The sequence below is a fragment of the Leuciscus leuciscus genome (assembly GCF_965113295.1).
Source record: "Leuciscus leuciscus genome assembly, chromosome: 10".
In the NCBI taxonomy this organism is placed as follows: Eukaryota; Metazoa; Chordata; class Actinopteri; order Cypriniformes; family Leuciscidae; genus Leuciscus; species Leuciscus leuciscus.
In genome coordinates this window covers 40,631,368-40,682,198 of record NC_138734.1, presented here as the reverse complement: position 1 = coordinate 40,682,198, position 50,831 = coordinate 40,631,368, and the positions used below count along the sequence as shown (strand labels likewise).

At 38.5% G+C, this 50,831-nt stretch overlaps 2 protein-coding genes across 4 annotated transcripts in view; one reads left to right on the top strand and one right to left on the bottom strand.

Annotated features, from left to right (window-relative positions):
- Positions 1-230: 230 nt before the first annotated feature.
- map3k10 (mitogen-activated protein kinase kinase kinase 10) lies at positions 231-34,037 on the bottom strand. Its single transcript, XM_082182481.1, has 11 exons — positions 31,274-34,037; positions 14,657-14,837; positions 14,427-14,575; positions 12,424-12,599; positions 10,765-11,011; positions 8,781-8,903; positions 7,809-7,944; positions 5,749-5,858; positions 5,387-5,613; positions 4,085-4,619; positions 231-3,033 (listed from the first exon to the last, which is right to left on the bottom strand). Exons 1-11 carry the CDS (start codon positions 32,139-32,141, stop codon positions 2,636-2,638), a joined length of 3,150 nt encoding a protein of 1,049 aa, XP_082038607.1. The 5' UTR covers positions 32,142-34,037; the 3' UTR covers positions 231-2,635.
- Positions 34,038-36,794: 2,757 nt separating this feature from the next.
- The window catches only part of sipa1l3 (signal-induced proliferation-associated 1 like 3), a 93,619-nt gene continuing 79,582 nt past the window's right edge, over positions 36,795-50,831 (top strand). For all 3 annotated transcript variants that reach the window (XM_082182439.1, XM_082182438.1, XM_082182440.1), the window contains exon 1: positions 36,795-37,000. The gene's annotated coding sequence lies outside the window, so the exon portion shown is untranslated. The remainder of the gene's footprint in view (positions 37,001-50,831) is intronic.

Sequence of the window (50,831 nt, the reverse complement as noted above, 5' to 3'; positions counted from 1 at the left end):
TCCTATTATTCCAAATGTGGAAAATTGTAATAATAAAGAAATCTGCCCTGACAAATCAGCATTACATTACCTCAGCTGGAGATATCTGTAACTGAAAATTATTTAAAAAATAATAATAATAAATGTTGCATCTTTTAACAGGATCTTCAAGGGGGTGTTTTGTAATGTTGTGAAACCTCATGCTATGAGATGTGACAGAAAATGACAAAAAATGGGTTTCAAACCCAACATTTCACTGCTTGTAACAATTATTTTTAATAAATACTCTTAGTGTTCCTCACACAGGAAATAAGGTGGTGGGTTTGTTCAACCCTCCTGCACAGAGAATTACCCCATACAAATGATAACAATATGAACACAAAAACACATGCACACACACACACCCGCCCGCTCACACACACACACACACACACACACACATACAGACATACTCATTGGTGGACAGTCAAAAAAAATACTGTCTACTACCAGGTTTAACGGTTCAGAACAACGAATTTGAAAACCCTCCAAGTGTGCGTTTCTCAGCATCGTTCAGTCCATCCGAAGAACATCCAGATGAGTGATGTCATCAGTGATCTCATCACAGGTCCCTGACATGACACGTGTCCTTGAGAATGCTCTCTGTGTACATACGTACTGTTCCTTTCTCTTTGAGTTGAATTGTTCAGTTGCTGGAGGAAGAACGTCACTTCAGGAGGGAAGGAACACAGTCATAAAAACAGGTAGTACATGTTTGCTATTTATTGCCAATTACAAAACCCCTCATGTTCCCATTTCTGATGATTTTATGTGGAGAGGGGGAAGGAAACACTCTAGAAGAGAATACATTTCTCAGAGCAGAGGTTTACGAGGCACTTTCCAGGAATACGGTAAAAACAGCTTCAATTGTTGGAGGGCAAACTAATTATATCAGTTGTTTTATTCATTTTTCTGTACGATTTGCAACTCTTTTTGGGGTCAGTAAGATTTTATTTGTTGTTGAAGAAATTGATATTTTTATACAGGGATGCATTCAAATGTGGAAGCTTGTTGCCGTCACTGAATAAAAAATAAAAAAGGTAATTGTGACTTTTTATCTCGCAATTCTCTCTTAATTGTGAGAAATAAACTCGCAATTGGAAAATTTGCGAGGAAATAAGTCAGAGTTTATATCCCTTTATATCAATTATGACTTGATTTCTCGCAATTGGAAGTATATATCAACTATATAAGTATATATAGGATCATGTGACACTGAAGACTGAGAATTCTGTTTTGATCACAGGAATAAATAACCTTTTTTCAAATATAAAACAGTTTTTTTTTTTTTTTAATACTGTAAAAGTAGTTCATACTTCATATTATTTTTGGATTAAATAAATGTAGCCTTGGTGAGCAGAAGAGTGCCAGTGGCATCTTAATGCCAAACTTTTGAACACTAGTGTAGAATTGTTTGGGATCAATAAATACAGTTTAAAACCCTGGTTCAATTGATTTAGTTATTTTCTTGCAATAAACATAAAAAATAAATAGATACAATGTATCACATAAAAAAGGGAAATGGGTTGCTAGAAACAGTTGCAAATGTTAGAGCTATGTTGAGTTGTAGTTATCAAATAATCTATTTATTTCCAATAAATTAGAGACTTTTTAGATAAAAAAAAAAAAAAAGTCTGGTAACTGTTTAAAATTGAGGTGATCACATGCAGTCAACAACATAAACATTGAAAACATGGAATAAGATTATTTTATATTATATTCTATGACTTCATTTTATGAAACGTTAAATATTTTGTATTTGGAGGAAAATCATGCAATGTAAATGAGACTTTTTTTTAGTCATTAAAATGTATTAATAAACAAATTTAATACCAATTTAACAGAATTTGTATCATTATATTTGTTGGATATCTCAAAAAGTTCAAGGCTTCTGAGGCCATTTTAAGTGGATTACAAACATTTGATGTTTTTTAAAAACGACCTGCTTTTCATGATTTTTTTTTTTTACCGTATTCATGAAAAGTGCCAGTTGCCCCCACACATGGAGAGAAAGCGTCTGCTCATGTTTAATTTCACATTTGGACTGCTCTCACATGTGATTAGGTCGTGCAGAGAGTCAAAAATATAAAATTCTTATAGTACACCTATTTTTATATCAGTATATTACAATGAATGCATCTCGAAAAAGAGCTCCCTGTGTCACTGCAATTAATTGCATACACGATTCTCCTGATTATAATTACAGAAAGCATCACTGAACTTTACACTGAACACACTGGAGGGAACTTGTCATTTTCAGGCCGAAAAGCAGGTTGTGTCCACAGAGACCATGATTAGGAAGAGGCCAGAGATATGAACAAGACAAGGAAGGTCACACAAGGAGTAGTCCGACTGCCCTCTCCTGCTCCATTTGTGCTAAAGCTTCTCACTAGAGGCCGACCTCGGCTGTTACGAGGCCCGTTAAACTCGGACACGACGAGTCACTGAAAACCAATCAAGGTCATGAATCGCTTAACCCATCCAGAAGGCATATGTCTACCACAGCTTTTCCATTAGAGCTGCCAGAGACTGTGGTCTTACGGGATCACAGGGCAAACTGTGGGGAAAGCTCTTGCGAGTGCTGGTTTAGGGGACGTCGGCACAGGCGGTAGGGCTTCTATGAGAAATTTTGAGCGCATAGAGTGGCTTTCGGGTGTTTCCCGCACAGGGGAACGGTGCTGTCCTGGCTCTGGCCCTCCATGTCCATGTCCAGGAGGCTTTGACGGACGGCACTCACTCCACTGTCGCCCGAGCCCAGCGGACTCTCACAGCTGCTACCTGGAGATGAGCTGAGCGTCTGTGAGCGGGACGAGAGTTTCCACGGGTCCGGACGTGCCCGAGCTGGGGTGGGTCGAGGGCGGGGAGCGAACTCCAGGGTTTTGGGACGCTCCAGCGTTCCCGTATGGCTGTCCAGCTCTGGCATGGGAATTGGAGGAGGGGGTTTGCGCCGATGGACCGACGGGTAGATCGTGGACGGGTCGGGGAGGCGTGGAATGTCAAGAGTTTCACGAGAACCTGAAGGGGAACATATGAACGACTCTGTAAATGACATTCAAGATATAAAAAAAAATATATATATATATATTTCATATTTATCCCAAAATCTTATTTAATGATGCTTATTTTTAGGACCATTAATTTTTTTGCAATGTGATAATTATTTCCCCCTCAAGTTCAGATTACCATAAAGCAACATAAAAAAATCTCATTACTGTGATACAAAAATTATACATGATTTAAATTTTTTATACATATACTGTAATACTGCCATAAAAGTAAAAGTAAAAACTGTTACAGTAATTAGAATCACTATTGAGAATAATGGTAATTACAAACACATTTTTGTGGTTTCTAAATATTGTCTTTATGCTAATTATTATTTAACCATCACAAAAAAAAAATATCATTCTCATTACTTTAATTTATAACACAAACACACACACACACACACACACACACACACTGTATTTAATATTATATGCACTGTAATATACATTCAGGAGAATTCAAGGAGAATCACTATTGATTACAAAAACGTTAATACAAGTTATTTTAGTTCTAAGTTTTCTTAGTTATTTTAAAAGATCATCTTTATGCAAACTAATATATACAGTATAAATATATATATATATATATATTGTTGAGTTCAATCTTAGGTTTATGAAATCTATTTTATGACCATTGCAAAATTGTATATAATCACTGTTAATATGAAACAAATAACACATTATTGTAAATATTTTAAGAATATATTATGTATGAGAATCGTATTGATATTTATGAAAAACACTTAAGATTAATGGGAATTACAAAAAAAGTTAAAACAAATCGTAGTGGCTTTAAAATATTGTCTTGATGTTGTGGTCACATTCACTAAAGAACAATTGCAACAAAAAAGAAAAATAATAATAATTTCTGTAAATATTTAAAATGTTTTAAAGTACTTACACATCATGGAAGTATTATATATAGTTATACATTATGAAACGTAATTTTGCGATGTGAGCCAAAAGATGTTTTGACAAAGATTCACACAATAACGAATAGCATTTAAAATCTTATGTACCTTTAAATGAAGTGATGATCGGGGCTGTTGTGGGGGGGAAGGGCATGCTCCCGTCAGAAGGGGTGCGTCGATGTCCCACGACCGTCTGCGCTCGAGGACGAATGGCCCCGTCCGAGGGTGTGCGCCGGTGTCCGCGGTTTAACGCCATCGCTGCAGAGACGTGTGTGGGTGTGAGGGACTGGTTGGGCTCTCGTTTGAAGCTCTCAGCCTTCAGGTCCAGCAGGGGGTTTAATGAGGGCGCAGGAGACACCCCCGGAAGAGCACTGCTGGGGGTCGGGGTAAAGTCTTCAGGATCAGACGGTAACAGGGACTTGGTGGAGTTGCAGTCAGAGAGGGAGGAGAGGGAGAGGAGGGTCACGGAGGGAGACGGGTCCGTGCTGGGCAGGGTGGAGTCGTGATGCCGGTTGTGGGACAGGGAGAGGGACAGGTTTCGGCTGGGTGGAGAAGTGCTGCGTCTGAATCGACCCGTGCGCTGGAACAGGCCCTCCTTCTTCTTCTTCTGCTCCTCTCGCGGGTCCTGCTCATCTTGACTCATCTGTGCACCAATCAATGAATAATGTCACATGAGCTCAACATAAGGTACAAATAAACTGATTATGCCAAGGGATTAAGTAATTGCATATATCAATATTCGTCAATTATAAACATCTATTAATATCTGTAAGTATCTATGCAATATAAAAAAATGCATTGTCATTACAGTAAAGAAAAATAAAACAATATTAAATAATATTTGTAAAATATTTACACATTATAGAAGTATTTGTTGCACTTTATGCAAAAAATAACATCTAATTTTGCAATTAAATGTGTGTGTGTGTATATATATATTATATATATATTAGTGCTGTCAAATTGATTAATCATGATTAATCGCATATAACAAAAGTTTGTGTTTATATAATATATGTGTGTATATAATTTATCATATTTATATATATTATATATATGTGTGTCTTTGTTTGTGTGTGTATATATATATGCATATACACGTCACACACACATACATATATATATATATATATATATATAGTTTATATAATATACACAAATATATAATTATTTTTTGTAAATTAAAATAATAACATATCTATTTACATATTAAATTACATTCATTAATTTGCATAAATAGTACAATTAAATATATTTGCAATCTTGTTTATGACAATTAAATAAAAAAGACAAAAATTAAAAAATACTAGCTTTATCCAGCTATAATCTGTCCTCCTAATTAACCTCTTTTCTTTCACTACTTACTTTCTTTCTTTCTTTCCCACATTCTCTCTCTCTAACAGTGTGTACCTGTTGTCGTCCCAGCTGGCAGACGTCAGCACCGAGTCCCACAGCCGCCAGTATGGAGGCGCAGCCCAGCAGCAGAAGGTCACTCTTCTTCCTCGGACTGCAGCGTCGAAGCGTTGAGTCCTGTGAGCCTATTCCCGATCCCGAGCCCACCTCCTCCAGCGCTCCGTTACTGCCCAGATCAGGAGCCAGACGTCCTGGAGAACTGTCATCCAGCTCACAATGCTCCTCTACACACAAGATACGGGGGATGAAGAAGGTGAAACAGGCCATAAAATTACAGTTATTCATTTGTTTGTTGTAGTGTTTGGTCATGATGCTCTTCAAATCTGAGCGTCTAAAAGAAGAACGTGATTCCGACTCACCCATTTCATTTAGACTTGAGAATCCAGCTGTTATAGGAGCATGTTTTGGGGACTTCCCCAGATTCGGGGCACTGGAGGACCACACCTTGCCCTCCCCAAGTGATTTTAACCTAAAAGAAAAATACTATTAAGCAACTTATGCTGTAAAATGGTATTTATGGTAATTCCTATCATGACAATTCTTGGAAGAGTTTAGCATGGTAATGAATTTGACAATGTTAAGTGTTTCCCCGTCATTGACAGAATTTTCCTGCTTTCTGTGTTTTCACTGTTATACGGTAGGGGGCGCTATTACACATCTTCTGAAAGAGTACAAAATCTCCTGATCAAAACACAGGCAAAGAAGAAGCAGAAACAAACGATAGCATATGTAAGCAGATGCATATCAGAGCCCTTCTACGGAGAGCCTGGCCACTCCCTATTAAGTCCTATTGTACCAAATTTTGGTTGTAGTTCCACCAGAGTTCCACTGGGGGCGATCGCCCATGAGTGCAAAATGAATGGGAGTCTATGGAGCTAGACGGCTAAATTTGTCTCTTTCACCCGATTGCCGTTGAGAAATCTCAGATTTGATTGTAGGTTTTGCAAGTTCAACATGGGTTATAGGTCAAAAGTTTACATTTACATTTATGCATTTGGCAGACGCTTTTATCCAAAGCGACTTACATTGCGTTATCCTATACATTTATACATTGGTATGTGCAATCCCCTGGGATCGAACCCACAACCTTGCGTTGTTAATGCAATGCTCTTACCACTGAGCTACAGGAAATCTTACACTACAGGTGTACAGAAAACTACAGGAAAGTTGAATGAACGAGTACTTATGTCCTTTCGATTTCTTACAGGTTGAGTTGTTGTTGCCCATAACACGCTAGCATTCTGCTAATGAACGCTGATTGGTCAGTGAAGGACTGATTACGACCAGAGATACCGCTTGATGGCATCGTGGCATCCGAAGCGGGACCAGAATGTTAAGGCGGACTTTTTCGTCCAAGTTTTTTTTTTCAACGCAGCAACTTTTTTTTTGGTTGCTGCCACTTTTATCTGCCTATGGTTATTATGTACTGTGAAATTTACACGGAAAATACATTTAATTTGGGTACTTGTTGTGTTATTCTTGTGTTAGGAAATACAGGATACATATGGTATAGTATTGCCACCTTAAAAATAAATAATAATTAGAAAAAGGAGAAAAATGCCTCGCAGGTGTGCAATGATAAATTGTTCTAATAGTGGGCAAAGGGTTGTCCTATTTCTCGAGAGAAAAGAAAGTGCAGAGCGCGAAAGCACCAAAGTGACTGAAGGATTGCCATAAAGCAGTATCTCTGGTCGTACGATGTGTATGACGTCATTGACATTTTAAAAGACTTTTTAAAGCAAATAAGTGACTCTAAAAAATCTAACACCAAGCAATGTGTAATTTCTTTGCATCTCCTTTCAAATACAACATTCAAATTACTAGACAAAAAATGATATCCTGAGAAAAGTGGATTTTGAGGGGTATAGCGCCATAGACCTCCATTCATTCTGCACTCGTCCTGTGAGCGCCCTCATGTGGAACCAGAGTGGAACTGCAACCAGTTCAGAAGCCGGAAGTTTACTGAGAGTGGAAGTTCTCCCCTTATTAGACATTCTCTGTGCATATGTAAAATAACGTGATCATCATCATTAAAGGGCATATAAATCAAAACTGAATGAAATGTCAGGACGAGGTACGCCAGGGCGATGATGGACTCGATCTTATCCATCTATCTTTTAATCATCGTTCTGAATCAGATCTGGATGTAGTCTTTGACAAAAACGTGATTTTCTCAGCCTTTTGCTCAAACTGTTGCTTTTTTATGAAATTTACTAGAATAAAACAGTTTTTTTTTAAAGCAGAGGGTTTGCCCTTTCTTTTGATATTTTGCATGTTCAGATATGCATACAACAAAATATTCTAGGAGCCATGAAACTTTTGTGACAATGATCAAAAAAATGCTGGCGCTGTCTGGCAACTTTTTTCAAAAACACTGGCGGGAAAAGATTTAATATCCTTTAATATTCTTTTGGTGTACCTGTCCTCCCCCCCGACTCTCTCGCGCTGATGTGTGGAGCTCGGTCCCCATGTTCGGCCCTTCTTCTTGGTCCCTAGGTCCTCTTTCTTACACACTGCCGTCCGGCCCCACGTCTTCCTCCCATCACTGGGTGTCACTAGATCATACATACAAGTGATGAACACATTTCAGAAAATATTCAATATTATGTTTGTTTTAGCAAACTACATATTATTGCTACAAAACTCTACTTGAAGTATGGTTTAAAGGAACACGCCGTATTCACCGTATCCCCCAGAGTTAGACTAGTCCATACATACCCTTCTCATCTCCGAGCGAGCCGTAACTCTGTCTGACGCACCCACCGCTAGCCTAGCTTAGCACAAAGACTGGAGGTAAATGGCTCCAGCTAGCATACTGCTCCAAATAAGTGACAAAATAACGGCAACATTTTCCTATTTACATGTTGTGATTTGTATAGTCACAGCTTGTACAAATAACAAGGTCACATGACACACAGCCATCTTCTAACCGTATACATACTGGGAACTATATTCTCAGAAGGCGAAGCACTACTACTTGGTCGGAGTAAATAGGAAAATGTTGGCGTTATTTTGTCACTTATTGGGAGCAGTATGCTAGCTGGAGCCGTTTACCTCCAGTCTTTGTGCTAAGCTAGGCTAGCGGTGGGTGCGTCAGACAGAGTTACGGCACGCACGGAGATGAGAAGGGTATGTGTGGACTTATCTAACTCTGGGGGATACGGTGAATAAGCTACAGTCCCAAAAAGTCGGCGTGTTCAAATAGAAACACAAGTATGTAAGCTAAGACAGTCTCAATGCACTTCACAGTGTCTAGGTATTGATTCTTGGCACATGGCAGTGCAGGCATCAGTCAATATGTACTAAGCTGACCAGCAATGCACTCTGGTTCTTATTTATTCCACTATATAAAAGCAAAATAATGTAGTGTATTCCTCTGGTCTTGACTCACGGCGTATCGCTCTGAGGCGAGGGATGACCCCTGGGCTGGCTGGAGGAGTGGTGCTTTCACTCCCCTGACCTTTCCTCTTGTCCACGCTGGGTGACGCCTGCACCGTGATCTTATGCTCGAAACCTAAAACAGACACATGCTGTCAGAGACGCAACTCACGTTCACACCAAGGACAATGACTATAACGGTAATTATAAAGTTCTAATAATCGCTCTAATGAGGATAGGAAAGTGAACACCACAGCTACAATGATAATGACAATATCGATGGAAACACTTTCAGAGTGATTTTTTTCCAGCTCATGAATGATAAAAACATTGACAGCCAATGAACAGAATGGCTTTTAAGAGCTTAAGAATTTCAAGCGGCGGGCAACATAACTGCTTGTGCTTATAATAGGCAAAAAGATGAGAAAAGACAATACAAATGCAAATGTAAGATAAAATGGGATTTTTTTTGCTCATTTGCTGTATTTTTTACCTTTATAAAGTGTGCAGGAGTTTTTTTGCAACTTTTCACCTATTTGTATTATTGGGGCTTGTGCACTTTTTTTTTGTGTGGTGCGTTTTTGGTGTTTTCATTTAATAATTAGGGCTGGGAATCGATTAATTTTTTTTTACTAATTAATTGCACAATTTGCTGTAATTAATTGCAATTAATTGCATTTCCCCCAAGCTTGTAATCATCAATATTTAAACTTAGAATCACCTAAATAAATTAAACAACACAGGAATAAAAAGGAACAGAAAATCACCCTATATTAAAATAATATTTAACATCAATATATCAATATATTATTCTTTTTCGATAATCAATCAACATAATCAATTTAAAAGTAAAGTAAAGCAATTTAAAAGTAAAGTAAAATGTAAAAAAAAAATTTTTTTTTGACTAATTATCAAAATAAAATATAGCCCTACAAAGCTATTATTACCAGAGCATGTGATCAGAGCAGGTCATTTTACCATTGTTGCCTAGCATGACTATACCAGCTCAGCAGTGCTATTGTCTACTAGTCTACTACAGAGAAATTTCGCGTTATCGGAGCGGACATTGCTTTTCCAGTGCGTGATCGGTACATGATTGGAGCGTTTGGGCCGTTAACGACAGAGCAGAACACGCAGCACAAACACAGAGCGGAACATTGAGCAGAGAGCGCAGCGCGCCCACACACACACACACACACACACACACACACACACACACACACACACGGAACAGAGAGTGCCGTGCACACATGGAGCGGAAAAGACCCGCTCATGAAAGCTGCGCGAGGATGAAACCTGATCGCCGAACACGGAGGGGCGGGACGGCATATTTTCGGCCTTTTCAATAGCAGCCGCAACAGGAAGCCATTAAAACGAGAAAAAAAAAAAAAAAGTGCTGCGTTAATTACGTTTTTTTTTTTTTTACGCGTTAAACATCTCAAATTAATCGCAAAGATTAACGCGTTAATTCCCCCAGCCCTAATAATAATAATCAGAACACTGCCATCAGTTGGTGTGGATGCTGCTATGTTTCACAGAACCAAGATATGCTGTTGTTGTAATGTTATCCACAGTTTTGAGTGTCATTGTTTGTTTGGAGCCGCTGGCGACTAACAACTAACTCCTGATTGAATATACTCTTGTGTACTGTATGTTAATTTTTCCTTCTTCCTTTTTCCTCTGCTTCAGCTATGATAAAGAAAGAGACATCCACACTTGCATTGCGTGTTCGTGCATTTTGGGGGCGGAGCAATGAAGGGAGGGGTGTGTTTGTTTGGGTTGATTTAAAATATCAACAGTGTTTCTCAGAAATCACTCACTGTACCTTTAAGGACATTACAGTTTACAATCTTATGGCTTCCTTTTAAATTTAATTCGGATTTGATTTGCACTGTATGGTAAAAATATACCACATTTTACTGAAAAATAACAATGATTTGATTAAAAATGACCAATAAATAAATATATAAATATAGTTAGATTCCCATTCCACCCACCAGATGGCAGACTGATGCAGTTGCTGTCCCTGCCGAGTTTAAGCAGTCTGCTCTTTTTGAAGTGGCCTTTGCGTTTTTTAACATGTGGTTTCTCTTGATACATCTGATGGATGATGATGTTGAGCTCTCTCTCTACAATGTCGATCTCCCGCTCGGCTAACTCCTGCTCGCGCCTCCTCAGATGCTCCTCTTGCTCCCTCTGCTCCTCAGCGGCCCGTGCCAGAGCTTCCTCCCAGGATCGCAACTCCTAATGAACAGGCAGTAATTTACACCACTAATCCACTACGCCTACAAGTTATTGCTTATCATATCATTAGTGTAATTTCTTTAAGGCGTAGATGATACGATTTTTCCACGCATTAGACTAATTTTGTATATTGGCTCAGAATACTTGTGTGTACACATACATGGGTCTCTTAAATCACACAAAATCTCTACTGTATCTTTAATAGATCCTAAATTTATCAAATATCTACCTGTAAATGTACACTACCTTTCAAAAGTTTGGGTCTATAAGATTATTTATTTTTTCACAGTATTACTGTATTTTTGGTTGTTTTTTTTAAAATACATGCAGCCTTGGTGAGCATAAGAGAGTTCTTTCAAAAAACATTAACAAATTAATATTTTTATTAAGCAAGGATGCATTCAAATTTATCAAAAGTGACAGTAAAGAGTCAAGACTTTTACATTGTTGATGTCTGTATAATAAATGCTGTTTCTTTTGAACTGTCTATACTTCTGAGAATCTTGTGCATGTATGACAGTTTAAAAAATATAATTTAAGCATAATATTTTCATATTATGAAATATTAAAAATAATATTTTCATATTATGAAATATTAAGCCTAATATTTTCATATTATGAAATATTAAGCATATCATATTTTCAACATTGATAATAATAAGAAATATTTCTTAAACACCAAATCAGCATTTTTTTATTTTTTGCATATTTCCATGATTTCTGAAAAAACATAATTTTTCTAAGTTAAACAATTATTTTAAATTGTAATATTATGCCACAATATTACTGTTTTTATATGTATTTTCGATCAAATAAATGCCTTGATGAACATAAGAGACTTCTTTCAAAAACATTTAAACATTTTATTGACCTTAAACTTTTGAACGGTGCTATACTTTTGAAAATAACTATTTTAATTATTTTGTACTTATTTTTATTCATTTTAAAAATAATAATTTAAAAACTTGATGCAACTTTGATGTGACCTGGTTTTAACAAATCATATATTAATATAAATTGTAATATAAATATTATGGTATTGTTTGGTAACCGACAGTAAAAAAAAATAAAGCAAAGATTGTACTGTATTATTGTAGATATTTTATTTGAAAGTGAAAAACAAACTTGACAATACTTTGATGTGACATTTAGAATGTTAATTAATATTATTAAACAAATAATATTAATTATATAGTTAAATGGGTTAATTATGTGGTATGATATTATTGGTCGATAGAATACGGTAAATGGTGATCCATATTTCTTGTGTAAACAGTGTAAATATCAACTGAAACATGCATTAAACTATTGCACTAAAAATATTTCAGGAGTCCACCACAAGCTACTGGTAAGCTACTAAATCCCTGAGATGTACCGTAAACGTGAAACAAACATCTATTTATGGTCCATACCTTCTCCTTTGCTCGTAGTTCATCAAACATCTGCTGGATCTCCAGCCTCCAGTCTTCCTGCAGGGAATGGAAAGACTCCAGGGGCATCTGGAACATGGCTGATTGCTCAATGTCCAGCAGTCTCTTTAGGATACTCCCAAAACAAGGACGCCCGTGTGGGTTAGGACACCAACACTCTACAGAGAGAGAGAGAAAAGTGAGGATGCAATGTAAAACAAGGATTCCCTCGAGAGTTTAGCTCCAACCTTGATCAAACGCACATGCCTTAACTTTTTAGCAGAGATGGTCGTATTATTGGGAGACATGAGGGTCTGTGGCTCTACCAGAGGTGTAAAGTCCAGGGGTCAGAAAGTAAAAGTCCTGATTACCGCCTTTCAACGTTGAAATATGGTTGAAAATAAGTCGATCCGCCTTGGACTGGTTTTCGACGTGATTTCAACTAAGTAGTTTCGGCCGGACTGTTTGACTACGTGTTTACAACTGATCATCTAAGACAGGATGGGTCTGTTATACATGCTAACATAACGGAGAAAAACAAACTAGCAAATCATGTTCATTATTATCTCAAATAAATTTAAAGAGTTTTACATATTCCATCAAGATGTTGAAGATCGACATTTCAACGTTGAAAAGTCATAATTAGACGTTGAAGATTTACGTCTATTCAACGTCTAATAGACGACTGTTTGCTAGCTGGGATATGTTTTTCCCATCCATGAACTCACTAATTAGTTCTGTCTCCAGTCTAAAAACTGTGCTAATAAGCAAATCCAGGTGATTGGAACAAAATACTGAGGAGGACTTTTACTTCCTGAACCTGGACTTTACACCTCTGGGCTCTACTATTGGAGAACGGCTAACTTGGATCACGTGTGACTTGATAACCAATCACATTACAGCCTCAACGTCATTGAGTTCGAGTGTGACAGTCAATCACTGTTTGCGGATACCATAGAAATGAACGAGAAGTGCCGTAAACTGAATCATACCTGTCGCACAATTGCCCGTGACTTATCTTATGAAACAGCATTTTTTTTCGGTGTAAACTCTAAAAATAGATCAATCCAAAATGATTTTTTTTAGAGCAAACATGTTGAAGATTAGCCAATGGGCTGTCGATTCATTAAATGATAAACCGTGAGGCCTCTTCTCCATTGACATCCATTCAAAAAAATGGCCTTGTCTCCTTTTTTTTGGCTAACCTTGCAGGCTTGCCTTCATGTGGCTTTGTTTTTATGCCCGGTACACATTGTACGATTTTGGACTGTCCCTGACAAAAGATGGCCAATTGTGGTCTATGTCTGAGGTCGTGGCTCCTAAACGCTGGGCCTACGCCGTACAGTGAGAGAGCTTCAAATACGGCTGAGTCACGATCTTGTGACCAAAGATAGCCTGCAATCATTTTCCGACAATGTCATAAATTTAGCATGATCATCTCACAGTGCTAAGACCTCGTCTACAGACTAGCCAATAAAAATGCAACATGAAATTGTGTATTGAGCAACGCGACTTGAAAACTTAAAACTTCTTTCCTCAAGCTCCATTTGCAAGATTGATGTGCCAAGTTGGCCTCTTTTCTCTAGCCACGATCCCATCCATATTCTCCTCTTTGTTTCAGCGCACATAAAAACCACAATTGCCGACGCGATTCTTCTTGCTCTATTTGTTCACCACTAGCTCATGCTGATGACGGGTTATTCTTCTATAATAACTAGCGTCGTAGCCTACGATTCAATAGGTGTCATCATCATGCAGTCTACATACATGTCGTACCCAAGTTTATTAGATTCATGTCGTACAGTGGGATTGTAATGAGCTTATAGGATTGCCGAAATCGTACAGTCTGTAGCAGGCGTAAGTAATCCTGAAGAGCTTGATGAGCTTGTTCAGGTGTGTTTGATTAGAGTCGGAGCAAAACTCTTCAGGAAAGTGGACCTCGAGGGCCTGAACTCCTGATGTTCACAGGTACATGTTTCATGGGGTTCAACTAAAACTGTTCTTACCTCCCAGGAGCTGTGCAAAGGCCTCAGGGCAGGTGGAGGGGATGGGAAGGGTCAGCTTGTTCATGGCAACTCCATACGCCACAGCCAAAGCGTCAATTTCACGGTACGGCACCTCACCAGTCAGCAGCTCCCAGAGTAGCACTCCAAAACTAACACGAAAAAGACCATAATCAGCCACAGAACCTCTAGTTAGGCTGTAAAACACAGTCCACAGGAGGACGGCAGCTCACCTCCATACATCGCTGCTTTTTGAGAACAGTGACAGCTTGATGACCTCTGGAGCCATCCAGGCGTACGTGCCCGCCGCGCTCATCTTTGTGGTGCGATGCCATTCCCGAGCAAGCCCGAAGTCTGTGATCTTCAGAGTCTTTCCACACAGGTCGTCTCTCTCCACGGGCTCCAGAATCAGAACTGAAATGAAGAGCAGACACATATGAGGCCAAAGTGGATTGAAGATCCAGTTTTTTTGCTCATCGTTGAAATATTTCTGAATAATGGAATAGTGGAAACAATAACAATTTTGCATTTAATAGTCCCAGTGGCGCTCGTCAAACCAGATCATTCGGAAAGCAGAAGCTTTACACAAGGATGGAAAACAACACCCTTGATTTGCCATTAAGATAAAACTGAAGTGCAAACATATGTAACACACATTTGAGTCATATGAGAACGATGTACATAGTGACACTTCAAGAAAACAAAACCAAACAAAAATGCATCTACAGATCACGTTAGATCTCTTTAGTCCTTATGCGGCGGAGAAACAAGCTTGCAAGCTAGTTTTTGCGGTAGCTCTGTATATTTCTATGGCATCGCATCGCTGTCAAAGAGTAATTAGCTGGTGATGTCAAGTGGATTTACTTATTGTAGAGTTAGTAATTAGAGTTAGAGTTATTGTAATGTTTGAAGCGAATGTCATAAATGTCAGTAGAACGGGAAGATTTTAAAATGAGCAGTTCATGCATAGATCCGTAAGATCTTACTTTAAGGTCCTATATGTTAAGCTACATAAGGTCCTCATTATCATATTGTTTTGAACTGGCGTTACCAACCCATTTTAACTTTAGCATGTGACGTATTTCTGAGAGAAACCATATGTTCAGCGGGAACAAAATATAGGGCGGGATTTGATTGTACGGTATCAATTGGACCATGAAAAGTGACCAAAAAAATTCACGTGATCCTTCAGAAATCATTCTAATACGCGGATTTGCTGCTCAAGAAACATTTCTTATTATTATCAATATTGAACCGTTGTTCTGCTTCATATTTTTGTGGAATCCATATAAAAAAAAATTGTAAGGTACAAAAGAAGAGCATTTATTTGAAATGGAAATATTTTGTAAAATTTAAATTATTCTTGCTGAAAAGTATTAAAAATCATACCGACCCCCTACATTTAAACAGTAGTGTACATGATGAAAATATTGAATAAATGCAATGTATTCCGGAATGTAATAATGGAATATGAATCGTTCATAATAAGACCAGGAACATTCGGAAATTATTAAGAAAGTAATAAATTGAATTGGGTCAAATAGACTCAGCAAAATGAAGACTTCTAGACTTTTGGAGCGAGTTGAAGCTCTATACTATATCAAATATTTATCAGCCAGTAGCATGTGTTCAGGGAAGAGAAACAAGATCTCTTAAACACACACACAAGCTCTCTCTTTCACGTAACTAAGGTAAAGTGCACACTCATCTAAACACAACACAAGCTTAGTTTTACATCCCAATCGAGACACATGACAAGCTTTAAACTACACACGCATACACAGAACAGACAGGCGCCAGTAAACTGCATGTAGAGCACAATGTCAATATTTCACAGAAGTGGCATTAGAGGAGAGAGACCAATCCTGGCATTGTTATCCATGAATTCAGACCTGTTTACTGAAACTACTAAGACCCACATGCTTAGTTTATTAGAACAAGAATTATATAAGTCAACGGGTACATAAGACAAAAACAGATGAGGAAACACTGGTCAAAGCCACTGTCACGCCACATTCATCCACATGATGATTATACAGTTGGCATAAAGACTTGAAAGAGTTCGACTAGACTTTCTGTCTATTCCATATTTACAAACATGAGTCACACCGGATGGAGTGGAATAAATAAAACATTTATATATACAGTATATAGCCTATATATATATATATATGGATTTCAGCAGTGGCCTTTAACGCTGCTTATTGCGCTTAAACGGTCAAATACACACAAAATAATGTCAAAATGCCGGTTTTGGCGAGTTTGTTTGAATTTATTGAAGGAAAGCCTCTTGAGATGCAACATCTCATTTTCAAGAGGGTCCTACATATTACGAGTATTCACGTAAACACAGTAAGTTATGTTTTATGTGAACGTAAACAGTTGAGAAAGAAAACGCAAGTATAACAGTATAATAGATTTGTGCGTCAGGTCTTAAAGTGACAGCAGCCTAATATACCTGCGGCCAAATTATGAGATATTATTCACTAATATTAAAAATGTCTATGTGGCAGTTTTTCCCTATGGTGTCGATGTCAAAATTGTGGCCAGTAAAAATGCTAAGTGGCTAGTAACTTTGGAAATCCACGAGTCACAGTGGCTGATGAGCAACAAAAAATAAAAAAGTTAATGTCAAGCCCTGTAAATATATATATATAGACCACAAATGTGACCCTGGATCACAAAACCAGTCACATGGGTCAATTTTTTGAAATTGAGATTTATACATCACATGAAAGCTGAATAAATAAGCTTTCCATTGATGTATGGTTTGTTAGAATATGACAATATTCGGCCGAGATATGACCATTTAAAATCTGGAATCTGAGGGTGCAAAAAAATTTAAACATTGAGAAAATCTCCTTTAAAGTTGTGCATTTATGTTCACGATTGTGCTGCATTCACTCACAAAAATAAATGTTTTATATATTTACGGTAGGAACTTTACAAAATATCTTCATGGAACATGACCTTTACTTAATATCCTAATGATTTCTGGCATAAAAGTAAAATCGATAATTTTGACCCATACAATGTATTGTTGGCTATTGCCACAAATATCCCCGTGCGACTTTATGACTGGTTTTGTGGTCCAGGGTCACATATATACATTTATATATAAATATGTGAGTGTGTATGAGAGAGTGATGCTAGTTTGTGGTGCCCTGCTCTTTTCTCTCCTCACTGTATTTCCTCCTGTGTTTCCGTGTGCGGGCAGGCTATGGAAATGTTTGGAGTGTCAATAGTCAGCTGGACTGGTTTGATTGGGGTGGGGAAGGGTGGAGTGCAGCCTGCTGCTCCATTATCACCACACATATGCAAACGGGAGCAGAGAGAGACAGGAAGGGAACACAGCTGAGTTTCTGTTTGACCAGCACATCACAAGCTCAGGTTGAACAGGTGGAGCCTTTCTCTCTTTCCCAGCAGAGTATCACATCCAAAAAACATGCTCTTTACTGGGAGTGTAAGGGAAATATCGTGAATATGTTTGGCGATACTGTATTGATTCTCAAAAAACACTGTATCGATATTTATTTGTTTACATCCAAGATTTGTGGAAGTGTATGTGAAGTTTTAGCTCAAAATACCCCAGATATTTTTATATAGCATGTTAAATTGTCACTTTTTGAGGGTGAGCAAAAACGCACCGTTTTGTGTCTGTCCCTTTAAATGCAAATGAGCTGCTGCTCCCGGCACAGGGGGCGGAGCTTCAAGAGCTCGTGTCCTTTTACCTCACACAGACATGTACTGAAAATGTCAAAAACGTTTAGCCTTTTATGTTCAAACCGGAGTCAGAAAGATGGAGAGACTCAAGAAGAAGAGACAACATGTAGAAGCAACAGGACATTTCTGAATGATTAGTTGATGAATTTATGTAGTTTATGTGTAGTTATCTTCTAGTCATTGATTAGCATATTCTGTCTTGATAATCTATAAATCGTGTTCCGGGGGCGGGGTTTATGTAAATTTTAGGGTTGGTGATGTCACTAACCCGGGAGGAATGTTGTGTAGTCCCACCAGCCGTTTGTTCTAGTCCTTAAAAAGTGATTTCTTTAAAAGCAAATCTCTCCCTTTTCTCTGAACTTTGAGCGTTGTAACTTTGCAGATGTTGTTTATGCTCAAACAGCAACATTACACACTAACTAAAGTTAGAAAAGTGAAATCATAATCAACCACCCCTTTAAGCCTTGTCTGTCGAACTGGGTATAAGCTTTTTTTTGTTTTGTTTTGTTAAAAGGGCCTCTGCCGTTACAGGTAAATACGTGATACCAGCACAGTAAGAAAGTTTAATCGTATAATGAACAAATTGCTCAAGTTTTTGGGAATTGACGATCGTTCACTTCTGGCATAAAGTCACAATGAACACGGTCCCCAGTTAAACCATCACACTGGCACCATCCGCGCTGCCGAGAGCGACGTTTAGATGAATATGTAAATGCTTTTGTCTCAATAACAAAATAAACACACGACGAAAATGACAGCGATGAAAAAACAGCAGTTGAGAGAGTATCTGATCACAGCCATGTGGTTTGGATTGGCGCCTTTGTAATATAATATAATATAATATCTAAAAGTGAAAACAATTATTTCACAAGATTAAAGATGAAATTCGGAAATATTAGATGAAAGTACCACAAAATGAACATTATCATTGCTTATCAAAAGATGTTCTGTTTTTGTCTGAAACACTGTGTACTTCACACATTTCATGTGTTCAAACAAGGACATGCTTTCTGCTTAAAATATCTCCTTAGAAGTTTGACAGCTGCCGAGGCAAAGCAAGTGACAAGACAAAAAAATAAATAATAAAAATATCTGTCAGAGGAACAACAACATCAAAATACACATATTCAAAAACAAGTTCTTGCCAGCTTTGCTTTTTAGGCCAATTATTTATTTTTTTAAATGTTCAGATATTTGTTTTGAACACAAACGTACTAATTTAGACAGATAACATTTCTTTTTTTCCAGTGATTTGAGAATCGTATTTCATAACTCATTTATCTAAAGCTCAAGACACTAAAATAAGGTTCAGTTTGCTATCATTAGTTTACATTAGCTAACAAGAACTAACAATGAAAATACTTCTAAAGCATTTATTAAACTCCTGTTAATGTTTACTAATGCAATATTAACATTTTAAATGTAATGGAGCTGCGCTAACAATGATACTAACGTTAATAAAGATGAATAAATACTGCAGATGTATTGCTCATTGTTGATTAATGTTAGTTAATAGTGTAATATTTCTTAGTGAATGTGTAAAGCATGACTTTGTTAAGATCTTACCCAGCTCTCTCTCTCTCTAAATGTATGCGTTTGTGTTTGTGTGTGTGTGTGTGTGTGTGTGTGTGTGTGTGTGTGTGTGTGTGTGTGTGTGTGTGTGTGTGTGTGTGTGTTTCTGACTCTGGTTTGAGGGGCGATTAGGAGAATAGGAGATGGCTGCTCACAATGTTAATAAGTCATTGTTACATCGCTGTCTTCCAGGCCATGACACGCTGAGGGACGGACGGCTGCCACCGGAGGGTTATCAGGGGGTGAACGTGTGTGTGTGTGTGTGTGTGTGCTCGTCACAGAGAAAGAATATATAGGATTGTGTGAATATATGCGAGGAGAGAGAGAGAGAGAGAGAGGGTGTTCATGGGAATGAACAAAGAGGCACAAAACACATTGGTTGAACATGTTTGAGGTTGAACAAGCGAGGGTGTGTCAATGGTAAATGTGTGTGTGTGTGTGTGTGTGTGTACACTGCATATACGTGCATGTTTGTTCCAATTAAGTTCTGTTGTGGCTCGTCACTAAGGGCTAATGCTGGCCATTCACAGCATGCATGTAAGTGTGTGTTTATGTGTTGGGATGATATATGAGAGGACAGTCACACAGGTTTTACCACTCGCAACAGTCTGACATCAAACAATCTCTAGCCAACCATCATATCCACAGGACATCAACCATAACTCCCATTCATTACATTTATATTCACACTTTATTTACATTCTATGCATTATATATATATATATATATATATATATATATATATATATATATATATATATATATATATATATATATATATATACACAGTACAGGTCAAAAGTTTGGAAACATTACTATTTTTTATGTTTTTGAAAGAAGTTTCTTCTGCTCATCAAGCCTGCATTTATTTGATCAAAAATACAGAAAAAAAAATTGTAATATTGTGATATATTATTACAATTTAAAATAATTGGTTTTCAATTTATTATACTTTAAATTATCATTTATTTCTGTGATGCAAAGCTGAATTTTCAGGATCATTACTGCAGTCTATCACATGATCCTTTAGAAATCATTCTAATATGATGATTCATTATCAAAGTTGGAAACAGTTCTGCTGCTTAATATTTTTTCATAACCTGTGATACTTTTTTAGGATACTTTGATGAATAAAAAGTAGGGGGGAAAATTTTTTTATAAAAAAAAGAAGCAAATGTTTTAAAAATAGAAATCTTTTGTAACAACAATATACACGACTGGTCAGTAATTTGGGGTCAGTCATTTTTTCTTTCTTTTTTTGAAATAAATCAATACTTTTATTCAGCAAGGATGTGTTAAATTGATAAAAAGTTGACAGAAATAAATTATTTTTTAAAGTATATTCAAATAGAAAACTATTATTTTAAGTTGTAATAATATTTCACAATATTACTGTTTTTTTTCTGTATTTTTGATCAAATAAACACAGCCTTGATAAGCATTAGAGACTTCTTTCAAAAATATTAAAAAACGTAATGTTTCCAAACTTTTGACCTGTACTGTGTGTGTATATCTATATATATAAAACTTGATTCTGATTGGCCAATCCCAGCATTCCAAAGTACAATCTGGCCCCCAATTGACATCAAATACAACCTAATTAGCATTTCCTTTATATATGTCTCCATCTGCAAGCCTGATGATGATAAAGTGCAGTGTGTTTGATGTCATGGCACACACATCTGTCACACTGCGACCCTTGTTTGTCAATACAACAAGCAATTTGACCCTTGACCCTTCATGATCCGATTGGAGACTAGACCATTTGTCTCTTTGTCAATCCATGAGAACGGCACATCATCCAGCAGTTTAAAGTCAACAGGCTGATAAAAAATATTTGAACGGTCACTGATTTATTATTAACCAATAAAGAGGTTGAGTTGTTGTGCTGATCACTTGTTTTTAGTAAAATTTTTGACCAATCAGCATCCAGGAAGGGAAATATGCATTTTACAATATGGTAATATCTGGCACAGGCATGTCACAGTCCTAAACGTTGCCTGATTTGTCAGGCTTACAATTCAAGAAAGAGACAAGCTGTCTGTGAAACATTTTCTTTCACCCACTCTATGCTGTCCGCTTTGTCTCCCTGAAAAGGTCTGTGTCTCACTCAATAGGAGAGTCGCCCCCTCTTCCATATCTTCTAATCTGAAGGCACAGATTCTCCCCTCAGTGCCATATATAGTTCAGAAGCGTGAAATGAAACGGTCCCCTGAAGGCAAGAACAGCTGGTACTGTGGCTGAACCAGGTCCCTTGTTCCCCTTCATTCTACCTGCTGCTTCCGCCCAAGTACACTACATTACACTGCTGAGAGAGAGATGTTTTACAGACTCACACATGCTGACATAGCAGTGCGAATCCTTCACTTTGTGTTTCCTAGGGGTTCCTATTTTTGGACCTGCGTCTATAGAGAGAGCAATATATCAGATACTGAATGTAAGCTTGCTTATTTTGCTCAAGATAATGATTTATTAAGTCCACACGTCATGCAAATGAACTCTGCTTCTAACCACAGGTCGAGAGCTGTCGTGCCAACCACACTTCTGTGCGATGCTGTTTTGGGAAACACCGACTCGTTGAATGATTTTTAGAACTATATCTATCGTTATCTATAGTTATCGTTCTTGGTGTGAAGCATTTGAATATGCTAGGCTACAATGGCTTTTAGGATATTCTACTCCATTTCAGAGCAAATACATAAATATCAAGGCATCAAATATAATTAAAATGCATAATTGTTTTTGCGATTTAACTTTTAGCTACATCACCTACCCTAACACAGAAGGTCTTTATATTCAGCTTTGAAAATAGGTCTCCAGAAAACATATTTTAAGTGTACACTCTAAAAAATGCTGGGTTGTTTCAACCCAAATTTGGGTCAAATATGGACAAACCCAGCCATTGGGTTACGTTTAACCCAAGGTTTGGGTTTGTCCATATTTGACCCAAGATTGGGTTGAAATAACCCAGCATTTTTTTAGAGTGTATGTATATTTATGGACAGATATTATTCTTATCTAGTTGATTTCAGCACAGTGACATAAACAGCCATCAAAGCAGAATTTCACTGAAAAGGTTATTGACTAAGAGCGCTGGTGGCAAGCATGGCTGTGGACCAATCAGCGGAGGCATGACTAAGCTGGGCGGGGCTTGTTTGGACCAATCATTGAGTGTGGCCCCCTTTTCCTCCCTATCCTCAGCAGTCTCTGGGAGACTGCATGCATTTCCTCTTTATCACTGTGCCCTACAGACAATCCCTCTCATCCCCCCCTCTCTCCCTCATTCTCTCCGTCTCTCTCTCTCTCTCTCTCTCACCCTGCCTACCTCTCTCCATTCCCGTATGAATCAGATTCCAGCTGTCGCCTGCCGAGGCATCCATTCTTACACTCAACTAAAGGGGGAAAGAGAAAGAGAGAGGGATGATGATGGGAATGGGTGAAAGGAGAATAAAGGAATGAAGCAAGGGCAAGAGGAAATGGGGCATATCATCTGTGTGTGTGTGTGTGTGTGTGTGTGTTTGTTTGCATAAGTATGTATTTGTATTCTTGTGCTGTGGCTTTGTGTGCTTTATATGTAGGAGTGCTAAACACAGGGAGTGACGTGGATATTTCAGACAGCAAGCAGCATAAGAAAAAGGCAGCAAAAGAAAGAAAATGAGAGCGAGAGATGTGGAAATATATAAATATGAAAGAAGGACTGAAGAGGAGCTATATATGGCAGTCTGTCTGGGCTTTATAGTGTGTAATGAGACCGATGTCCCATTCATTTCATAAAGCCATGTTTAAAGTGCACTTTCACAGTAGCTTTAGTATATTGTACGTGGTTATTTTGCCAAGAATACGTTTCTTGGCAAGATCTGACAGGAAAAGCCCCAGATCAAAGCCAAATCATAAAATATCGAGATCGTAAATACAGTCAGGGTGGAGAATGATCTCTAGTGTGAACCGAAAACATACAGGACAACCAGTGTCGTGTTGTTGTCAGGATTGTTTGGTTTCATTGTCTTTTTGTTCATGTGCCTGTGTTTCCTTTCTGTTTAGCCTTATTCATTTTCTTGTTAGTTTCTTTAGTCACTGATTAGTTTCACCTGTGTCTCATTTAGTTCCCTTGTTTGTGCCCTAGTGTATGTATACTCCCTGTTTAGCTCAGTTGGTTGTTGGTCATCGCCTTTGTTTTATGTGTGGCAAGTGTACGATTCTCCTTGGTGTTCTTTGTGTTCATTAAAGACTTTGTACAGCTTATTCTGCGTCAACCGCATTGGACGATTACAACCATAAGTGTGACACTGGTTCCCAAACTCTTGATTCTAACGAGTCAGTTCATTTTGTGAATCAAAAACATACAGAGCAACTAATTTAGTCTGATTCCTGAACAAATGACTCAAATTAGTTTTTGAAGTGTGTATCCGTTCACACTCTGATGGCTAATATTACCCACAACCCATTGCGCTTTGGATGAGGATTTGGTGCAGAGCTACACGAATAAAAAGTGTTAAAAACTACAGACATGGCAGATGTGCGACAATGCGTCTGTTAAAGACACAATTTTATGTGATTTTCCTTCCCAAAGCTTGTCTACTCTTCTGCTACACACTCAAAAGTATGTACTTTTTCTTCAAAAAAAGAGTACTCATTCAGAGGAATTGGACTTCTTCACGATTCCCATCCCTAATAAAGTGTTAACAAACACATTAGAAAGCAAGAAACTAGTCATTTAAATGTGCACAGGGTTTCAGGCCTAGAGCGTGCGTGCGCTTGGTTTTACATTGGAAGACCTCGTGTCACCGATACCTTTGGTTGGCTGCAGAAGCGACACCAACGGCTCACTGAGCTTTAATCAGTTCCAGCACGGCACAACGTTGCCCTCCAGGAGAGATATTATTATGGCTTTGTACCCATATGATCTTCTGCATGGTGACTTTCAGACATTAGATGCTGCTGCTTTTGTTGTCTGTGCTTTTTAAAAGTCCTTGAGTTTCCGCATTCTCGATTAGAGTCAAATTTCTGTCCGACTCTGTTCGAATGTCAATAGACTGCCGGTAATGTCAATAGATAACAGTGTTATTATAACCTGGGCTGTACTGATGAGGGCCTTGTTCTCTAGACATACATTGAGCCTCTTTTAGGGACATTTGGAATGCAAACCACCAACCAGGAACTGCATGAAAATTTGCCTGAATAGGGAGGAGAGAACAGCGAAAGAACTCCAGAACAGGGTCATTCCTTTTCACTCTTTAATCCTCTCCAAACACTAGTATTCATCTTTAATTTTATCTTCAATAGTTTATTTCAAGTAAATAATCTGAAACTTTACTGACATTCTCTTCAGTTGCTGTGTAGTTGTCATGGCCTCCCTATCCCACAGGGTTAAATGTCCCTGCGGACAGCCAGCTTTTCTCTGTGTCAGCTGTGCTGCTGTCAGGCCTCTTTGAGGTAAATGTCACCTGAGGCACATGCAAAGAGACACTCCATGACACAAGCAGCACCTGACAGTCAGCAAAACACCTGCCTGCCAGAGCTACTCCTCTTATCTGTGTGTTGTCACACTTGCCAGGCACACTTCTTCTTCAATGGCTGTTCTTTAATAATTAAAGCATTGCATTGGGGCTGGGCGATATGGCCTAAAAAACAAAATCCGATTTAAGATTTAAATCAATTCCACCATTTTCTCAAGTCAGGTCTCACCAATTTAACTTTTTTCCATCTTTCAACTGCATAAGCAGCCAAGTTTTATTAAAAGTCCATTTTGCCAGTGGTGAAATACCCCTTTAACTCACCCAAGCTACAATTTAAGATGAATTCACCCGACATTCTATGAGATAATAAACCATCTGACCTCAAGGGACTGGTTAATGAAAACATGGCTGCTGTGTAATGATCTGTTTACATGATACTCTAATACAACCTGTTCTAGTCTAGGGAGGCTCTGCCTTGCTCCCCCTTGTATTGCACTGACATGCATTGCTCCCTGCTCCCGTCTGCCTTGCTTTCAGTGATCCAACAATACTCCTCTGACTTCTATGGCACAGTAAGATGGCAGAAGAGCAGGCCAGCCATGGGCATTGTGCCCAAGATCTGAGGCACTCGGCCATGCCAGTGCGTTCAGTGTACAGAGCTACAGTATAGTGGCTGCCTGTGTCGTCACATTTGCATGTATTGTTCAGTGTGCATTGCAAGGGTATGTGGACTACAACACTATACACTCTGTGTCTTTCCCATGATATCCACGACATGCTCTATGCTTTGTCACTTGGTGGGTACAGATGTGTGGTACTGTCTGTGTTTACTGTGCCATTACACCTGTAGACACTTCTGTGTGTAAATGTGTGTATATTATCTGTGTGGGTAGGTCTTGCTTTGATAATTGACTGTGTGATGCTGCAGTCCGTAGTAAACGTCTGTGTGTGATGCATTATAGTGTATGCTCAGTTTGGGTGTGGATAAGCACTTTGTGTGTCTTCTTTGCCATGCGTCACGTGAGTTCTGAGCCAAACCTTGGACTCTAACTCTTTAAATAGAAAACAACTAAGAAATTCTCATGCCTGCAAAAAATTTGTCTGGTTATATATTAACTAGAACAGTGTTACTCAGTCATATGAGGCCTACGGTCTTCAGTTCATTAACCAAGACCGCCAGGCCTACTTTTTATTGTCTCTTTATTGATTTTTGTGGCAGATACTGTGTGTATTTGCTATCTGGCTTGCATTTAAACTGTGTCAAAGTTTAAACTAAGAAAGACACTGACCTACACTAGTTGCTCACTCTCACTGACACATGCCTAGACAAAAGACGGCCAATACACACAGCCTCTAAACACACCTGTACTACAGATCCCCAATTCCCACCAAAACAGAGATGTTTTAAATATGAGCCAAAGAGCATCACAGTCAGCGCTGGAGCTTGCTTTTATTGGATAATGCCTATATGAAAGAGTAAATCAATCGTAAATAATTTAACTTATTTCCCAAAACTATCCGTGAACAATATAAATATACATTCATAATCATGCATGGCATCCCTTAGAGCTTCTCTATATATCACACTGTTTAAAGTCACTATTTAACGGAAGTAGCGTCAGATCTTTTCCTCTGTATTGTGATGCACATTCAAGTAAGGTCATGGATTTCTTCCATGCAGTGTACGTGCAATGTTTGTTGCAAACAGAAACACCAGAAGTCGAACAGCAGATTGGACATACTTCACAATTAACAATGTGTATGACATAAATTCATTACCAATATTCACGCCTGCGTAGAGCTGCTATGGAGCGCGGAGTGCAAGTGAGTGCTTGCAGAGACAGAGACGAGGAGTGAATGCATCAAGCACACTTTCCTAGAATGTCCTGTCTCTCAAGTAATGCTGGGAAATTCAATTAACTGGGCTGAATTGCTTCATTGGACGATTTACAGACTTGCCAACATTACTTGAGAGTGAGGACACATAGGAAAATTATGGCTTTACTATAAATACAGGTCTCGCTTCTCAAACTATGGGCCAGATTTACTAAACAGGGCAGATTAGCGTGAGAGTGCAATTCCATAAAAGCACAGATGGGAGTGGAAAGTTTTGCGCGAGATCTACTGACGACACACAAATTAAAGAACACAGACGCAGTCGGATCATTTCCATAATGACCAACGCAATCTACCAAGAGCAGCACAAATTAGCGTCTGGTTTAAAACATGCTTTTTTGGGGCGGTAAATAATGCCACAAATACCTGTAAATTGACTAGTGCAAACCTTAGTAAATCACCTTGCGTGATTCATATAAATACTCCCACAAATTTTGTGTCTGAAAGGGAAACTTCTACAAATGCATATGCAATAAGGTCAGCCGCAAAAATAACTGTGTCCGCGCCTTTTCAGCGTTAATTTTTCACTGTGTGTCTTTAGTAAATTACTGACAGTAGTTTTTTAACGCCAAAAGAGGGTTTGCACTGGAGCAAGCTGTAAGTAAATCTGTCCCTAAGGCCTCTAAAAATGGTATTGGTGTATAACGTTTAACACATAAAGGGCCGGAAAAAATGACTCATGGTCACTAACCAGAGTGCAAACAATACAAAAAGTCCATGGCCCCACTTTTACCACCATCCCGTCTGACTCATTCCAATCGGTGGGAAAGGAATGTATCCTATTACTTATTAATGGAATCCTAAAATTGTGGGTGACATTTGTGTGTCGCATGAATGCAGGGAGTTGTCGTAAAGGCAGGAGAGTGGCGTTGTGAAACTGTCAAGCCTCTTTTGTAAAAGTTTTTTGTAGCCTGAAAAGCTAAACTTCTGATTACTGAGTCTGTGTGAGAGAGGTAGTAAAAACAGTAAAAAGTGAAAGGTTTGTTTGAGCTGCGCCCTCTACTGTACAGGCGTTAATTTGCATTCCCTTCAGTCTGAGGATTATTCATTTCATTTTTGGTGAGAAAGGGCCTTTACATTTGCCAAAACTTTTTTTTGGTAATTAAAAAAACAAGCAAGCAAGCCCAGCACAGGCGAGGAAAAAGTAACTTAAAAAGTAACTAAGTAATGCAATCAGTTACTTAAAAAAAATATATAATGCAATATTGTAATGCATTACTTTTAAAAGTAACTTTCCCCAACACTGCTTTTAACGAACTAAAATACCAATATAACTCATTTTAGTCACAGGTAGATACAGTAAGTACATAGTTTGTGATGTAATGTCATGTGCAAGTGCATTTAGGCTATACATTTAAGAGACTTAAAATTCTCTAGGAATTGAACCCATGACCTTGTGCAATGCTCAACAAATTGAGCAACAGGAAAATTAGAACTACAGCCATTCATCTGTCATTTGTGACAAACGAGTCGCTCAACCCTGTACCCCGCTGACCCCGGTGCTTATAACCCACCACTGACCTTGTGTGAGTTCAGACCCTGGGGCTTTTCCAGGACATACAAACATAACCACACATGTATTCATACACATCCCTTAGTCTTTCCCCCTGTCCCCTGTATCAATATGAACTCTAGTGCATGGTCCAGACGCTCATTTTCTCATATCCAGCCTCCCCTTCTCTAGCCAGGCGAGTGACCCCTGTCATTGTCGAGCCGTCTCTGTCTTGGGCGTGCGATAAAGGGGTCATTGTTGCTATGTTGCTGTGTTCTCAGCCATTCTCGGACACACCTCCCTGATTCATTTTCTCTACAACTGCTTGTAAAACACTATTTGACAAGTCTTCATTTACACCTTTACAAGCAATTCACCTGCTAAGATGGTATGGACATCACATGGCCAATAACTGAACTGTAGTCAGAGTAGAAAAAGGGCCCAGCCTCACTGAGGTGAATATTTCAAAACAGATAATCAGAAGTCCAAAACAACCACAAACCTAGTAGTCTGTACATTTTAGGTGTGCATGTACATAAGACTGTTGTTAAGGGATGTGTAAAGGTCATACAAATACAGGACTGCACTTTTACGTCCACGGTTGAGTATGTAAACGTGTCCTGTCATTGAAGAGGCATGGTTTACCTGTCAAGTCAAGTCAAGTCAAGTCACCTTTATTTATATAGCGCTTTTTACAATACAGATTGTATCAAAGCAGCTTCACCGTGATAACATAAAAATAATACAACACAGTTTGTTTCTAGAAGAAAATTGCGTCATCGTCCACCTTAAGTAAGGCAGATCAATAATATTCTTGAATATTAAATGTCCCCAACTAAGCAAGCCAAAAGCCAAGGCAACAGCTCAGTAACATTTAATGATGACAAATAAGATTTGCTATAATTTGAGAATCCAAATGCATAAAATCCATGATCTAGCAGCTGACATAGCTTTTTAAAGTGACACTAGGTGGAATGACCAGCTACTGGCTGATGCTGATAATCTCAAAATTGTCAAATATAATCTTATTAACATGTCTGACTAATATATCGGTCTTCCACAGCCTTTAACATAATATTGAACTTGAGAGTAGGGATATTAATTGGCTTCATTAAGAGTGGAAAAATGTGTGCCACGACTATTTGATTGCACTAGACAGTGGCCATTAGCAATTCCTGTGTTCCAGGAAAGACCTGCCTGAGGAGTGTGTCAAGGGAAGGTGATCGGGGGTTTAGCGTTACTCTCAGCTGAGTCACCCATCCAATTGATCCCCATTTCTCTTTTGTTTTCCCAGAGTGTGGGCCATTCTGTAACAACGGTAACTTAAGTCCAGAGTGAGCTCAGTTAACGACATGAACTGACCAATGACTCCAGCCTATCAACTCACACACACAGAGTGACATCACTTTAAAGGAGGTCACAGTAATCAGATTATCCTAGTTATTCAGATGTACTGACAACCAGCGAACCAAGTATGTTCAAATTAGCCCTCCAGGCAACATGAGGGAGAGGCAGCTATTACAGTAATTTTGGTATGCAAATGTAAAAGTCTTTGTCTTTTGTCCTGACTGCTCGTATCGGTGTTCTAATATGTTGCATTTACAAAGCCAGTTGAATTACACACCAGTTTTAAGAGGTACTAAATCAGAGATCAATTTTGTGACAAACACCAACACTAGTGAAGGAATGCAATTATTGGTGCACTAAAGGGGACACTATACCATACACACAATCCCGCTGTACTGTGTTGTTGAGCGGGGACTGTACTATGGGGGAGGGGGATGTCTAGGGTGCAATTGAGGGGAGCTGGGAAGAGGCTGGAGGGCATGGAATCCGCCTCTGTTGCCACGGCAGCTGTGCCAATCTCCAAGTACGCCTACAGTTTGAAGAGGATACCTGAGCTCAGAGCCCCTGGATAATGAGAAGCAGTGAAACTCTAAACTCTGACAGCTAATGCTTTCACCCCTCCTGTGTCTACAGGGGCACAGTAAACAAGCATCCCATTGCTGAGAGAGGGAGCAGCACTGGGATGACTGTTTTCATGGATTTGACAGGGATTAGCAGACTTTACTAAATCTTCTCTTGAGGGTCTGTCAAGCTCTGCTACTGCAAAAACTGCAGAAATCGAACACTTAGTATATCTAGTGTGCAGCGTTCATTTTCCAAAATGCATCCATACTCATCCATTCAGCTACTCTCTTCTTTCTGCCCACAACAACTCCAACTGCGCTTAGCTGCAAATAGCACAAAAGACCAAAAATAGCCCAGTATTTTCCAGAGCAGAGCAGTTCGTCTTAAGAAGAGAAAGCAATGCAACGACAAGAGGCTATAGGAAAAAAGAAAAAGAACAATTTCCAAGTCCACACACAACATCTATTCCTATTGTTCACTCCACCAGTGCCAAACCCATGATTTTCGTACAATTCCCATTGCAGATTTATTGTTGAATGCATCAGAACACACTCAGAATAACATTTTTGCAAAATGTTTACCTTTAGGGGTACAACTGCTTGCCACTCAAAGGGACATCTTTGTACCTTTGTAAGGTTCATAGTAGTAACATAGGGGGACATACTATGCTAAGGTAATAATGTGGACCTTTTAGGTGTAGATAAGGTGCAAAGTTGTCCCCTTTAGGAGTAGTGACCCAATGACAAGGTACAATTTTGCACATTTAATTTAACAGTGAACAATAAAGAAACGTTACTCACTGTTACTGGATTTGAGGTCTCGATGGATGATTGGCACAAAAGTTTGGTTGTGCAAGTAGTCCATTCCAGTCGCAATCTGCACTGCCCAATTCACCAGTACCCGAGGAGGCACCTTTTTCCCAGCAAGTGCCCGGTTAAGTGCTCCACCACGGGCATATTCCATAACCAGGCAAAGATTTGGCTCTTGCAGGCAAACACCTCGGAGAGCGATGATGTTGCGGTGTCGGAGCATCCAGAAGAGTCTGGCCTCCTGCCTCACGTTCTCTGCCGTGGCACTGATGTCCTCATCTGGGTCCTGACGAGCCGCTTTAACAGCCACTTCCTCATCTTGCCACACACCCCTATACACCTTTCCAAATCCGCCGGCGCCGATCACTTCCTCCAAGCACAGCTCTGAGAAATCAATATCCAGTGGCGATTCCCCACCGACCAGACCTCCCGGAGGCAATGCTGGATCCCGTCGGGTTACGTAATTACTAGGGAATATGCCCACCTTGTCTTGGATCTTTCCAGTCCACCAGCCCTCATCTCCAGACACTTTGGAGTCCTTGGAGAGCACCTCCAAAAGGTCACCGCGTCGCAAGGTCAGCTCCTCGTCCGCTGTGGCCTCATAATCAAAGACAGCTGTCCAGTAAGTGTTAATGCCATCATGATGATGGGGAAGATGGGAATCTGGGGATCCCACTGAGGAAAGACGAGTAGAGGAGTTCTGGCTGCTGCTGCTGTTGTGTGTCAGGCAGGGTGTTGAATTTGTATTTTCTGGGAGGACAGGGGGAACACAGGAACCTCCAATGTTGGTGCAAGGTAGTGGGGCAGCACTGCCACCACCTCCAGCTCCTACTCCACTCAGTCTTGTATATGGGTCCATCACTGAGTGCACAGGTCAGCGATGAGGTCTCAAAAGCTGGAGGAGGCCCTCTGTCAACTTGCGCACAATATCCATGCAGAGCCCATCTACTGAGTGCAGGCCTGGTTGATGAGGGAAGAAATCAATGAGTAAAGCTTCTGCTGGGCTGCCCCTTCACTGTCCTCACCAGTTGCTTGGATTGTCCACAGCACACTTTGCGTGCGTGTTAACATTTATAGAGCCATTGTAGTCAGTCAATGTATGCTTACAGCTCTAATATGACTAAGACAAGGATTCTGAATAACAGTTTTGCATTACAATAAACGTTTTTTCTAGAGAAACATGAGATCCAAAGTCCATGAGATTAGATGAGAATGTCCAGTCCATCAAGACGTAGGAATGTTTTCTTTTTGGTTGCTTGAGCAGCATTGGGCTTTTCCATTAGAAGAATCATTGAAGGCCTTGCTTGATTTCTTCTTGTAACAGCAGAATCCTTAACTAAAAGAATATTAGCTACTACAGGATAAAACAGGAACTAGGTGGGTCTTCTGATAATTTGACCAACACCACATATCAGGATCTAGTAGCTTAAGGGTTAAATTTCTGGAATGTTGTCATAACCTCTAATCTATGTAAATCCGATCCATGTAAAACTCTCATATTTGTAAATGTACATCGATGTTGCTCTTAGCAATGGACGTTAATGAATATTCATAGCCTTAAACACATGCATGCGCAAACTTAAGGCATCTTCAGACATTCAGCTCTGATAGGCTCATAGAGATGCGCCAGCTCGCGATCCCAAAACATCCACAATTATTTGCACATTCGTAATATTCACTTCACGTTTGTCTTGTTTAGTGTAAAACCGGTACATTGCGAACTCTATAAGAAGGTTCAAGTGTCTAAATTGCCGTCAAGGAAAGCGCGCGTCCATTTTAAGATGAGAATCACAACAGAGAGATGGCAGAGCAGTGGTTGTCATTAGATTTAGTCGACATACATAATATTTCCTACCCATTTAGCGTTTAGCATATTTGGAAAGGCGTATTAATATTTAATCAATAAACGTTAGCCTACTATAGCTAGGCTACTACACGTCTACTGTTTGCAATTTAATTCAAGTCATAAAAAAAGCCACTGGAAGCGCAAGTTCTTATTTCAAGTCCTCATGTTCCATGATTGTCATTTTAACAGTAGACATTTTATTGTCATCGAGCAGTTGATCCATAAAGCTGGAGTCAGTTGCGTCTATAAATAGAAATGTATGATAAGCTTAAGCGGAACTTCGGCTTGATATTGGATTATTATGATATAGCGATATTGAGATCATTCTATGAAGAATGAGAGTGATGCGAATGGCTTGCATAAAGGTTACTTTTATCCAGGTCGTAGCGATTAGGCGACGAAATTCTCAATAATGTGTTTATGTTGCCCAAATAAAAGCCAGCACAAAATGCGTCCACCATCTTTATAATAATAATAATATAATAATGATGATGATGATGATGATGATGATAATAGCCACCTAGTTCCTTTCTATATTCTGCAACGATATTTCTTGTAATCCAGAGATCAGAGAGAAAGTAGGCTATCCATACGTCCTTCCAGCCCAACTACCAGTTTTCTGAATTCAGATGTGTTTACGGTTGCTTGGATCGTTCACTGTACATCACAACATCCACACAGCTCGTCGCATGGGCGTATCATAATGCTGAAATATTCCCATATGTTGTACACATCATCGAAATCCACTGAAGGATGCTCTTGTAATATTTCTCCCAGCTGGGTCAGATAGTCGTCCTGTCGTCCATCTCAATCGAATCGTTTCTACCCCCGTTTCCTTTATCTGTGAGAAAGACGATCTATTCCATGGACCGAGCTGTCAGCTCCTGAGGCTGACTTTGTATCCAAATACACCGGCTGGACTGGGGGTGGAGGACAGTAGGGCATTCTGGGAAATTGAGTTTATAGTGTATGCAAAGTGGATGTGACCTATAAGGACCAAATATAATATAATATAATATAATATAATATAATATAATATAATATAATAAATTTACAATTAAATTGTCAATTCTATAATTATATATAACATTAATATAATTATATTTATTTTTTACATAATACAAGGTTGTTTGTGTGTGTGTGTGTGTGTGTGTGTGTGTGTGTGTGTGTGTGTGTGTGTGTGTGTGTGTGTGTGTGTGTGTGTGTGTGCGTGTGTGTGTGCGTGTGTGTGTGTGTGTGTGTGTGTGTGTGTGTGTGTGTGTGTGTGTGTGTGTGTGTGTGTGTGTGTGTGTGTGTGTGTGTGTGTGTGTGTGTGTGTGTGTGAGTGTGTGTGACAAAATGTCCCCACAAAGATGGCAATACATTTTTGTCCTTGTGGGGACATTTTCATGAGGAAAACAGCTTATAAATAAGTCATACTAAGTGATGTTTTTTGAACATGTAAAAATGCAGAACGTTTTCTGTGATGGATATAGGTTTAGGGGTAGGGTTAGTGCAGGGCGATAGAATATATAGTTTACAGTATAAAAATCATTATGTCTATGGAAAGTCCCCATAAAACATTAAAACATAACAGACATGGCTTAGATTAAGCCAGGATTAGGCTTAGTTCAATTAGGGCATTTAAGTAGGTTTTATTATTATTATTATTATTATTATTCATAAATGTGCCTTAGAAAAATCATTAGTGTGCATGTTGAGACATGCTGTTTAGTATGGGACTTGCTTAAGCCTTGTCTGTGAAAATGGGGGTTTATTAGCTGGAAACATAAAATAATAATATTTTTTTATTTGGCATATCACTTTATAATCTTTATTGTCATATATTCAGGTGGAAATGCAGTTCAGTTGAATGGCTGACCTGCACAACATGTACTGAAAGAGAACAGTTTTGCTCCATTATGTCATGCTGCCCCCTGGTGAGATTCTGGATCACATTAATGGCAGTTTTTCTTTCTGGCTTCTTTAGTCGTGCCATACGGTCCTGCTGTTCTCCAGTGCACTTTCAGTTTGCCATACTAACTTAGTTGATGTTGGTTGCGTTGTCAGAATAGAGAGCAGAAGATGTGGTGCAGAAGGTCTGTGCTAAGTATCACTTACCTGCTCTCTCCCCGTCACGCTTTGGTCTACAACAGGTTACACTATAGAGCAAAAAGGTGTTAGGAATAATGGCAGAAGATGAATAGGACAAATGTCATAATTTCATAAGATTGAAAACTTATACATGATTCTCAATAGCCTGCATGAAGCCAGACAGTGATTTTAATAAAGCCAAAGCTTAATATACTAGATATCAACCATAGTAATTTATACATTGGCAATTCCTATTTGCATTTGAATATATGTGATCAACCTCATCAGCCTGCATGAAGGCAATATTTAGATTTGTGTAATCAATCTAAAGACATTTAAAACCTGTTTTATGTTGAAGAATGATGGCATTCCTCATGTGTTTTCATGGACATGCAAATTCACTGAGCCGCTTTAAATGTTTTTGCTTATGGGAATTTAAACATCAGTTTGGTGCATTTTAAGGCTTTTAAACACGACTCTCCATTTGAAATGATTTTCAATCATTCACTATCTGTGTCAGACTCCACAAATGCAGTGTCTCTTTTTTCAAAGCATTGCGGCACTTTTTGTTGTCATAACCAGAATGGTTAACTATTATTAAACATAAAATGAACCTATAGCACACACACACAAAAAAACAGCTGGTTATAAAGCTGGCTGCACTTAATAACAAGTAGTTTAGCAATATTTCTCTCCACATTTTTATCTTGGTTTTAAAAGATTCTGCAAGAGAGTGAACATTGATAATATTGAAGGAATTATTAACAGAAGACGGTGTTGAGTGACCACAAGGGTGTGCTATACACTACACGAAAATTGTACCTCATCTGCTTGCTAAGTTTAACGTATACTGTAGATAGACGTGGTTTCTAAATGTGTGTCATACTATGGAGCCCTCCAAAAAAGGATTGTCTTTACAACCGAAAATCTGCTTCTGTTGCACGTATCACATGTGCGCTGTTTTGCAAAAATGCTTTCGAAAACCCCGAAAAGATATGACACTGCAGTGCAGTCTGACGTCAGGATGCAGTCATTCATCATCATTGTGCCGCTGTAGGCTATAGTACAACACAATCAAAGTGTAATTTACACATCCAAATTACGTCGCCTTTATATGTTGGTTTCCCCATTCAGTCACTTTATGCTGTAGTATTAACTGTTTTAATGCAAGTGGCTTCTAAACATGTTAACCATGTGACAGATGAACATGATATGGAAATGGAAAGGAAAATTTACATTATTGATTTTTTTTTTAAAGGGAAATAATATATTTAAGCTTAAACCCCAATTTCACTCATTTCCAGACAGTCCTTGTTTTATCTGAATTTAAAAAAAAGAAAGAAATACAAATAAATAAGAAAGCCAGAATGAATGTGTCGTGGTAATGAATGTGATATGTTTTTAGTTATTTTATTTGTATTTAGACAGTGCATTCATGTTGTGTTTATTGTTTGTACTGTTGTGAATTAAACTATATGCTATATTACAGATTACGCTGTTCACGTTACATTGCGGAATTCGCTCTCTTTCATATGTTACTACAGACAGACACTTGTGAATGCAGCCCCGCGCATGCGCAGTGTCAAATGTGTGTGCGCGAGTAGCAGCCGGGCGTCGTGGTTTCGGTTGGCTGGGAGGAAGAGGAATAACGAATGTGGGAGCCAAGAAGAATTCCTCGTTGGCGAACGGCGCTGGAGCGACAATATCCACAGGATTTCTGAAACGTTTTACGGACTACACATGTCTCCTTAGGGAAATTTAGGGAAGTTTTCCCCTCACGCGTTCCCGGGTCGGATAAGGTAAGAGACGTTTACCGGGGATAATTAGTTTTAACGATCAGGTTTAAATCAACAATGCGAAGTGGCGAGTAAAACTCGGGAGCCGTTGGACAGCTTTCAGATTTTGTCATGTTTCTTTATTGTGTACACGAGCATATAGTGGGCAGTGGTGGTTTTTTATGAAGCAAGCACTGGTCATTATGCAGGATTTTGGATCACTGTACTGTATTTTCATTAAGTGAAAAAACGTTAGCGAATATAAACGCTTTAGTCCTTCCTGATCAGTCAGCGCGCATGCGTCAGCACTATGTAGTTTTCACTCACCTGGACTAAGGCCATGCAACAATAGTGAGACTACACTTTTCACACAATGGTGCCCTTGTTCTTAAAGAAAGTTAATGTGTCTTGAAGCTTCTTAAAATTAATGTTGGTTGTTGGTGAGGGCAGATTGTTGCTTACTCGTAAAGTTTCAGCACATGCTTGAAGAACCCAACTGAAAAGGCCAGTACATCTCAGTGTACAAATGTTGCTTTGCAGTTTGTTAATGAATAAAAAAAAAAGTGGTTTGGTGTGAGTTTTAAGTTTGGTATTTAGCTCTTGTAATAGATTTGGGTATTATTTGGGTAGATGTATTTTGGTTATGGCAGAAAACCATTTGAAACGTATTTTCATAATCCTAATAACAACAGGTGGTTTTATGTGTCACTATTGGATTAAAGGAATAGTTCAGCTAATTGATTTTCTATCATCATTTACTCACTCATTCTTGTTACAAGTCTGTATGACTGACTGACTTTTGTGGAATACAAAAGTTGTAGAGTCACAGCTTTAGTCACTTTCACCATATATGTTTTGGAAACTGTTGTGATTTATGTTTTGTATCATATTTGATACATCATGTTTTTTATGGTTCATATAGTATGATAAAGCGAGAATATGGAGCTCACACTCTGAGGAAAAACATCAAAATATGCAATTTGGTGCAGTTGTTATTTATATGGCAAAAAAGTAGATGAATTTTGTATATCTTGTATTGTAAACCAATGAGATTTTTATAACAGTACAAGAATATCACTCAATATCCTCAAACAATATGTCTTAGTTAGCCTAGATAATATTTAAAGGTTTAGGCTTATGATCAAAGCTTATCTGTCGTGTTCATTGTGGAGGCCATGGCTTATTAAGGAATGCAATACAATGATGATTGAGAGATCTACGAGTAAATGTTCCTCAAAAGCCTGTTGTATCATATTTGATACTTTTTAACATGATTTTTTTTTTTAAACTTGTTGTCAAAAGTATAAAATGAATAGTATAAAAGTTATTATGTTTGCTTTATAAAAATCAGTAACGATTTCACAGCAAAAAGACACGTGCACCACGACCTGAAGGTGGAATTTTTTTAAAACTATACTAAAAGGCCTTTTACTTGCAAAAAAAGTATGATCTATCAGTATGAGGGCAAAACATTGTACAGGGTTCCCACGGGTCCTTGAAAGTTTGTGAATCTGGAAAAAAGATGTCAAGGCCCTGGAAAGTTTTTGAAAATAAACACACATAGATACAGGTCCTTGAAAGTGCTTGAATTTATTTTGTGCAAGAAGTTTTCTGGAAAAAAAATCCATATTATTCCCTCCGGTCCGCTACTGTGTTATTTCACCAACACTTCGTGGCCTATGTGCACTAGCTTGCTTAATTTACGTTAGTTACGTGCATTTCCACGTTAAGTTAAGTGCTTCCCGCATTAGGTACTTTGTGTTTTCCGTTGCCATGACGTTCACGCGCGCACGAAAGTACTACGATGAAACCTCAGCGTTTGTTGTTGGACACAACAAATGTGTCTCCACATTAAGTCCTTGAATTTGAGGGTAATTTGGACCTGGAAAGTCCTTGAAAGGTCCTTGAATTTGAAGTTTACCAAAGTGTGGGAACCCTGGTTGTAGTAGATTGAGTACAATGGGATTTTCTGCAAAGTTTTGATAATTATAGAAATGTATGTTTCAAATATGAAACAAGTAGGCTTTATAGTATAGGGATGGGCAAAGTTGGTCCTGGAGTGCCGCTGTCCTGCAGAGTTTAGCTCCAACCTTAATCAAACACACCTGAACAAGCTAATCAATGTCTTCAGGATTACTAAGGCACAGGTGACAGGCTACAGGCAGGGTTTTTATTATCAGGGTTGGTGCTAAACTCTTTAGGACAGCGGCACTCCAGAGCCGACGTTGCCTATCCCTGCTTTATAGGGTCAATTGTATGCATAAAAAGTCAGTCAGTCTCTAGTCTCAGCCTCAGATGTCACGCCCACAGGCCATTGGCTGAACGTCCGATGCATATGGCACACGAAATGGAAAAAACTTTGGGAGATTTGAAGTCGTCATCTGATTGGTTGAAATCTCCAGGATTTCCAGAAAATGTATATGTCACGTTCTTTAGCGGTCCACTTGGAAACAAAGCTGTCATGATGGCAAACCCCCTTATGGAAAAAAAGAAAGCCTGTGACAATGAGCGCTTATCTGGATGAACTAAACGCTAGATTTTTAAAAGAATGTGAAGTTCACATCACCATTGCTGCAGTAAACTTGTACAACGTTCCTAAATTAAGTGCACACCATTTGGCTTTTTTATGGGGACGTCGTCTTTACATTTTCCCACCCCTAAACATGATGCTGTGATTGGTTGCTTTCGGTCTGAAGTCCTTCTTGTTTGGTCCTTCCTTGGCCAATGAAAGCTGTGTTGGAGTCCAGACCTTCTGCTGTCAGTCTCAAGATCTGGCTACGTGCATTCTGCTTTAAGTAGGGATTAAGTCATACAAATTTGTCTCGATATGTTCAGGGCAGAATTTAAAGTGCTTTATGAATATTATTGACTCCACTGCAGGTCGTGCACTGATGTGTAGCAGTATAACAAAAAATCAGCATATGTTTCAGGGGGAGTCAGATGGCTTCACCAGTGCACACGCCATACCACCACATTAAACCGTATGAAATTAGAGAACCAGACTGTCGTGCCTGGAATTTTGAGGTTTTATTTTAGTCCTTCCTCTTTGAGGCTAATTCAATCACATGAATGTATCTGATAACAGTCATATTGGCCAAATTCAGTTCTCATGGTATGTGAAGCAAAGAACAGTGAGGGGCTTCTTTATGGACAGACGTGGACATCAGTCACTGCTGCCGTTCACACAAAAATAGACTCAAGCTTGGAGCAGATTCTTCTTTCAGGTAATAACTTAAGACAAAATGTATTTTTGTGAGGAGCTGAATGCCGTTGTAAATCTTAAATAAATGCATCCAGGTGTTAGGCTGAACTCCAGTTTTCAGTAACTTGCCCTGTAAAGTAGCAATATATCTGTGTGCGGAGGAATAGCTGGAGTTCTTGGGTATTCATAAGTTCTTTTTCCATCAACTAACCAGAAAAGCTTCTTAAACTTGCATGCACTGACTTTTGCAGTCTGCTGGTTATTGATATGTCGACGGTTTTGAATAGACAAACCCAGCTGAGAGTATAGGCCTGGATTGTCTGAAGGATTTGCATATTGTCATTTGAGTCCTTGTAGGGTTTTTTTAAGGTGGTGGCGGCATTGTCTTCTGCAAACATGGCTGATTGGTCTATTTGTTTTCTCTTACATTTGTGTGTCATTGTTATCAGGTGGAGAGAAAAATGAACAACCCATGGGCTAAGAAACATGTCTTTTTAAGCTCTAAAGCCCAAAGTATAGCCTACTTTGTTTTTTGTTTCACCCGTACGCTAGCGTATGCGCACATTCGAACACGTAGCCTTTTTAAAGTATACTCCATATGATAGCATGCGTGAACGTAAGCGGTCGACACATGCGCTCTAGAACATTTCTGTGCTATTTTTCTCCAGAAGTTATGACAGAAAAAAATGTCTGTATTCTTTTAAACTAAAGTTGCGACGTATCTCATAACCCCCTCACACAAGCACTTGTCAATCTGTGCATCTGTTGTTGTTGCAGTCTCCAGTATTTTGTTGTTGTTTCTTCTCTTTGGTTTCATTTTCTACTGTGAAACAACGGCCCGCGCCAGTGTTGCCACTTGTGTAACAATTGATTAGTGCAAAACAAATTCAACGTGCATGTGAGCGTTACAAAAATCGTCCGGTGTGCGTACTATTCTGGTGACGAAATTTGCGTCAAGGGTCGGGCACACTAGACTTTTCGTTCCAATGATTTCCATTCAAACGTATACATCAGACCAGAAACGCAAGCTCATGCGAAAAGTTTGGTGAACTCTGACCTGCGAATTTGTATGTGTGTCGTGTGACCAGTAGAATATTGATGCGTCACAGTGTGACCTCTTGGCTGAATTGAAAGAATGCATATTTCTGCAGTGACTGCGCCTTCACGCTTAAAAATCGAAGTATCCTTAGGATAGTTCAGTTCACCCAAAAATGAAAATTCTGTCATAAATTACTCACCCTTTAAGGACTCGAGTAAGTTTAAAATATCTTTATCATCAAAGTGATCACATTAGTACACACCTTAATGGACAACAGTGTAGTCATACAGCCTAAATGACAATGTAATGACTGCATATTAATGCCATCACAGACTTTAGTATTATTATGGGTATTTATGGGTTATATTCTCAGGTAGGTTATTAGCGTGACATCACTACCTGTTTTTATGACGTCCATTAACTAGGCCAGAAATATCCCTAAAGCTGCTGAAGTTTCTTATTTTCTCTCACTCTCTCTCTCTCTCTCTCTCTCTCTCTCTCTCTCTCTCTCTCTCTCTCTCTCTCTCTCTCTCTCTCTCTCTCTCTCTCTCTCTCTCTCTCTCTCTCTCTCTCTCTCTCTCTCTCTCTCGCTCATTCACTCTGCTCTCTGCTCTCTCCTTCTGCCTGTTTGGCCAGAGTAAATATAGCATGTTTGGTTTTTTGCTGGAGGATAAACACAGATGTCGAATCGGACTTTTTGCCACTGCAGACTCACCCCAACGGTTTCTCTTAGAGATATAGGAAACGACAGAAAAAAGGTACAATCATGACACTCAGAAAATGCTTATTAGGTCTGCCATTAGGTCTGATTGTATCCTTATTTGACCAGTCCAATTAGCCAAGTAACAGTTAATAGAGTTACTTTTAAGTGTATAATTACTGTAATAGAATGCAAGGTAGTTGAATATTGCATTAGTAATCGCACATTAACTAGAGAGCTATTTGCATCGTTAGGAGAAAACTGGTCTTTCCGCTTGTTTTGCCTACTTATTGAACACGAAAACTGACAGCATTGTAATGTGATATGGTACAGGGAAGAATAGGTTTTATTTGTATGATTGCACAGCTACTCAACCGAAAGGCAACAAGTGATTTTGTCAACTTGCTGTCATGACTTATTGTCTTTTCTTGAGAACATGTCAATGGAAAAGAATGACTTCCACAAAGTGTCAGCCGAAGTCAGCAGGCTTCCATGCTGTTATACACCTGTTTCACTCCTGACTCTCCACCTGCTCAGCTCCAGAACCAGAGAGACCTGATTGACGAGAGAGGGAGTTTGAGCGCAGAACAAAACTTGTCTTTGATATGGCTTCTCACTCGCATGCATAACAGAATAACAGATACCTGAAACCTAAAACTGTCATGCATATGTGAAATTTAGGATAAATATTGAGATTTTTGGAATTTTGTCAGGGCTTTTGCATTAAAAGCATGATATTTTCCATTGCTATACTATCTTTATAACAATTAGTGGTGTACTGATAGAAAAACTGTGGCTGATAATGAATATGATGACCTACATTATAAATGTACACTACTATTCAACAGTTAGGGGTTGGAATAAGTCTCCATATTCTTGGAATATGCTCACCAAGGCTGCATTATTTAATCAAAAATGCATTAAAACAGTTATATTGTAAAATATTATTACAGTTTCAATTGTTTTCTATTTGAAAATATTAAAAAATTTAATTTATTCCTGTGAAATTTTCAGCATCAGTGTCACATGATCCTTCAGAGATCATTGTGATATTCTGATTTGCTGCTCAAGAAACATTTCTTATTATTATCAGTGTATAATAATACACAAGTAAAACAGTGCTGTTAATATTTTTGTGGAGACTGATGCATTTGTTTCAGGATTCTTTGATGAATAAAACGTTCAAAAGAACAGCATTTATTTGAAAGAAATCTTTTGTGACATTATAAATATCTTTACTGTCACTTTTGATCAATTTAACACATCTTTGCTCAAAAGTACTAAAAAAACTTGTAATGTAATTTTTATTTTATTACTTTAATATTTGCCGTGATCAAATATTCGTCATCCAATATTGGATATTTATTTATCTATCATCATTTAGGGATTGTGATAGATTATGGTTTCCCTTTAAGAGCATATTTTTCCATGAGTTAGGCTACTGTGTGCCTGTAAGTTTAGCATTTAATTTTTTTCCAAAAAAACTAGCATAGTTTAAAATAATTGTTGTCTTATCAGTTATCAGCCATAATTTCAATATCGGTGCATTTCCAAATACAGTAGAAAAGAAAAAGTTTTACTTAAAAAACATATATTATCTGCACACAGTCACAGAGAACCCCTGCAATAATATAAATCATTTTAATGTGCTGTAACCATTAAAGAAAAGCTTTTAAATGTCTTCTGATTTCTTAAACATCTAGCCTGGAACATTAGTTGATGTGGGAGTACTTGGAAGATATGAGAGGGAAATTGACTTTTACCAAAAAGTGTCTCAAAAGGGAAAAGTCTTTGTTTTATAGAGGATCTCCATTAAATTAATGACACCAGATGTTTTCAGACCCACACAGTTGTATAAGTAGGCCATTCATTGTCCCAGGAGATCTCCTTGTTCACAACTTTCTGTTCTTAAGGAATTTCCTATTGATCTGGCCGAGCAATTTATTCTGCTCTCTCTGGAGAGACGGGGAGGAAGAGAGACATGGAGAGGAAACTGTCGGAGTGATCCTCGAGAGCGTGTCAGCGGATACGCGGGAGGAAGTGTTGATGAATGGAAGCCGACTGTCTCGAATGTCTCCGGTACCGTTCCAACGCTAATGGCTGTTTCTAGTCTTAAACCAGATACACTTTCTGTACTCTAGTTACGTCACCCACAAGCGAACTGTGATATGGACTTGATAGACTTTAATGAAGTGGGTAGTTTTGCTGCATCTTCCTCCATCTGTCTCTTATTGAGGGAAGTGTGGTAGTGTCGTGCGTCACGCTGGTTCTTTATGTTGCACTGTTGGAGAGGAGGGTAACTCAGACAGGAAATGAGTGCAGGGAGATGACAGGCCCATGAATCACCCCCACTTTGAGGAGATGGGTCACATCAAACACACACAGTGCGTTAAAATACCTCATGTTGCCTAAGCGCTCGTCAGAGGAAACGCATTCGCTCCCATGTCCTCTGACTCACTCATATATGCCAAGAATTCGGTCCACTTTAAGAATTTAGTAGAACATGTAATTTTTTCCGAAGATTATTCGAGTACATTTTACAAGAAAATACGATTTCAGTTTTTTTAACTTTGCTTGCCAGAATTATTTGTGATCTTTACTCGCAATTTCTGAGTGAAAATTGATCCTACCCCAAATTTATTTGTAAATGCCACTTGAAACCACAGGGTTTTTCCTGCGTTGAAAATATTTTGTCGGCCGCCAAAATGAATCCTTAGTTTTCCCACCAAACATTTATTAGATATTAATAATAATAATAATAATGTGACGATATCTGCCGTTCTGGAGAACTGGTACCTGCTGATAGCCGGCTTCTTTAAAACGCTCCTGTGAGTGTGTGTGTAAGCGCTCAGTGAAAAGCCTCAAAGGTTTCTATTTACAATGTGTTTTTGCAGCGTTGAGCTTTGTAGCCAATCACAGACATGTCTGTTGAGCGTGTGAATACAATGGCCAATTAAATGTGTTTGTTTCATGCTGCGAACTACACATGGCAAAGTTTCTGGATTGACAGCCGTATTTAAATGGGAAGTTGAATCTGACAGTGATAACCATAGCAACTGAACAATCTGATACTGTATGTCAAATGATCTGTGCATTAAGTCCTGGTGTGTAAATGCAAAAATAAGAGACATGCCACTTTTTCAATGTAATGTGTTAGTGTCCTTTTACATTTAAATTTACATATTTTTGAATCTAAAAATATGGTTATAGGCACTTTGTTTCATGCTCTGGCCTGACAGTGATTATTTATTTGTTAAATAGGAAAAGTGAACATTACAAACTGTTTCTTTGGCAATTTATTGTGACAGTACTGTGCTTCACATGGGTAGGGAACTTTGTACTGTGTGTGTGTTTGTGTTCGTCCGCAGACCATTTTTGACCCAGGAAAAACCCTGAACCACTGAAAGGCATTTTTTTGGCGTATGGTTTGTGGTGCGTACTGTACCCTACAAGTGTCCATGGTTTAGTTTCAAAATAGTGAGATGATTTTGAGCTTCTTTAAAGGCTTGTGTTCTGAATATTTCTTTCTCAGAAAGCTCTCACTTGCCTCCTTTGAGAGCCCTGATGTGGTCAGAGCTTGAGGGCCGCACTTTTTCCGCTCTGTGTAGTCTGCACACGCCCACACGCATATGCCTACACTCGTTTAAGTAGCCTACACACATTCCTGCATTTACTCCATCTTCGGTCTGCAATACCTTCCATTTTTTTGACCACTTTAAAGTGGTATTTTATGGTATTATAGCTGTATCAGTGATGTTTTATTGGGTTACTGCTCTCTAATCGGTTAAATCGTGGTAAGAAATTCTAATGATCTCTTGATTAGTCCGCCGTCCTGTATCATTACCCTCTGATTTAGTGTTTGGGCTTGCATCCAAAGAACAGATGACGACTGTGTCAAGGTTCAGTGTTGAAGGATTTTTTTCTTTTGCCAACTTTTCCACTGGCTATATACAGTACAGGCCAAAAGTTTGGACACATTACTATTTTTAATGTTTTTGAAAGAAGTTTCTTCTGCTCATCAAGCCTGCATTTATTTGATCAAAAATACAGAAAAAAAAAATGTAATATTGTGATATATTATTACAATTTAAAAATAATTGGTTTTCAATTTATTATACTTTAAATGATCATTTATTTCTGTGATGCAAAGCTGAATTTTCAGGATCATTACTCCAGTCTTCAGTGTCGCATGTGACATCTAGTCTATCACATGATCCTTTAGAAATCATTCTAATATTCTGATTATGAGTGTTGGAAACAGTATATTTGATGAATAAAAGGTTAAAAAGAACTGCATTTATTCAAAATAAAAAAATATTTTCTAATAATATAAATCTTCTTTACTATCACTTTTTTATCAATTTAACATATCCTTGCTGAATAAAAGTATTGATTTATTTTTTAAAAAAAGAAAGAAAAAAGATTAATATTTGTAAAAAATTTGCTGCTTTTATTTTATTTTATGTTTTATCAAAGTATCCTAAAAAAGTATCACAGGTTCTGAAAAAATTAGGGCTGGGAAAAAATTAATCGCGATTAATCGCATCCAAAATAAAAGTTTGTGTTTGCATAATATATGTGTGTGTACTGTGTATAATTATTTTGTATATATAAATACACACATATGCATGTATTTATTTTAGAAATATTTGCATGTATATACTGTATATACATTTATACATAATTTGTATTATATATAAATATAAATAATTTACATATAAATAAATAAAAATCTTAAATATATACATGCATATGTGTGTATTTATATATACAAAATAATTATACACAGTACACACACATATATTATGCAAACACAAACTTTTATTTTGGATGCGATTAATCGCGATAAATTTTTTCCCAGCCCTAGAAAAAATATTAAGCAGCAGAACTGTTTCCAACTTTGATAATGAATCATCATATTAGAATGATTTCTAAAGGATCATGTGATAGACTGGAGTAATGATCCTGAAAATTCAGCTTTGCATCACAGAAATAAAGGATAATTTAAAGCATAATAAATTGAAAACCAATTATTTTAAATTGTAATAATATATCACAATATTACATTTTTTTTTTTTCTGTATTTTTGATCAAATAAATGCAGGCTTGATGAGCAGAAGAAACTTCTTTCAAAAACATTAAATATAGTAATGTGTCCAAACTTTTGGCCTGTACTGTATATATTCAATATTACATTTGTTTTTCGCCTTATGTTATTTCATGTATAACTTTAATATATTCACTACCATCTATCGTCTTATGCACACCAAGACTGCATTTGATAAGAATGACAGTAATATTAAAATATTATTATGATTTAAACAAAAAATTTTAACAAAAATGTAATTTATTCCTGTGATGCAAAGCTGAATATTCAGCATCATCACTCAAGTATTCAGTGTCACATGATCCTTCAGAAATCATTCTAATATGCTGGTTTTGATAACATTTCTCCTTACTATCAATGCTGACAACAGTTGCTTAATGTCTTTGATGATTAGAAAGTTAAAAACAACAGCATTTATTTGAAATAGATGCATTTTGTAACATTATAATCGTCTTTACTGTCATTTTCGATCAATTTAATGCTTCTTTGAAGAATAAAAGTATTAATAATTAAACAAAATCTTACTGATATGAATGCAAAAATAAGGAAAAAAATATTTCCTCTATATAACATGTCATGCAAACTCTTTAGTCTGACTGAAATCATAACAGTTCAAAGTCAGACTCACAGACATAGATAATATGATTGTCGTAATATGATAATATGATGACGTTGTGCGCTTGGTGTGTTTAATCCTTCAAATCTTCAATTACACTTTGGCTCATGTATAGTTAGACAGATAACTGTAGCTCAACCATGCAAAACCTGCTGTAGTTCAGTTATAACTGCATGTAAACATACTTGTGTTGTAACCCATGGTGGAGAGATTTACCTTTTTATAAGTACCTTAAATCCAAAGCATTTCTGCCCACAGTGACCATATAAACTGAATTATGGCCTGTGGGTGAGCATTTCTCAAATTTGACAAGGATAACTCATACCGAGCTAAGAACAAAGCTGGTTCCAGGACCACTTCAAAGATGTGATGTTGGCGTACTGAACGGTGCCTTGCCTCGTGCAACCCTTATAAATGACTGCTCATGAGCGAGGCGTTTCTGCAGTGCAGAGCTGCCCTCCTTCTGTCAGAACTCTGGTTGTGGCTCAGACAAAGCTGCAGATTGTCTCCAAAATACAGGAGTGCCAGGCTTGGGGTTAATACTGACGCTTGTGCCAAAAGCACCAAGGGCCTGGTTTTCTTGCCTCTGTTACAGACTGGAATTTCTCGAGAGGAAGTCGAGAGTGTGCGTTCACATGTGCCAGTGCTATTGTGACTCCCCACAGCCGGAGTCCAACAACTGTAGAGTCATTGTTTTAATCTTAATTGAGTTCAGCATGGAGTCAATCCCAGAATGCCATTTAGTTAGTTTTCATCGCATGCCTTTATCCATTACAAAATCAGATTTGGTAAAAGGGCAGAGAGTTGCAAAAGTCAATTGCGTGCAAAGTGCAGACTGTGTCACAGATCATCTATAAGAAGACCCACAAGGAATGCCTGCAGATTTACACACAATTTGATTGCCTGCAATTCAAGTTCTGCACTCGGTTAGTTACTTTTGCTTTCGATTATCCACATGAGGATACCAGGAAGGTGATTATTTGTAAAGCATTGTTTACATTGAACCAACTGTTCCCACAGTCTGTACACATTCGCCAACCTGTTAGAAGAGCATTATTGGACAGATGTTTTGTGCAATATTTGTTTTTACAAAATCAGTACAAGTACAAGAGCAGCTTGACTGTGTTGTCGCCTGCGTCTCGGCCAAAAAGCTGCACTTGATCACACCAAAAGGACTAAAGGCGACTGTCAACTAGGGTTGCCAACTTCAGAAAAGAAAAATGCGGGACAATCGTGGTTCTTTATAGGAAAATAAATTTGTACTGTATCACACAGTAGCCTATATGTCATTTCAGGTTCGTATGTGTTTAACAATTTCTCAGTTATAAACACATTTGTTTTGCTTAACCTGTTTATGTACAATTTAATTCTAAAACGAATTTTAAGGTCACACAAAAAAGTCACATTAGGCCTACACACAAACCATAGTTCAATATAATATTAGACCCAAAATACGGGACGTCCCGGCTAATTCGTTGGCAACCCTACTGTCAACTAGCATGTGCGTTCTGTGCCTGTGTGGAAGGAAATATCTGTCTATATCAGAAGTATCAATAGTCTATTTTCGTCATTCAAAAAGGGAAACCGAAACTAGGACTACAGATATACAAACCGTAAACAAAGCAATGCTTGCTTAGCATTTTAAATATCAATCACGCTGATCCAGTCAGATCATGTTATTATGAAAATATTCGTGCATTCGAATGCTCAGGTAAGATGATGTAAGTTATATCACCCTTCTGTCAGTACCGTCTTGACTTCTTTGCTCGCTTTCATCGCTTTCGCATTTATTCTCGTGCACCGACTCATTTGCTAAGTTGAACAGCCAATCAGAGTCCTCTCTCACCGATGCTGATTCAACACGCTGAATCTGCCCAAAAGAAACAGACAGCGTCTCACTAGAGCCAAAAAACGAAGCCTACCAACGTCCAACCATCAGCTTAGTGTGTCCCGGCCTTTAGAAAAAAAGTCTTGATGCTATATTGTACTGCAAAATTATGTGACTCTTATGCATCTCCAAATATTTAGGTCATTGTGAGCAGATTTTAAATGCCGGTGGCTTTGTGTGTGTGTGTGTGTGTGTGTGTTTTACACTCTTATTTGTTTATCCCAGCATGAGTTTGTGTCTCATGCTGTACAGTGCAGTGTCTGTGGAGTTTAAAGCTACTCATCTTTGGTATCTGACACACACACACACACACACACACACACACACACACACACACACACACACACACACACACACACACACACACACACACACACACACACACACACACACACTGAAAATGAAGAGTAATGACAGTAGGGTGTTGACTGTTGTGTTCCTGGATCTCAGGAGAGTTACACTACACACCGCTGGAGAGAGAGAGAGCGAGAGAGAGAGGAGGGAAATGGCCTGTTTTCTCTGAAGAACAGTGGAGCTCTTATCATCGTGGGAGAGGGAGAGATTGCCTGATTAGGGATGAGGGATGGCTGGACCCACAGAGAGTGAAAGAAAGAGAAAAGGGAGTAAAGATCCAAAAGCATGTGGATGAAAGGGTTAGGTGCACCTCAGTTTGGTTTTAGTGCGTCCTGATTCTGCGTTCATGCCATACCTTTCAGACGACCATTACCTCAGCTAGTCTGCTTTCAGTGCATCTCTTTCTCTTCCTGTGTTGATTTTATCAGTCTGACATCGTTACACATTTTGGTCACACTAACATAAAGAAATTCCCCGAGAGGCTAGATTGTCTCGTAGCCATTCAGAGGACCGTGTGAGAGATTGATAGGGGTTTTCTAAAACAGAACAGCCTTCTTTCTCATGAACGAGGTCGGGGTTGTAAATTATCCTGCGTGAGAGAGCGAGGCTTTGACCACAGACATCGGCCGTGTTTCATTCTCCCAGCAGTCGACGAGGATGAGCCTTCGTCACTCCTCCTCCCCTGTCCGCACGCTTTGAACGATGACGGGAATGTAAAGTGGGCTGAACTATGCGTGGAGCCGAATGAATTCCTGCACAGATCAGCAGTATAAACATACACACGGTCACGCTCATGCAGGGGTGCGCCTTTCAACCCGTTCCCACGTTTCAATCCTGCAGGAATGTTCCTAGCCCAATGGGGAGTATTTAGACACGTCTTTCCGCGCTCCCTTTTTATGCCTTTATTCCTCCTCAATCCATTCGCACCATCTGTTGTATCCTTACAGAA

Bases quoted from the DNA above. Each gene is read 5' to 3' on its own strand.
- map3k10 (XM_082182481.1), bottom strand. From the start codon at position 32,141: ATGGACCCATATACAAGACTGAGTGGAGTAGGAGCTGGAGGTGGTGGC. The intron at 14,576-14,656 runs GTGAGCTGCCGT...TTTTCGTGTTAG, and splicing joins AAAAGCAGCGATGTATGGAG to TTTTGGAGTGCTACTCTGGG. The intron at 8,904-10,764 runs GTGGGTGGAATG...TGTCTGTTTTAG, and splicing joins CTGCATCAGTCTGCCATCTG to GTTTCGAGCATAAGATCACG.